This window comes from Macaca mulatta, chromosome 13, assembly GCF_049350105.2.
Source record: "Macaca mulatta isolate MMU2019108-1 chromosome 13, T2T-MMU8v2.0, whole genome shotgun sequence".
Classification (NCBI taxonomy): domain Eukaryota; kingdom Metazoa; phylum Chordata; class Mammalia; order Primates; family Cercopithecidae; genus Macaca; species Macaca mulatta.
In genome coordinates this window covers 17,645,180-17,715,984 of record NC_133418.1, presented here as the reverse complement: position 1 = coordinate 17,715,984, position 70,805 = coordinate 17,645,180, and the positions used below count along the sequence as shown (strand labels likewise).

Genomic DNA, 70,805 nt, shown 5'->3' with positions numbered 1-70,805 from the left:
ATCCTAGAAGCAGAGATGCGGAGGCAGCACTGGTGACACACATGGAGAGCTGGAGTTCTTGATCTAGTGGGATACACTGACCTGGACATCATTTCAGTGCAGCGGAGTGAGTGCTGGGATGGGCTCCCTCGGGGCATCTGGGGCTGGGTTTGTCTGGTGTTCAGTCTCCTGCGTGGTACTTAGAGTGTATCAGTAAGATGAGCATTGGGAGGTTTCTAAGTGAAAGGAAAGGCAGTCACTTACCTGAAACCTGAAATTTGTAGGTGTTCTGGGCCATTTATAATTCACTGAATCTGTTTTGTCAGAACAAGTCTATCATCTATTGTTTTGGACGGAGTGTGGCCAGCCCTGCCTTGTGATGTAAGGAAATCAGGAAATGCTTGTCAGGTGTCAACACCGTGCCAGACACTCTTCTAGGGGTTTCCACGTAAATCACCATATTCATTTCTGTTGCTGCTTTACCACATTTCCACAAATTTCGTGGCTTAAAACAATTGAAATTGTATCATCTCACAGTTCTGAGGGGCAGAAGTCTGACGTGGGTGTCACTGGGCAAAAATCACCATGTGGGCTGGGCTGCATTCCTCACTGGAGAATTGTTTCCAAGCGCTTTTAGCCAAATATAGTTCCTTGTGGTTGCAGGGCTGAGGTGTCTGTTCCCTTGCTGACCATCTGTTGGGGGCTGCCCTCAGTTCCTGAGGCCTTTATCTGGTCTTTGCACGTGGTCCCATCAGCTCAGGACTAGCTAGGCCAGGGACCTGGTCAGGCTCTCCAGTTCCCCTGTGTGCATTTCTCTTCTTCCACTCGGAGAAAGTTCTATGCCCTATTTTAAAATACTTTTTGAGATGGAATCTCACACTGTCGCCCAGGCTGCAGTGCAGTGGCATGATCTCAGCTCACTGCAACCTCTACCTCCCAGGTTCAAGTGATTCTCCTGCCTCAGCCTCCTGAGTAGCTGGGACTACAGGTGCCTACCACGATGCCTGACTAATTTTTGTGTTTTTAGTAGAGATGGGGTTTCACCATTTTAGCCAGGATTGTCTCCATCTCTTGATCTCGTGATCTGCCTGCCTTAGCCTCCCAAAGTGTGGAGATTACAGGCGTGAGCCACTGCCTGGCCAGTTCTATGCTCTTAGAGGCTCATGGGATTAGATTGGACCTCCCTGGATAGCCCAGGATGCTCCTACTAAGGCCTGTGGCAAAGCCTTTTTGCTGCGTGACATAGTCACAGGTCTCGGGTATTGGAATCTCCCACCACAGTTACCGATCCACTTACCACAGCAGCCTGAGAGGTGCTTTTCATTGCCTCTGTTTAACAGATACAATTTTTTTTTTTTTTTTTTTTTTTTTTTTTTTTTTTTTTGCAAATTGGCAGGAACATGAAGATCCCTCTTTTTCTTTTTCTTTTTTTTTTCAGACGGAGTCTCATTCTCTTGCCCAGGCTGGAGTGCAGTGGTGTAATCTTGGCTCACCACAACTTCCAACTCCCGGGTTCAAGCAATTCTCCTGCCTCAGCCTCCTGAGTAGCTGGGACTACAGGCACGTGCCACCAAGCCTGGCTAATTTTTGTAGTTTTAATAGAGATGGAGTTTCACTATGTTGGCCAGGCTGGTCACAAATTCCTTACCTTGTGATCCGCCCGCCTTGGCCTCCCAAAGTGCTGGGATTACAGGCGTGAGCCACTGCACCCAGCCATGAAGATCCTTCTTAAATGAGAAAACCGTTCCTCTGACTTGATGTGAGGCTGTTGGTGAGACTGATAGCAGTGGCGACAGGTCCATCAGAAACGGAGCTAAACTTTGTGTTTTGGAGTATTTTGATGGCCTGCCCTGATTATGTAAGTTTTGCTAAGAAGTCATTAGAGTAATTCCTCTACTGGAAGAAACACCCATATGGGGAATTTGGGACTTTGACTTTTCAAGTTTTTCACAAAGGACTCTTCATGGGTGAAAAGTACATGATTCCAGGTCCATTTCTAGAATGGAAACAGCTGCATCAACCCAACAGCGATTCACATTCCTGAGTTTGAGAGAATCTGATTATTTCAAGGCCGAAGCCAAAAGCCCAATAAACAATGTTTGTACCTTTATTCGTAGTTAGGAATTAGGTGCATCCCGTGGTCAATAAACAACTGATGGTGGTCACCAAGTAGTTTAAAACCAAGCAGGACCTCATTTTATCATGTGGGTGTTTTTGATTTTTTAAATGAAGTTTTTATTTTCCTGTGCAATAAATGACAAGCTCTGACTTGAAATACATTTCCTTTAATAAACCAGAATCTAGGGCCGGGCGCGGTGGCTCACGCCTGTAATCCGAGACTTTGGGAGGCCGAGGAGGGCAGATCATGAGGTCAGGAGATTCAGACGATCCTGGCTATGGTGAAACCCTGCGTCTACTAAAAACACAAAAAATTAGCCAGGCATGGTCGCGGGCACCTGTAATCCCAGCTACTCGGGAGGCTGAGTCAGGAGAATGGCATGAACCTGGAGGCGGAGCTTGCAGTGAGCCAAGATCACGCAACTGCTCTCCAGCCTGGACGACAAAGTGAGACTCAGTCTCAAAAAAAAAAAAAAAAAAAAAAGAGAAAAAAAAGAAAAAGAAAAAAGAAACCAGAATCTATAATCCTAAGGTTTTTAACCTGGCTTTCAAAAATTTATGAAGTCCCCAAAATCCTGTGCAACAATTTATTGTATATGCATCCATGTGTGTTTAAGGGAGACGATTTATAGCTCTCCATACATTTTCAAAGTGGTTGGATTCCAAAAAATTTTAGAATACACCACTTGGGCCTGGTGTGGTGGCTCACACCTGTAATCCCAGCACTTAGGGAGGCTGAGGCAGTAGGATCCACTGAGATCAGCAGTTTAAGACCAGCAACATAACGAGACTTCCACCTCTACCAAAAAAAAAAAAAAAAAAATGCTGGACGTGGTGGTGCACACCTGTGGTTCTAGCTGCTCGGGAGGTTAATCACCTGATCCCAATAATTTGAGGCTGTAGTAAGCTAGAATTGCACCACAGCCTTCCAGCCTGGGCAACAGAGCAAGACCCTCTCTCAAACAAAAACAAAAAACCATATCACTTAATATACTATTGTTGTTGGTCAAGTATCAGATTTTGTTTAAAAATTAAATACTCTTTTTTTTTTTTGAGATGGAGTCTTGCTCTGTTGCCCAGGCTGGAGTGCAGTGGCATGATCTCAGGTCACTACAATCTCCGCCTCCTGGGTTCACAGCATTCTCCTGCCTAAGCCTCCTGAGTAGCTGGGACTACAGGTGCCCGCCACCACGCCTGGCTAATATTTTATACTTTTAGTAGAGATGGGGTTTCACCATGTTAGCCAGGGTGGTCTCGATCTCCTGACCTCGTGATCCATCCACCTTGGCTTCCCAAAGTGCTGGGATTACAGGTAAATACTCATTTTTAGCAAAGTTGTACAGGCATACAGCTCTAAGAGTCAGAAATTAACAAGGCTTAGAACAAAACCCAGCAATCCCCTACCTTACCCTTCTCCACCCTGATCCCTGCTCCTTGGAGGTTACTGTGTTTATGTTTTAGCTGGTTCTTCTAGATTGTGTGAAAGACAGGGAGATGTCCTACTGTGGAAGACAAGGATTCAGGTTGCTTACCCTCCCCCCTCCTCCTGTTGCCCACGTTTTTCTCCCCCATCCTCTCAGTATAATTATTGTGATAATGAGGCCAGGCATGGTGGCTCGTGACTGATCCCAGATTTTTGGGAGGCCGAGGCGGGCAGATCACTTGAGTCCAGGAGTTGAAGGCCAGCCTGGCCAACACAGTGAAACCCCCTCTCTACTAAAAAAAATACGAAAATTAGTCAGTTGTAGTGTCGCACTCCTGTAGTCCCAGCTACTCAGGAGGGTGAGGCACAAGAATTGCTTGAACCTGGGAGGTGAAGGTTGCAGTGAGCTGAGATCGCACCATAAGCTGAGATCACACCACTGCACTCCAACCTGGGCAACAGAGGTAGACTCTGTCTCAAACAAAAAGTATCGTGATAGTGGGATACATACTACAATAGTGTATATATTTAGTATTCTTCTTGGTTTTTGGCCCAGAGTTTCTAAAACCCTTGTAATTTCCTGAGTGATAGGAACATCATTGGTTATAAGATTTGGTCTTAGGTTTCAATACCTGACACAAGAGCTTCTCAGACTTGTAGAATCTCTGGGGTGATAGGAGTGTCTTTTCTATGTAATGAGATGACAGGTGGCTTCGGGCCCCTGGACAGGTTCAGGATTAGGGGTGGTTGCCAGAAAGATGAGTCATGAGTAAAGAGTTGGACATACCAGCCCCACCCCTACCTCTAGGAGGGGAGACGAGACAGGCTGGAGATTGAGCTAGTCACGGGTGGCCAATGACTTCATCATGTCTATGTTATGAAAATTCCATAAAACCCTCTAAATATTGGGTTTGGAGAGCTTCTGGTTTGGTGAACTCAATTGGTGCTGGGGAGGTGGCACTTCCAGGGACGGCATGGGAGCCCCGACCTCTCTGCCCCATGGTGTGCCCCTTGCATCTCTTGTATTTGGCTGTTCCTGTGTTCTGTTCTTTGTAATAAACCAGTAAGAGTAAGTGCCAAGCACTTTGCATCTGTCACCTGTCTTACTTTTTCAGCAAACTGTGTGGCAGATAATGTCCTCATTTTGCCGGTGACAAAATGAGACTGATGCATTGAGTAACTTGCTCAAGGTCACATAACAAGTGGAATTCAAGCTCTGACTCCAAAGCCTGTGCTTTTAACCAGCATGCTGCATACGCGGCCTCTTTATTTGTTAGGATTTTTGGTGTCTCTAGGGCCTGACACCAAGTTGATCGTTGTAGTCTAGAGCTGTTATAAGGGAGCTTTTAGCAGCCCTGCTCTCCCTGTGGCCCTTGGCTGATCTTGCTCATCCACTCCCTCCCTCCTTCAGTAGTTCCTGAGTGCCGCCTCTGTGTGGAGGAGAAGGAGGCAGCCTTCCAGCCCAGGTGGGGCCTGCAGGTACACACAGGGAGAGGCAGCTCTGCACTGAGCTGGCTGTAGGCTGGGACAGTGTGGCTCCAGAGGTGGCGATAGAATGCTCTGGGACTGCAGAGGGAGCACGTGCTTGTGAAAGGGCGGAAGGGGCAGGCACCACAGAGGAGGTGTACTTGAGTTGGACTTTGAGGGAGAAGTTGGATTTCCACGGTGGAACCGAGCAGCTGAGGCTTTCTCAGCAGCTGAAGATTACAGCCAGCCAGTCTCAAATGTTCAGCTTTTCCTGAATTCTCTTTTTCACAACACTGCGGTAAGTTTTCAACAGAGATGAAGCAATCACCTCCATGTCATTCATGTTCTGCAAATCCTGTGTGTAGTTTTCGATGCTTAGCAGATGGGGGCAGCCTGGGTCATAAGAGAAGAGCCTGTGTGTCCACCTGTTGGGACACCAGTCAGGTATGGCACAGGGCAGTGATCACTGCCTGCCCCTGAGGAACTCAGTTGTACTTTTATGTGGAGAGGACAAAGAAAGCTGTTGTACAGGGGGCAGGAGACATTTCACCTGCAAAGCAAGGCACAAAATACATAGTCTGTGCCCTGCATGAGAGACCTAGCAGAACTGTGTGCTGATTCCCACCCCGCCTCCCCTCCTGAGAGCGAACCATCCATTGTACCACGGTGGAAGGCATTTCTGAAGCCTCTGCAATCGGAGTGATCTGTTACTTGCCCATTGAGCCTTAGAGGCAGCAACCAGGTGGTGTGGCTGAAACACAGGCCTTGGCCAGACCTGGTTGGGCATGTTGGTTCTGCCACTGATTGTGACTTACAAAACCTTGGAGAAGTCATTGTCTTTGTCTGTGCCTCTCATGTAAGATGGGGAACACTGTGGCCATTGCAGAAAAGCAGATAGGTGGAGCGAGTATGAAAGTGCTTTGTGTGTGTGTGTCATATGGTGAATGAAATGGCACTGATTGACATTATTGATAGTAATAACAGGTTTAATTCAGGAACAAAACTGGTAAAGTAGGCCAGGTGCGGTGACTCATGCCTGTAATCCCAGCACTTTGGGAGGCCGAGGCGGGCGGATCATGAAGTCAGGAGTTTGAGACCAGCCTGGCCAATATGGTGAAACCCCATCTTACCTAAGAATACAAAAATTAGCTGGATGTGGTGGCATGCCTGTAGTCCCAGCTACTTGGGAGGTTGAAGCAGGAGAATCATTTGAACCCGGGAGGCAGAGGTTGCAGTGAGCCGAGATGGCGTCACTGCACTCCAACCTGGGCGACAAAGTGAAACTCCGTCTGGAAAAAAAAAGAGAAAACCTGGTAAAGTGTTTTACCCAGGCTAGGTACGTGTGGTAGAGCCAAATGAAAGCTTAGAAAAAGATGACTTGAGAACTAGCCCAGCAGAGGAATCAGGCGGGATGTGTTGTTACTGAGTAAGTGAAATTTGCTTCTGTTTTCTCCCAGGCCTCGTTGAGTTGTGTACAACAGAGAGCTCAGGTGTTGGGGGCATTTGACCGGTTGAAGAATGCATTGCTATTATGGGAGGAACATTGGGCTTTGAAAAAGCAGAACTGGATCCACGTTCTTGCCTGGTAACTCTAACTATCATCTAGTTTGTAAAGGGGAATGCAGTTCACTGAAAAATTCTTATGTCAGTGGGGAAAGGATTGGGGCGTCTGCGTTGGTGTGTGTAATATAGGTCATATGAAAGAGCATTTAGGCTGGAGGGAGACTTTTCATCTCTGTAACTTTACTTTCACAGGACAATTCCATCATGATTTGAAGATTTTTGAGTCAAAACTACATTTTTCTGCTGTGTTTCGGGGCAAATTTATACATACAATTTGCTTAAATATTTCAGATGATACAAGAATATATGTGTGGGCTAAAAAGCTGAAATTTGCATTCCCCCTCTCTAGAAGTAACCATTATGAATAGTTAAGTCTGTATTCCAGCTATTTTGTATACTATAAATACACTGGAAATATATGAGTATATATATACATGTATGTTACACACAGTTTTAGAGATGGAATATTGCTGTGTTGCCCATGCTAGTCTCAAACTCCTGGGCTCAAGTGACCCTCTCGTCTCAGCCTCCCAAAGTTTTGGAATTACAGGTGTGAGCCACCGCACCTGGCCTGCATGAGTATCTTTACTAATTGCTAAGTCACTCTGTTCAATACGTGTCTATTGAACTCCCCCATGTGTCAAGCATTGTTCTGAATACCTTATATGCACCAATTCACTTAATTTTTAGAGCAGCTCTCTTATTGTGGCCCTTTTACAGTGAGGAAACTGAACCACAGAGAGGCTGGGGACGTCGTCTAACATCACACAGCCAGTGTTGTTGGAATTGAGGTTTGAACCCAGACAGCTGGCTTCAGATCTCTTAGCTGTTATCATAGATGGCACACCCAAACCTTAGGGCCGCCTCCCAAGCCTTGCCTCCGATACGGGCTCGTCTGAGCTCTGCGAGAGCCGTGTATGTGAGGTTTCTTTCCTCTTTAAGAACACAAGTCTTGGAATTGTCGCAGACCCTGGTAGGACCTCTTGAGGACCAAAAACAGGGATTCTTCAAGCCTGCCCCAAGGGCCAGATCTCTGATTTAGCTACTTGGAAGGTAGATGTAGAAGAGAGTAATTTTGCCAGAACAAAAAGTCAGGATGGCTGAGCTGACTCGGCCAGATGCGGTGGCTCATGCCTGTAATCCCCGCACTTTGAAAGGCCGAGGCAGGTGGATCACCTGAGGTCGGGAGCTCGAGAGCAGCCTGACCAACCAGTTGAAACTCCATCTCTACTAAAAATATAAAAATTAGCTGGGCGTGGTGGCAGGTGCCTGTAATCCCAGGTATCTGGGAGGCTGAGGCAGGAGAATTGCTTGAACCCAGTTGGTAGAGGTGGCAGTGAGCTAAGATTACACCACTGCACTCCAGCTTGGGTGACAGAGTGAGACTCTGTCTCAAAAAAAAAAAAAAAAAAAAAAAGAAGAAGAATGGGGAAGGGGAATGGCTAAGCTGACTCATAGGGAAGAGGTCCCACAGCAGCCGTAGGACCTTGGCCACTTGGGTGGAAAAGAAGGAAGGAAGAGCTTCACCCATGGCGGTGACCTGGACTGCAGAAACCAAACTAAATACTCCACATCCTGGAGCCTGGCCACCCCATTTGCTTCTCTTCTCCTTGGGTAGAGGGTGTGGGGAGCTTTCTACCCTGGAGGCTGAGCAGCGCAGCTTCTAACCAGGGTAGGCGTTTGTCTGTCCCTGGGAATACAGACAGCATTCTCATAAGCAGCCCAAATACTCCTGAACAGCTTTTTGTAGGGTGGGGCAGGGCGGGGCAGAGGGTCATTTTGACTCATAGGTGCCTTTTCCACTTTCACTACTGATAACTGTGTTACAGATGAAAGTTTTGTTTTTGATACTGAGGAGAGCTTAAGAGAGTGAGCTATTATGGCACATCTAAGTCTGCTAAAATAGAACCACGGGGTAGTGTAGGAAAATCTCTTCTAAATTATGGATCATATATGGTGAACGTTAGAAGCCATATGTACCTAAGTTGAAAAATCAAAACATGTAAACATGTCTTGTATTTGGGTGACCCCGGTAAGTCTGGATGCCACTGCACCTTGTGTGAACACAGGATGCTGAGGTGCAGGGATCAACAGGCTTTTTCTGGACATCTAGCGCTCCTCCCTTGGGGTAAAGTGGGGCGGCAGTAGGAGCGCACAGCTGTTGGGTCCCTGATATTTGTCAGCTGGTTTACATGTGGGATTCCATTTAATGCAATCTTGGAGGGAAAATCATTTTATTGAAGATGAAGATAGAGGCTTAGAGAAGTTAAGAAAATTGTTCAAGATCACGTCATTTGTTTTGTTTTGTTTTGAGACAGAGTTTTGCTGTTCTTGCCCAGGCTGGAGTGCAATGGCGCGATCTCGGCTCACCACAAACTCTGCTTCCCGGGTTCAAGTGATTCTCCTGCCTCAGCCTCCTGAGTAGCTGGGATGACAGGCATGTGCCACCACACCAGGCTGATTTTGTATTTTTTTTTTTTTTTTTTTGAGACGGAGTCTCGCTCTGTGGCCCAGGCTGGAGTGCAGTGGCTGGATCTCAGCTCACTGCAAGCTCTGCCTCCCAGGTTCACGCCATTCTCCTGCTTCAGCCTCCCGAGTAGCTGGGACTACAGGCACCTGCCACCTCGCCTGGCTAGTTTTTTGTATTTTTTAGTAGAGACGGGGTTTCACCATGTTAGCCAGGATGGTCTCTATCTCCTGACTTCGTGATCCACCCATTTCGGCCTCCCACAGTGCTGGGATTACAGGCTTGAGCCACCACGCCCTCCCTGATTTTGTATTTTTAGTAGGGATGGGGTTTTTCCATGTTGGTTAGGCTGGCCTTGAACTCCCATCCCATCCTTGGGTGATCCATCCAACTCAGCCTCCTCAAGTGTTGGGATTACAGGTGTGAGCCACCACGCCTGGCCAAGGCCATGTAATTTCTTAAGTGGAAAGATGAAGTACTTGATGAACTCAGAAGTTTGACTTCAAGGCCCTTGATCTTTCCATAACACGTGGTTCCTTCCCTGGTTGGTGGGAGTGACTGAAGAACTCAAGGAAGCTGTGTTTTGTGGAAAGAGGACCTGAGGGGTGTATGGTCTTTCCAGGCTTGGAATCTGCCATGCTGGGCTTCTGAATTGTATAGCTTGGCCATATAGAAAGAAGCCCCTCATTTAAGACTTATTCTTTGGGGGAAATAAAGGAAGGCCGCCCACATGAGACAGGCAGAGGTGACTTTCTCAGAGCTGCTGTGGCAAGGGAGTCGGCATTATCACTTGCGTGTGGCAGAGACTGACACGCAAGTGAGTGGCGGATGAGGAGTGAGGAAGCTTCAGGATGGAAAGAACGGCCCCCAGTGGAGGCTGTTGTGGGGGCTGGAGGCGGCTGTACAGAAGTGGGGTGTCCTATGTGATTGGGTAGGGACACATTTGGCTTTCTTTGAAGTATCCTAACTGGAAACAGGGGCCAAAATTAGGGTGGCTGTCAGTTTTGAGTCAAGCCCTGGCCACGTGGGACAGAGTTGTGGTTTAGTTTCTGGGTTGTGGAGAGAGAGCAGTCTGGCTTCCTGTCTGATGTGCTAGCCTGGCTGGCCTCCTGGCTGTTGACTGTAGATAGGGGATTGGTTTCCTGGGTGGTCAGCTACAGGTTGTGGTCTGAGTTCTGTCTTTCTACATATGATCAGGCATGGTCTGTTTGTATATTCAGTCCCACATTTTTCTTGTCAGTAAAGATATCAAATGACAAATTGGATACATTGGGAATTTTTTACGTGTCTGTGTCCCCTGGAGGAAATTTTCACGTTCACATTTAATCAGAATGAATATAAACAATTGGGCCGTTTATCTTGAAAGTTGAAAATAGGAAATCGTCAACAATACTACCCTGGCGCCATTGCCTCTCTGTCCATCGTTAGGGAATGTGTTTTTATCCACGGCCGGCTCATCGTCCACCAGTTTGTGGTTGATCCACTTCTCTATACGTCTTGTCTTGTGTGCATCTCATTGTTTGCTAGTGTTAGTTTTCCCCTTCGTCAGTGTAGTTTATTTGTGTAGCATCTGTTGGTAGGAAGTTGTTTGTGGAATTTGTGAATGAAAGGGACTTTGGAGGTCTGCTGGGTCAGCCCAGTGATTTTAGAGATAAACGGAAATACAGGGAAATGTTCCAGCTTTTTTGGTGGCAAAACCAGGAATAGAAAGCAGTGTTCTTTGTGTCACAATGTCATTGGAAGACAGCTCAATGTGGGCCTAAAATGCAGAGTAACTAACTTTCATTTATCTCTGCTTCTGACTCTTGTTATCAGACATTTTAAATTGACCTTAATGTGTTAGCAGAAATATGAAAAGTCCTGACTTGTTTACATATAAGGTACTTTGTCGCCTACTCATTTGGTTGTTTTTTTCAACAGGATTGAAAAGACATTTTTATAAACTGATTGTTTATGTCTCCCCCAGATTCTTGTACTGGAGCCCTAACTGCCAGTGTGATGGTATTAGGGCGTAGGACTTTTGGGAGGTGATTAGGGTTAGATGAGGTCATGAGCGTGGGCCCTGGTCTGACAGGATTAGTGCCCTTAGAAGAAGAGAAACCAGGCCGGGTGTGGTGGCTCACACCTGTAATCCTGTTTCCTGGTGACCTGGGCCGAGTGTCTCATCCGGCAGCCTGTTTCCTGGTGACCTGGGCCGAGTGTCTCATCTGGCAGCCCTGTTTCCTGGTGATCTGGGCCGAGTGTCTCATCTGGCAGCCCTGTTTCCTGGTCATCTGGGCTGAGTGGCTCCATGAGAAGTTGCACCCATCTTCTCCAGTAGTGCATCTTTTCACAGCAAGCAAAACATTTTCGCCGCGTTTCTAGTGGGACAGGCACTAGCTCTTTTCTGGGCATCAGGAGACCTGGCTTTGTTCTGATTCAAGCAACAGCTGGTGAGTTACCAAAGATAGGTCGCATCTGGCCTCTGGTCCTTCACTTTATAAGTAGAATCACAGTCCGAGTGGACATCACTGCCCTGGTCTCTATGCGGGGCTGAGTGTTGTGGGGATGATGGCTAAGTGTCAGGGTGCATTTCCACCACTAGGGGATTACAGGCCAGCCAAAGACACAGGAGGAAAGCTAACAGCCCCGGGCAGGTACACAGAACCAGAGGAGTTTGGAAGGGTGGTTCCAAGCTCCTTGGTGTGATTGATGTGATCACAATAAACATTTTATCTCTAAGTCTTGGGCCACTGGATCAAGAGCAGAGAGAGCTGCTGTTGAGTTGTAGTGATAGTTGCATGGTTCATGTGCCTGCTGAGCCTGGCTTGGACTCAATTCCATTGAGTCCCATTCCATTTTACCTTCTGTTTCCACCTTTTTCATGCTCCTGCTTGTTTCTCCAGAAAAAAATGCAATAAATTCCTTTCAAAAACTTTACAAAAGCCATAGATGCTTATTGAAAGTAGTTCAAATGATATGGAAGACAGAAAGATAGGGAGTGTTTTTCTGTTGTGTGTTTGGATGAATGTGTCTTTGGGGTAGTCACTATTAACACTGGGTGTATTTCCTTCCAGATCTTTTCCAGTGTACCTACAAATATATATGTACACTTTGTAAAACAAAAAATAGTACCTGATAAACACTGAGTCCCCCTACTCCCACTCCGCAGTCTACATGGACATCCTTTCCTGGTGATACGATGAGACCTGATCGACTCCTTTTGTTTGCTGGACTGCTAGGTACTAATAGCTACAGATAACTCACCTTCAGTGGGGATTTACCATGTGACAGGGTCTGTGCTCCAGGCAGACTACATGAAGTGGATCTTAAGGCTTTTTACAACAATGCTATGGGTGAACGCAGTAATTGTTAACATTTTGTAAATGATAGAATTGCAGTAGAGAGAAGCAAAGCTGCTTGCTCAAACTCATGGCACGATTCCCCCAAAGAGAGAGAGAACACTTTTAAAACAATTGTTGTTACAGTCAGGTGATTTATGATCATTTGAAGAAATAGTGCATTCAGTGAATACATTTCAGGGTCTGGTACAGCCTGGGAACTGTTCCTGAAAATGCACTGGGCTAGTGATAAGGGAGCTGTCCATTGGCCCTTTGCCCCTAGTGCAAGGAGGGAGGTCCTGAGGAGAGGGGGCATGGAGAGGAGATCTCTGAACAAAACTTGCAACATCCATTTCTGCTGAATCTGGTCCGAGGTCTGGTTCTTGACATGTACACTTTTCAGAGATACTTGGTTTTGATTTTTATCATGGTTCACCTGGGCAGCCATGGTTTCAAACTGGCTGGAGATGTGGTCTGGAAGGCCAGTGCTATGGCCATCCTTCCCACTCCTGCAGGAGGGGAGTCATCCTGGGACTAGAGGGCTTCGCCTGTAATCGGCTGTCTCATAATGAGTGGATTTGATGCTGGTTTCGCTAGGTTAGGAAATTTCTCATTTGGAAGGAAAACGGATACTTGTTTTTGGGTTTTGCTGAGAAGCCACAGGGTTTAGAGCAGGGACTGGAAGTTTGTTGAGACACACGTGAGTGCACTCAAACATCTTCCATGAAACGTGGAAATAAACGCAGTGTTCCAGAGAGGTCCCTGGCTTTGGGATATAAATATTTCTGTAACAGAATGGCACTGGATGTCTGCTGTATTTTTTTCACTGCTATTTTGGCAAGTTTTATTTGGGTGTGTGTCTCCTGTACAGAAGGTATGACATCAGTTTTTGCCACCAAGTATTTACAGCCGTTGGTGCCTCCTATGTGGGTCACTTTTGTGCCGTAATTTCCTTGGGGGAAATTGTAGGTCTCCTACCCAAAGCACATTGCCCATTTCAAGGTGCTCCTGGTTTCTGAACATCTGTGGCAGTGCCTTCCATGTGGGTGAAGCCAGCCGAGAAAGTACCCCCCCCCCCAGGAGGTGGGGACTGGTGATTGCCTGAGTGAGGAGGCCGGGGATGAGCCCTGGACTAGAACTTGTGACCGGCTGCTTTTCCTTCTCCTCCTCTCCTTCCTATTTTTCCACCACCCCCACTTTTTAAAAATTTCTTTTTTTTTTTTTTTTGAGATGGAGTCTCGCTCTGTCGCCCAGGCTGGAGTGCAGTGGCCGGATCTCAGCTCACTGCAAGCTCCGCCTCCCGGGTTTACGCCATTCTTCTGCCTCAGCCTCCCGAGTAGCTCGGACTGCAGGCGCTCGCCACCTCGCCCTGCTAGTTTTTTCTATTTTTGGTAGAGACAGGGTTTCACTGTGTTAGTCAGGATGGTCTCGATCTCCTGACCTCGTGATTCGCCCGTTACAGGCTTGAGCCACCGCGCCCGGCTTAAAAATTTCTTATTAAAAATTGAGCAGTATTTTGGTTTCCTTTATTCACTATTCCTTGCTAATCGTATGCAGAGTGAGCCTGGGACAGTGGAAAGGAAAGTTGTATTTAGCTTCAAATGATCCTACTAGCCCCGCATTGAGGGGCTTTCGCCAGGCGGCATTGTCAAATGGCGTTGTGGAGGTTCTCCTTTTAGTCCTTAGCGTTAACCAGCAGAGGCAGGTGGTACTTATTCCTGGTTAATGTTGAGAAAGTTGAGCTCAAAGTGGCTAAGGGAACTTCCCAAAGTCACATAGGAAGTAGCAGAGTAGAACCAAACACAGATTGTCTCTGAATCAGGCAGGTCATCAGATTCCAAAATGGGCTCTTAATTTTTGGAGGTCAAAAAGCTGAACAGACACAGATATTTCTTTTTTCTTCTTCTTCTTTTTTTTTTTTTTTTTTTTTTTTTTTTGAGCTAGGGTTTCGCTATGCTGCCTAGGCTGGTCTAGGCTCAAGCTGTCCCCCTACCTTAGCGTTCTGAGTGCTGGGCTTACAGGTTTGTGTCACCATACCCAACAGAACAGACATTTCTTTAAAGAAGACATACAAATGGCCAAAAAAAATGTGAAAAAAATGCTCAGTATCACTTATAATCAGAGAAATGCAAATCAAAACCACAGTGAGGTATCATCTCACCTGTTAGGATGAGTATTATCAAAAAGACAAAAAATAACAAGTGCTGGTGAGGATATGGAGACAAGGGAGCTCTTACACACTCTAGGGGGGTGTACACTAGAGCAGCTGGCTGGGCGCGGGGCACACGCTGACATCCCAGCACTTTGGGAGGCCGAGGCGGGCAGATCACCTGAGGTCAGGAGTTTGAAACCAGCCTGGCCAACATGGTGAAACCCCGTCTCTATTAAAAACACAAAAATTAGCTGGCAGCGGTGGATCACACCTGTAATCCCAGCACGGTTGGGCGGCTGAGGTGGGCGGGTCACTTGAAGCCAGGAGTTCAAGACCTGCCTGGCCAACGTGGTGAAACCCCATCTCTACTAAAAAATACAAAAATTTGCCAGGTGCAGTGGCGGGCGCCCGTAATCCCAGCTACTCAGGAGGCTGAGGCATGAGAACCACTGGAACCCGTGAGGCAGATGCTACAGTGAGCAAGCCGAGATTACACCACTGTATTCTAGCCTGGGCAACAGTGAGACTTTGTCTCAAAGAGAGAAAAGAAAAAGAGTAAGAGTAAGCTAGGGCACCCACTATGGCAAACAGTATGGAGGTTCCTCAGAAAACTGCAAATGAAATTACAGTGTGATCCAGCAGTCCCACTACAGAATAGATACCCAAAGAAAAGGAAATCAGTGTCGGAGGGGCATCTGCACCTCTATGTTTCCTACAGCACTGTTCACCATAGCCAAGATATGGAATCAGCCTCGGTGTCCAACAGCAGATGATGGATAGAGAAAATGTGGTGTTTATAGACAATGGAGTACTATTCAGCCATAACACAGGATGAAGTCCTGTTATTCTCAGCAACGTGGATGGAACTGGAAGATATTATGAAATAAACCAGGGACAGAAAGTTACACAGCACATGTTCTCTTATGTGGAAGGCAAAAAAGAGTGGATCTCATGGAAGTTGAAAGTAGACAGAGGATCCTAGAGGGTGAGAAGGGTGGGGGAAGAGGGAGATAGGGAGAAATTTGTTAAAGGATACAAAATTATAGCTGGATAGGAATAAGTTCTAGTGTTCTATAACATAGGATGACTATAGTTAATAGGAATATATAGTTTCAGGCTGGGGGCGGTGGCTCATGCCTGTAATCCTAGCACTTTGAGAGGCTGAGGTGCGTGGATCACCTGAGGTCAGAAGTTTGAGACCAGCCTGGCCAACGTGTACAGAAACCCCATCTCTACTAAAAATACAAAAATTAGCCGGGCATAGTGGTGGGTGCCTGTAACCCCAGCTACCAGGGAGGCCGAGGCAGGAGAATAGCTTGAACCTAGGAAGCAGATGTTGCAGTGAGCTGAGATCACACCACTGCACTCCAGCCTGGGCAACAGGCCAAGACTTTGTCTCAAAAAAAAGAAAGAATATATAGTTCCAGATAATTGGAGGAAGGGTATTGAACTTTACCAACACAAAGAAATGATAAATGTTTGAGATGGTGGATATGCTAATTACGCTGATCACATACATTACATGTATTATAACATCACTATGTGTACTCCATACATATGTACAGTACACAATTATGTGTCAATTAAAAAAAGCTGAACTTAGATTGGAATGGCTATGAAGTGTAGGTAGCTTTTTCATATTTTTGATATAGACCTTAGGCATTTATTTTAAGTAAACTACCCTTGGCTTCAGGAAACGTTTAGTATTTGAATTTTAGCCTTGCATTTTATAATACAGAGAAGTAAAACTGTAGGCTTGCTTTAGATACAGTCACAGGGGTTTGCCGTGATGACTTTTTTATGTAATAAGGGGGAAATATACCTTAATTAATAGGCATAAATGCTCATTTTTCTCCCCCGTACACATTTTTAGTTGTTGTCCAGACATTGTGATACTTATGCAAACAGTATGCGATATCTTAGGTAGGAATCAGAATTTTAAGGTAAGAATATTTAGAGTTATATATGTTTCAAACTTTCAAACTGGACATTTTACATGTCCATTATATAACCATAATTAAATTTTCAAAAAGACAATACCTGTCTTTAATATAAGTGATGCGCTAGCATTTTTTTTTTTTTTTTTTTTTTTTTTTGAGACAGGGTCTCACTTTCTCCCAGGCTGGAGTGTAGTGGTGCGATCATGGCTCACTGCAGCCTCAGCCTCATAGGCACGAGAGATCCTCCCACCTCAGCCTCTCAAGTAGCTGGGACCACAGGTATACAACACCATGTCCAGCTAATGTTTAAAATTTTTTGCGGAGACAGGGCCTCCCTCTGTTGCTCAGGCTGGTCTGGAATTCCTGGGTTCAAGTGATTCTCCTGCTTCATCTACCCAAAGTGCTGTGATTACAGGCATGTGCCACTGCCTGGCCCCATATAAGTGGGATGATGACTTGAGCCTAGGAGTTCCACAGCAGCCTGGGTAACATGGTACAAGACCCTGTCTCTACAAAAACTAAAAAAATTAACTGGTCATGGTGGCACCTGCCTGTGGTCCCAGCTACTCCGGGAGGCTGAGGCAGGAGGATAACTTGAGCCTAGGAGTCGAGGCTGCAGTGAGCTGTGATCTTGTCATTGCATTCCAGCCTGGGTGACAGAGTGAGACCTTGTCTCTTAAAAAAAGTTACTGGCTACCTGATTTTTCATAGGAAAAAAACTTGAACTCTGCTCTAAACCTCATACGTCATACAAAAATTAACTCAAAATGGACCGTGGGATAAAATGTAAAATGCAAAATAAAGATGAAAAGAGGAGCTAGAGACTGGGAGAAACTATTTGCAAACCACATGTCTGATAAAGGCCTCATATCTATAATATATAAAGAACTATCAAAATTCAGCAGTGAAACCAAATCGTCTACTTTGAAAATGAATAAAAGACCTGAAGAGACATTTCAGATAACATATAAGCACATGAAAAGATATTCAACATCATGAACCATCAGAAAAATGCACACTAAAGCCACGTCACTATACACCTATCAGAATGCCTAAAATAAAAAGTAGTAACAAGACCAATGCTGCTGAGGACGCAGGGAAACGGGATCACTCACACTTGGCTGGTGGGAAAGGAAGACGGTACAGCCATTCTGGAAAACAGCTTGACAGTTTCTTAAAAAACTCAATGTGCAATTGCCATAGGAGGCAGCACTCACATTCATAGGCAGTTATCCCAGAGAAATGAGGACTTACGTTGACACAAAAGCCTTTATGTATCTCTTCATAGCAGCATTATTTATGAAGGCTAGAAACTGGAAACAGCCCGGAGACTGCTCAGCAGGTGAATGGTTAAACAAACTGGTGCACCCAGGCCCCAGATACCACTCTGCAGTAGTTAATGACATCCTTGTTCATCAGTTTTTCAAACTAGAAACCACCATCATGCTCACTCCCCTTTTTTCCATCCTGGGTCTGAGTGGATTTCATTTTGCATTTCATTCCAATGTATTTTCCCTCTGTCCTTTCTGCTTGCGCCTCATGCCTGATTTGAACTGTTTTAAGAGCCACCAAATTGTTTCTCTGCCTCATCATGGAATCCTTTCTACACTTCATGCCCCATATTGTCATTGGAGCAATCTTTCCAAAACATGAACAAACTAACTTAAAAGAAATATCCCAGGTAGCCTTCCAAATAAGAATAAGCTTTCTGTTAGAAGTTTGACTTCTTGTCTATAGGGAACCCCAGGACTGTAGAGAGACGGATTTGCTGTCTGCATTTTAAGATCAGGCAGAAATCCCTGGAGGGGCCCATGTGGAATAGTGGCACAAATACCGGTTCTAGAATCAGAAGCCCTCATATCCTGGTTCTAACACTAGCTGGATGTTCTTGAGAAAGTTTTGGTTTCAAACCTCAGTATGAGGAAGCATACTCAAGGGATCACACAAGGCTACTGGGAGGAGCAGATGAGGGGCATGGTGAACAGGCTGTGTAATCCGTGAAGCACGTCGTATGTGTGAGAAGTGGAGCTGTGTGAATAGTGGTTCCGGAATCATTGTGTGAAAATGATGGAAAGCACATTCGTAGTTCTGCCTGATGATGGCACTGGGCACCTGTGTTGTACATGCCTGCAACATGGGTGAGGCCCGGGTCAGTACAGCTCACAGTTTGGTTTTCATTCAGTTAGAAAGGCCCGAGAGGACCCTTCCCCCCTCCAGCTGTAGGAAGGAGGCGGCTGTCTCCTGCCTCTATTTGGTGGGATTGTCTGTGGCTCCTTAGGGACAGCAATGTAGGGAGTTGGGGAAGAAAGGCGGCCTGACTGCTAACTAGTCAGCCTTCCCCCAGGAAGGAGTGGAGGGGTCATTTCGTGGTAACTTGCCAAGTCTTTCTTAACCCATCTGCTCTTAGAAATGACCAGCATGACAAGTAAAAGACCCGTTAGAGACAGATGGGCTGTGTGTCCCGTGCCTTTATGGCTTTGTGGCCTCAGAGCTGCCAGAACTCGATAGCTTTCTGGGGAATGCTGGGTCAACCAAGGGGCTGCAAATAGTGAGAGGAAGAAAATTCACCGTCGCTGCTCTGGTCTGGGAGTGATTACTGAGGAGAGCGGCATGGAGGGCCCAGCCGTGGGGTCCCTCTCAAACACACCCTGACCGCAGTGGGAATGCGGGTCTCAACCTCTCTAGGCCTCTGTGATTTTCGTCTGTCACATACTCATCTCCAGCAGGGACGTCTATGGTGATGAGATGAGGGAGCATCCTAGCACATGTGGCACTTAGTAGGCTTGTGGTGAGTGGACGCTGGCGTCAGTGTAACAGGAGACTGGGCGCTGCGTGTGGACGCACTCATGTGCTGGTGGCATGGGTGGACAGAGGAGAAAGGGACGCTCTGCCGTTCTCCTTTTGGTCTGTCACCCCCGCTGTTGTGAACAGAATCCGTGAGTGTATTCTGTTGCCCCAGTCAACTTGGTAGGCTGATTGTTCAATTTTCTGCTTTCACTTTTGATTTCCTAAGAATGGGTAAAGGAATACTTCAGTTACTTTTCTGGTTGATGGCATACATTCCTTGATATCACCTTAATGCTTTTTAATTTCGATGTACTTTGGATGCTGGAGCTTGCCTGACATCTGTGTTTTTATTGCCTCACCCTCTCACATAACTGTTGGCCACACCAGGACCAGAGAGAAGTGACCAGACCAATTGGTAGCAGGGCTAGGACTGGAACTTCCCAGCCTTTTGTTGCCCAGCAGGCTCTGTTTTCTGTATTGCACTGCTCTTCCCTATTTCGACCCCTGTTAGGACAGTGGATGTGAAATGTAGCTGGGCGCTTTTGGGGGTGTGCTAGGAGTGTGGCAGATGCCTCAAACTGGCATTTTCCCCTGATTCTGAATTCTCGTGGCTCAGAGTCAGTCTCTAGGCTACTGACCGGGAAGATACAGGAAGTTGTTTTATATGACAAACTATGCCAGGGCATTTTTTTCACCCGGCAATTTATTTGGTTTGGACTGGAATAAATCTCTGCTATTGGTTTCTTTGCCAATATTATTAGGGAGTGGAGCCTGACTTGTTAACTTAGCCCGATTCGTAGTGCTTAGAATCTCAGTGAGTGTGTGTTGAACGGAGCGGAAGTGTGAGAGCATCTTGGACAGTGGTTTGCAAACCTAGCTGCATCTGGGGGGCTGTGAAAAAAGCATGCGTGCTTACTCCCGACCAGTTGAAATAGAATCTGCAGGAATGGAGCCTGGGCAGCTGTAGTGCTGTTAAAAAACCCCCAGGTGGTTCTGATATACCGTACAGGTTGAGATCCACTGATCCACAGTGAATTGGAGTCCTGGATCATAGACATGCCTTACGCTTTCACCAGCTTAGAATGGCTCTTATGCTTTAGAACTGTGAAAAAGTGTTATGCAACAAATGTGGAAATAGCCTAAATGCCACATCCTGTTACTACCTGTCATGAAGTATATTTACCAGTTATTCACTCTGTTCTGATCTCTACCCATTCCACGTTTTCTTCATGGAACAATAATTTGACAGTTGGTTATGCAGAACCAGAGTAAGTCTAGTTTGATTGGCAGGAAACGATTTTGGGTATGAAGTACTCTTTAGACATTTATTGAACTCTTGTTTGTACCACCGCTGTGCTGGACAGTTTATAAATATTACTTCTTTAAACAAGGCCTATGGAGTCAGGCTGCCTGGGTTTTGCTAACTAGCTGTGCCATTTGGGACAAGTTTTTAAGCTTATATAAACCTGACCTTCATCTATGAAATGGGATGACAAGGGGTCATTATCATCTTACAGGATCGTGCAAATGTGTGTGTAAAGTGCTTAGTTTGGTGCCTAACACATAGTAACTACTCAGTAAAGTTATTATTACACCATCATCATCATATTTAAATGTAAATATTAAGAGCTAATAAATTTGTAAAAGGTACTATACCTTTACCCCTTGAACCAAAGACTACTTTAGTTTTAAGTGGTTGGGTTAATTTATGCCTTAAATATTGGCCTCTTGAATACCTTGAATTTCAATTGAACGTAGCCAGAGGATTTCATAATTGGACCATTGCCTCTGGAAGTTGGAGTTTTGTTTGTTTGGTTTCACTTCCTACACTAAGCATGCGGCTGTGCACACCTTTATGATGACTTCTGGTACTGGGGAATCAAAGCTTCATTAACCTCTTTGGAGGAGATGATCTTATGCTATATGAAGCACTCAGACTTTGTTAACTGTGTACCATCCAGACAAGAGCAGGTGCTTCCCATGGCAGCCTGTCCTTTTCTTAGCTCTCTCATCAATCTAGCCTGTTCCTTCTATTCCTCTTTATACTAGAACTTCTCTTTGAACAAGGAATGTTGTTTTGTCACTGCTAGGTCCCTAGCAATTAGTAATGCTTAGCATATACTAGGTGCTTCCCGAATGTTAATAGGTGATAATCTAGCAGAACACAAGATAAATCCACAGGTTGAGATTTAAGCTGTGTGGTATGAATGCTGCATTGGCAAACTTATTCAATCAATTTTGTTAATGCAAGTTTAACGTATCTTAGTAACTGACTTAGTTCAGGAATCATTTACTGAATGTCTTCTAGGCCAGACATTGGGGACAGAAAGGTAATAATATATGATCCCTGCCTCATGCACAGGAAGTCTAGTGCGATGGAGAGACACGTGCCAATGGCTGCCATGGAATATGGTGAGCATTAAGATAAAGGGGCACCCTGTGTGCCCTTGGAGCATAGAGCAGGGCTTGTGTTCTGGGAACAGGGGCTCCATGTGAAAACACAATTTAAATTTTCTTTTTTCTTTCTTTTTTTTTTTTTTTTTTTTTTTGAGACAGAGTCTTGCTCTGTGGTCCAGGCTGGAGTACAGTGGTGTGATCTCGGCTCACTGCAACGTGCTCCCCCGAGGTTCAAGCGATTCTCGTGCCTCAGCCTCCCGAGTAGCTGGGATAACAGGTGTGCACCACCACACCCGGCTAATTTTTGCATTTATAGTAGAGATGGAGTTTCACCGTGCTGGCTGGGCTGGTCTTGGACTCCTGACATCAGGTGATCCTCCCACCTCGGCCTTCCAAAGTTCTGGGATTATAGGCATGTATGTATTCATCCTTTTAAATATCTGCGGGTAGCACTTAACTTTAAATGGGTACTAATTAAACTATTGAATGACTTTAGTATGGATTGAATGACTTTGCTCAGGCCTCGTTTTTAATTTCCTTCATTAGAGGAAAAAAAAAAAAATGCAGGTTGAAAATCCCTCATCCAAACTGTTTGGAACCAGAAGTGTCTCAGATTTTTTTGCATTTTTGGATTTTTGAATATTTGTATTATACTTGCTGGTTGAGCATCCTGAATTCAAAAATCCAGAGTCTGAGCTCTTCCAATGAACATTTCGTTGAGCGTCACGTCGGCACTCAGAAGTTGTGGATTTCGGAGTTTCTGGTTAGGGAGACTCATCCTGTATGGGCGCTGGGTTGTTGCAGGAGTTCCGGACCAGAGGTTGGGTGACTAGGGTTTGGTTTTCGCTTTGTTACTAAACAGGCTGTTTTTTCCCATAAGCTCAGCTTTAGATCCCCCGGTTGTCAAAGAAGGGAATGGGCCGTCTGATGTTGAAGGCCTCTGTTAGTTTTGACTTGGAGACACCTGGCTTCAGTTCATCTTCCTTAGGAGTGGACAAAGAATATGGGAATTTTGAAATTGTTAGTCAACATCTACAGGGTTGTTGCAGCCTGGTTTTGGGTAAAGGTCATCTTTAGTGAGCCCAGGGAGAAACAGTGGTTTAGCTGTCCGCTGAGAGGGGTAAGCGGTTCTATTATTTTTCCTCTGTGGTAGTAGAAGCATTGTTAAGGGTGACAGCGTTAGTGGAGCAGGCTGGAAAGAGGAGGGGAACTCACTGTTACAGGTTATATTGAATGTGTTTTCAGTCACTAAATGCTTTTTATGATATGTTTTTCAGGATGTCAGTGTTGTGTGATTTCTCTGTGTTAAGCACAGGAAATTTAACATCAGCAAAAAAGAATGCTGTTTCTTTTTTTTTTTTTTCCTTTGAGATGGAGTTTCGTTCTTGTCGCCCAGGCTGGAGTGCAGTGGCGTGATCTCAGCTCACTGCTACCTCGGCCTCTTGAGTTCAAGCGATTTTCCTGCCTCAGCCTCCCGAGTAGCTGGGATTACAGGTGCTCACCAGCATGCCCGGCTAATTTTTATATTTTTAGTACAGATGGGGCTTTGCCATATTGACCAGGCTGTTCTTGAACTTCTGACCTCAGGTGATCCTCCTGCCTCGGCTTCCCAAATTGCTGGGATTACAGGCATGCGCCGCCACACCTGGCCTTGAATGTTCTTTCTATGGGAATCTACAAAAGCCAGGTTTTGAGTCTAGTGGCAGAAAACCTCTTCTTCATTGTTGAGCTGTGCTGTGAGCTTGGAGGGCTTCAAGGCCAGCTGGAAAAGCTGTAGTATTTTATGTCAGTTGGCTGTCTTGGAGAACTTAATGAGCACTGGCCTGGAGTGATACTGTCAGAGTTCATGAGCGGTTTGAGGCTCTCAAAGCCTAGATACTGGGGTTGCCCAAATATATTGGCTGGACTCACTATTTCTCTCGGGAGTCGGGGGTTGGAAAATGTTGTGGTCTTAACTCTGCTCTTAATTTGATGGTGCTGTTATGAATGGTAAGAATGATTTCATACGTTTGCATTTTGCTTTGTAATTCACAGAGAATTTAAAAATCCGTTATCTGATTTTATTCCCTCAGCAGTTCTGTGAAAAAGGCAGAGCAGTTTTCCTATCTTCTGTTTTCCCGTGATTCTCTTGTGGCTCACAGAAGCTAAGAGCCTTCACCAAGGTCATAGGGTGAATGAGTCGCAGAGCTGGGAGTAGAGGCTCAGGCTTCTAGGGACCCTGTTTCTTCCTCGAATAGCTCGCTCCCGTGGCGCTATGCTCAGGTAAGGGCACATGCTCGGTTTGGTCTTTTGTAAATCCCTGCCCCATTTCGGGGGAGGTTCTTGGGAGGCTTCTATTCATTTTGGAGCATTTATGTATCTTGTCCTCTCTCCCTCTTCCCAGATGCATGGGCATTTCTGCAGGCCCCCAGGCTGGCCCTTGTCCATGGGGGCGTCTCCTGCCTCCACATTGTTTGCATGCTCCCTTCTGAAGGTGCTCTTCCCGGCATGGAACCCCCTCGTGCTGCCTCCACACTGCAGGCTGTTTGGTAAATGTTCCTGACTCAGCATCGTTGCTTTCTAGAAATGGGACGGGGTATGGATGCCAAGTTCTTTTCTCTGTGAAGTCTGCGATTGTATCATCTTGCCTTCCCCGTGTGTCTTTCTTGAGGTTGTCGCTGTGCTGCGGTCATCTGTGTTCCCTAGGGTGCCTCCCTTGGAGTCCCGGCCGTAGCAGACATGCAGTCAGTGTTCATGGCCTAAATGAGAGGAAGGCCAACAGAGCCATTAAATCTGGGAAATGGCAAGTGAAGGAGAGGAATTTTTATTGAAGGCATGTGAAAAAGAAATCTTTTTAGAAAAGTTGACCTGTTTCTCAACTAGAGTTGAATTTCAGCTCAGAAAAGCAGCTGTGTGCCCAGAGGGCTTTGGGATTTCAGTTTGTGACAGATGAATTGAATTTGTTGTATGAATGTGCTATGCATTTGTGGTTTTATTAGGCCTTTCTCCCAAATGGAATCGATTTTTCTATAAAAGTCACACTTCCTTTTTGAGAAGTGTAACACTAATTGTATGGGATGGTCTCCCAAAAGATGACCTGCCAGGAACCAAACACTGCCTGAGACTCACGGCCCCTGGTTTCTGCCTGTGCAGCTGCAGGGCAGAGAGGCACGCTCGAGCTGAAATCAAGACGCATGTCTGCATCTTCCCTTTCTTGACTGCTGTTTCGTCTCTGAGCTGGCCTGCCTTCAACGTCTAGGAGCTTGGTGGGTGTAGACACATTACGGTACGGAGGAGGGATATGGTGTTACAACAGCCAGGAGACTCGCTGAAGTCTCTGTTCTCTTCTTGTCACTGCTCTGACTTTGTATAAGTCACATGTGTAGGGCTGTGCCCAGTGGCTTACACCTGTAATCCCAGCACTTTGGGAGGCCGATCTGGGAGGATCTCTTGAGCCCAGAGTTTGGAACCAGTCTGGGCAACATGGTGAAAGCCCATCCCTACAAAAAATAAAAATTAAAAAATTAGCCAGGTGTGGTGGCTCATGCCTGTAATCCCAGCTACTGGAGAGGCTGAGGTGCGAGAATCACTTGAGCCCGGGAAGTCGAGGCTGCAGTGAACCATCATCATGCCACTGCACTCCAGCCTGGTCAGAGCAAGACCTTTTCCCAAAAATCCAAAAACAAACAAACAAAAACCCATGTGTAATAGTGGCAGTAGCTAACTTTTGAAAGTTTGGAGAACAGTTCCTAAATACCTGTGACCATGGACAACTTACTTAGCCTTTCTCTGCCTTAGTTTCCTCATCTATGAAAAATGAGAGAATATGGTACTGATCTTGCAGGATTTCAATGAGAACTAAACGAGATCAAACTCAGAGCCTGGCACCTCGTGAGCCCACACTCAATGTTGTTATTTCAACATTTTAGAGGAAAATGAATGCTAATGGGTCATTATGGCTAAACATAGTTTATCACTGGTGTTACTCATGGTATTGGAAGGAACTTGAATTCCATATAGATAGTGTGATGGAGAAAGTATTTTGGGCATTGGCAGTATTGATTCAAAGAACAAAGGACGTGTCTGTCCTGTGTGGAGAGCCGTTTCCGCTTGTTTCTTTAAATGCTATGGGAAAAGCCGTGGACCCTGTGCTCTCTGCCCGACAGCTTCAGTCTCCGCATATTGATTTGGCCAATTGTCGCTCGCTGTCATCATGGTAGCAGCAACGGAAGGGACAGTTTGTCTTGATTTGCATTTTTGTGTGTTTGTGCTATTTATAGACAATTAAGACATGGAAGCCTGTTTATGGCAAGCTGGCAAATTCAGCAAAACATGGAAAAACCCGTTAGCACAGTTTGCACGTGTGCGGGCACAGAGCAGCCAAATAAACACACACATTTTCCTGTATTTTAAAACTCTCTGGAAAAAAAAAAAAAAGACATTAAACCATTGCCCAGATGGCTTCTAGAGCTAGAGCTTTTTCCTTGAAGTACATGAGTATGGCTGTCAGACATCTGAAATCCGAAGCCATCTTAAAACATCATTTTGATGCTACCCACTACCCGCCCTTTTTTTCCATTTGTAAGGGACAAGGATCCAGGAAGGGAAGTATCAGCTTACAAAGGCTTTTGTTACAATTAATCGTTCATGTTCTTTTTTTTTTGGTATCTTATTCTCTGTTTACATTTTATTTTTATTTTATTATTATTTTTTTTTGAGACAGATCCTTGCTCTGTCACCCAGGCCGGAGTGCAGTGGTGTGATCTCGGCTCACTCCAACCTCTGCCTCCCAGGTTTAAGTGATTTTTGTGCCTCAGCTTCCTGAGTAACTGGGATTACAGGCGTGTGCCACCACGTCCAGCTAATTTTTATGTTTTTAGTAGAGACAGGGTTTCTCCGTGTTTTTCAGGCTGATCTTGAACTCCTGAACTCAGGTGATCTGCCTGACTCAGTCTCCCAAAGAGCTGAGAGTACAGGTGTGAGCCACTGCGCCCGGCCGCTGTTTCCATTTTGCAACGCTAGCGTCACCCCAGTGTAGGGTGGCTAGGCGTATTCTTCTTTCCTGTTTCCTGGTGTATTTTCCTCTAGAGTATTGATCTCTCTTTAACATACTTTTTGGTTGTCTGTTTCTACCTACAAAAATATATGTTCCCTGTTATATCACCAGTGCCTGGCACATAGATAGTTAGTCAATATTTGTTGAATGAATGAATGAATGAATGAATGGGCTGAAAGAACCTTATTCTTCTTTCTTCTGTCACTTCCCACCAAATGCTTTTGGAAAACGCTATGTGAACAGGGATCGTAAGCAGGAGAGGTTACACACATGGCTGTGGGATAGCCCATCATCCTCAGATAATTGTCTGGAAGGAGGTGGAGTACTTGAGTAGAAATGATACAAGATAACTTCTTCAGAAAATCAGCCAAGTGTCACAGCTTTTCACACAGCCGTGTGATGTTTGCGTATGTGTGTATGAAGAGCTGTCGTGGCCTAGAATCACGAGCCTTTAGATCCCCTGTACAGATAGAAAAATAAAGGCCAAGGCCCAGGAGTGCTGCAGACCACCGAGGTAGAGTCCCTGTCTGCCCTTCTCAGTGTCCGGGCACTTCTCACTGCATTCCCCTCTTTACTGCTAAAGCCACCTTCCCTGACTCTGAATGTGTAACCACGAGGGAGAAAATGTACTCCAGGCTCACAGTTTGTGGAGAAAAAGCCCAGCAGCTGAAAATAATGTTCACAAAGTTTGTACCTAGAAAAAGTGGCCATTTCTATCATGTCTTTAAATTTCCCTGTTTCTCATACATTTTATAAACAAGACATTAGAAGGAGATTCGGGAACAGCAACTTTAGAACAAAGGGTAAAAAATCAAACCTAGAGCATTCCAGTTTCTGTTTTCTTCTCAGTTTAGGGCTGAGGTACTTTAGCTTCCTGTCTAAGGGACTACTCAAATCTGATTAGAAGCCATTGTGGGCTGGTAATTATCCATAATTTTAGGAAGACAGATGCAGCACCAACTCTGTTCTCTAACAGCAGGCTTATTAATTTTAAATTTGCATGGCAGGAGAATCAGATGGCGAGGCGGGATAAGTGTTCAGATGCTTGGTCATTGATAGCTTTTTACTTCCACGTATCACATGGGGATTTGGGACTCGGGGAGCCCACTGAGAACTGATGATTGTCTGTCCCCTAACCAGCTGGGTTCTTTTTCCTCCTGAGCTCAGAAAGATTGTTCCTACTGCAGCCAGGGAAGACAGGTTGTTGACTGGTTAGAAATCATGGCAGGTTATTTTCTTCACCCGCAGTTCGCAGTTGGAAAGCAGAGCTATCAAAAGTTATCTTCTCTATTGTATTTCAAATCTGGGTGTTTAAAAAATTATATAAGCAAATTAAGCATTTATTTAATGGTAGTTGTGTGTGTTCTTGATGTGAACGAGAGGTGCATTCCCTGGTAAAATCCCTGGGACTTTATAGGAGGCTGTGAGCCTTAGAAGAGAAGTTGCTTTTCTAGATGATCACGTAGACATGATGCTGAGCACTAGACAAAAATGTTGATTGAAGTGATTTAAAAAAATTTTGTCTGAGTTCAGATTTTACACCAATATTTAGAAAATCAGCAAAAGAACTTGGAGGAATGTTCTCAGGCATCCAGTTCAGCCCCCTGCGCACATTGTCATAAAATCCGAGTGTGCGTACAGGGAGACACATTCTTTTCTGTTCTCATCGCAGGTCCTTCCCTGGCTCTGCAGCTGTCTGTCATGCACGTCCGTGTGAGGAGACCACCAAACAGGCTTTGTGTGAACAATAAAGTTTTTTAATCACCTGGGTGCAGGCAGGCTGTGTCCGAAAAAGAGAGTCAGCGAAGGGAGATAAGGGTGGGGCCGTTTTATAGGTTTTGGGTAGGTAAAGGAAGATTACAGCTAAAGGGGGGTTGTTCTCTGGTGGGCAGGAGTGGGGGTCACAAGGTGCTCAGTGTGGGAGCTTTTTGAGCCAGGATGAGCCAGGAAAAGGAATTTCACAAGCTAATATAATCGCTTAGGGCAAGGACCGGTCATTTTCACTTCTTTTGTGGTAGAATGTCATCAGTTAAGGCGGGACAGGGCATTTGCACTTCTTTTGTGATTCTTCAGTTACTTCAGGCCATCTGGGTGTATACCTGCAAGTCACAGGGGATGCGATGGCTCGGCTTGGGCTCAGAAGCATGACATTGCCCTCTTCCCGACCTTCCCTACCTTTTCCCTCCTGTGCGGTTCTCTCACAAAGTGAATGGCCTCAGCCACAGCTTCTCTGCAGCTGCATCAGACTGTGGAGACAGGAGTGGTGGCTCCTGCAGGGCCTGCTGTTCCCACGGAGCCCAGTCTTGCTTGCCGCTGCAACCTGGTCACCATTTTGCACCGAAAGTATGTAATTCTACGGAATGAGAGCCAACATGCTGGGAATGAAGGCGTCTTTATCACGGTGCTCTGCATATTTTAATCTTGGGTGGAAAGTATGGAAAAGTATGTGAAACCTGTGGTTTGATGTCAGAAGGACGTTGTGAACTTGATGTGGACTGAGGATGTTCAGGTGCAACAGTCACCCCGGCTTCATTAAATGAGACTTCTCCATCTCCCTGCCAGGCACGCACAAGTGTATGGCCACATCTTATGTGTTATCCTTATCTAGAGTGTGCCTTGGCATCATGCTTAAAGTTACATGATGATATTCTGCCTCATAGAGTAGGTCCCAAACCACATTCAACACAGAAATGTACTCTTGCTGTTCTACATCGAAAGTGCTTTCATATACCAAGTGGGAGAGCAGTCCTAAAATCCTAAAATCTGGGCTGGAATCACAGAAGGAAGGCTTTGGGAAGCAACAGATTCCCTAGTCCAAAGCTGGGTTTTGATGAACCTAGAAACAGGACCAAGAGAAGTGAATTTGCGTAAGGCCCAGACAGTGTCTCACGGTAGCATTTGAACGTAGCAGTTTCTTGACCTATTTCTTTAAATGATTAGTCATGCTTCCTCTGATTCCTATATAAACGTATTCCTCATCCATTCTTTTGTTTCAGTGAATTATCGCAGTGCTACCACGTAACAGTATTTGAGTCAAAATGTGGCAGTGTTTATCCCTTTCCAAGGTTTTTAGTTGCACAGTTTGTCAAAGTTGTGCTTACAGTTTCTTGTTGGTTGCAAGGTGTCCTTTCAGAAGCCGATTGTGTGGTGTATTTACATTGCTTGTTGGAGGTAGTTTGGTTAGAACCTACTTCGAGTGGCTGGCGTGGGCCTGGGGGACAATGACAGCTGCCTGCTTCATGGGCAGAGATGAAGTAATTGCTTCCTAGGAAGTACCATCCTCCTGGCCACACTCTCCAGCCCATTTCCTTTGTGGTGGTTTCCTCGCATCTGCACGTTTCTGGCTTCATGTGAGTCTCATTTATTTTAGCGTATGACTTCAGGCTGTGGGGAAGAATGGCCATGTTAGCACAGAGATGCACACAAAGGAACAACTGGCTAAATGTGAGGGAAGACATTCTTACAGGGGGTTTCATTTCTTTTATTCTTTAACAGGCAGTCTGGGAAGCATTCTGGACACTTGGCCTGCACTGTCACAGCTCCTCCCTGCAGGATCGCAGATGTTTGGAGATTGTAGTGATAACTGTTATCATTGAGAATGTTATTCTCACAGGCTCTAATAAGTCAGGATTTATTCAGTGTTAATTTGTTAAAGACAACTGTGTTTCTACCAAATCCATGGGAGACGTTTCTCCTGGCAGTGTTGCTGGGGGTATTCCCGTGGCTTAGTCTTAGGGAAACACACGCCTTTGAATACTGCTGAAGCTGTGAGTACCCAAAGCGCACCACAGTACTTTTGCCATACGGGGTGTTAGTCACTGATACACGTCTCAGTCAGACCTGATGGATTCTTGACCTCTTCCTTTTTTAATTTTTTAATTTTTATTTTATTATTATTTTTTTAAGAGCACAACCCCTCAGGTGGCCACCATGAATCTCTGGTGTTTTCAGTTGGCTGCAGCCTATTTGCCGTCTCTGGTTCAAACATACTCGAAGCCTGATGATGCTTGCCTCGGTTGTTCTTCTGCTGTGTGACCTCCGCGCCCGCAGGGTTCAAGACTGTCAGAGCTGGGAGCCACCTTCACAACTACCAGGGTTTCCGGAACCTCCTTTATCTAGCCCTGGGGATGGAAGAGATGTCATCAGAGGCGGAGGCTTATTAGGTTTACATGCCATTGATAACGAATGAGGAGGTTTTCTTTTATATAAGGGGAACTTCTTATAACGTGCTTTAGTAGGATAAAGAAGCTTTTGAGGTTTGCTTTCTCTGGAAAGATAATTTGTGATCCTGCTGTTGCTTTCAACAAAAATATAATTTGCATACCAGTGCATGTTGTATTACTGAGCACTGGCTGACAAGTGGTTCTTAACTCGTCATTCACTCCGCCACTGTTTCTTGAATGGCATATGTGTGCCAGCCGTAGTAGGAACTTGCTAGGCTCTAGGACTAACCGTTATGAAACGAGGGTCCTGGGGGAAGCAAATGCATATAACTATAAAGGTTTGAGGGGATATCAGAGGGGGTGCCTATAGGTGGAAAACTTCGTTCATTCATTGTCCCATCTAGGAGGTTTTGTGTCTTAGCAACGTGTTCCAAAGCAACACATCCCTCTATCAAAATATTCATCATATTAAATTGAAATTCTCTGCTTAGGTATGTATTTTTCTGACTAAGTTTAGAACTGCTTAAGGACAGGCTATGGGGTATGTATTATATATATCTACACACACACATATATTTATATATATACACACATTACCGTTGTAAATATACAATATATATTTATATATATACACACATATATATTTCTCCCTCTCTATATGTACATACAACCCACACATATATATGCACACACACATATATATGAAACACACACACACACACACACACTTCTACTGCCAAGCACAGAAAGTCAAAGCTAGGCAACATTTCTTTTAGTGTTCATGAAAAAATAGATGTGTTAGTTGAGAGCGTCCTTAAGTTGCCAGGGGAAAGACAGGATGGATCCACAAAGGGAGATAGTGTTTTTTTTTTTTTTCTTTGTTTAATTCTTCAATTCGAAATAATCCAGACTTATGGAAAAGTTGCAAAAATAGTACGGAGAATTCCCATATACTCTTCCCTCAGATTCCCCAAACATTTCACCCCATTTGTACTTTCTCTCTCTGTGGATATAATTTTTTTCTCTTCTGAAATGTTTTAGAGAGGAAGGTAGAATGCAGGGCAGGGTGAAAGGTGGAAGGAGAGAGGTGGGTTGGGAGGCTTTTTTTTTTTTTTAACCTCCTGAGATGGAGTTTTGCTCTTGTCACCCAGGCTGGAATGCAACGGCACGATCTCGGCTCACTGTAAACTCTGTCTTCTGAGTTCAAGTGATTCTCCTGCTTCAGCCTCCCGAATAGCTGGGAGTACAGGCACCCATCACCATGCTTGGTTAATGTTTTGTATTTTTAGTAGAGGGGTTTCACCATGTTGGCCAGGCTGGTCTTGAGCTCCTGACCTCTGATGATCCACCTGCCTTGGCCTACCAAAGTGCTTGGGATTACAGGCATGAGCCACTGTGCCTGGCGATTGGGAGGCTTTTGCAGTAACTCAAAGTGCTATGATGAGGGCTGGACCTGGTTGGAAATGATGAGGAAGGTGAGAAGTGGTTAGGTCTGGCATATATATTGAAAGGAGAGTTTAAATGGGTTGGATGACAAGAGAGAGAAAAAGAAGTTTTCAGGATGATGTCAAGGATTTTGGCCTGAGTAACTGGAAGACTAGAGATGCTGTTATTGGGATCGGGAAGACTATGGGAGGAGTGGGTTATAGCAGGGGGAATCAAATGTGTTTTTGGCATGCTAAATTTGAGGTCCAAAAAGAGATGTCAAGAAGTGTTGGCTGGTCGCGGTGGCTCACGCCTGTAATTACAGCACTTTGGGTGGCTGAGGTAAGCAGATCACCTGAGGTCAAGAGTTCGAGATCAGCCTGATAATTATTAAAATCGATCATTGATGTTTACTAATTAATCATATTATTGCTCCTAATACTGCAGGGGGTGTACACCTACCTGTGGTGTTGTTCCTAATATCCAGGGACAGAGAACATGATCTTAGTTTTAATATCACAGTAGGTGTACACTCACCCTGTGATACTGATCCTAATATCCAGGGGGTAGAGTATGACATGACTCCCAACATAGCAATGAATGGACAGCCACCCGGTGACATTGCTCCTAATATTCATGGAAGAAGCACATGATATTACTCCCAATATCGCAGGGAGGGTACAGCTCTTCTGTGATATGGTTCCCAGTATCCGGATGGGGAGAGGATGATAATAGTTCCAGTATCGCAGGCTGTGTTCACCCGCCCTGTGATATTGTTATGAGTATCCTGGAAGGGATATGACTCCCCATAGAGCAGGAGGCGTACATCCAGCCTGGGATATTGTTCATAATATCCATGGAGAGGAGAGGCTGATATTACTCCCAATATGGTAGGGGGTGTACATCCACCCTGTGATATTCTTCTTAATATTCCAAGGCTGAGAGGATGATATTACTCCCAGTATCGCAGACACCGTACACCCCCGTGTGATACTCTTCCTGATATCCAGAAGGGGAGAAGATGGTATTAATCCCCATATCGCAGGAGGTGAACACCCACTCTGATATCTTTCCTAGTATGCATGGGGAGAGGGGATAATATTATTCCCAATATTGCAGAAGATGTACACGCCCCCCCGTGATATTGTCCTTAATATTCCAAGGCACAGAAGACGATGTTACTCCCAATATCGCAGAAAGTGTACACCCCCCAGTGATGTTGTTCCCATGATCCAGGAGGGAAGAGGATGATATGACTTTCAACCCTTGCACCCTGCAATGCTCTCACCCTGCAACACCGACACCAGCTCAACCTGACATGGGAGCAGAGGTGCTGGCTGGGGGTGTTCATTGCTTCTCTTTTCTCCCTTGCCAGACTCAGTAGAGGAAGCTGAGACCGAACAGCCACAGGAACAACGTGGGTTTTGCCAGTGGCTCAGGCTTCCTCTGGTTATGAGTTGGGCCTTGGGGTAATGCCGGGGGAGGGGACAGAGCTGAGTACAGTGGGCATTGGATGCGACAGTCACCCCTCTGTGGTGCGGGCTGGGGGCTTGGGGGACGTCGCCTGAGGTGGGCCTGAACCTCCCGTCTACTCTGGCACTGGAGGCTGTGGGGTCCCACACTTCTTCCAATGAACATGCTGACCCCCGCCTGGTCCCCGACCGAGGTGGGGCATCCTTTCCACTGCTGGGGCCCACACGTAGCTGTGGGTTCCTTTTTCATGACCTGGAGAAGCTGCAGCTTGCCCTGTGCTCTGCCTCAGAGATGGGAGGCCACACAGCCCTCAGCGGGGAGCAGAATTCAGAGCCTTAGATTGCAGGGGCCTCGACTGAGGTCCCTGAAGGGTCTGCTCCTTCCTGAGGGGCTGATTCAGGGAGGCCCTCCCGTCTCCCCTGTGCGACTCTGTCGCTTCCCCTCACACAGGGCCCGCATGTGGACAGCCTGGTGATGTGGATGCACCAAGGGCCCTTGGAAGTTCCCTGGGAATGGGATCCATCCCAGTACATTTGGGATGCAGGCACAAGGTCCCAGAGGAGGCCCGGGAAGCCAGTGGGGAAGGGAAGGCTGTTGTAGGTTTGCCTCGGGGAGGGGGTGGTTCCACTCTCTGCCAAAGTCTCTGGAGCAAAGGCACGTGGCTCTCCAGCTGCCCCGGAGGCCAGGGTAGTGGCTGGGAGGGGCTGTGTGCCTCTGCCGGGTGGGGGAGATTTCTTAGCTCATCTAGTGTAGTCAAGTCACATTTGCCTCTAAATCATATTTATTTATTTTTTTAATTCCAAGGCTTTACAGATGAATAAGGAGACAGTTTGTATTGAAAATAGTTTTTACATGTGAGCTTGAAACAGAGAGTCTGTTTAAATCTAGTTTTTTCCTTCCCAGTAATGCCTCCTTTCATCCCAGGTTTTCCAACAGGAAATGCGCTTGTTTGCTCACCTCTGGGAGGGGGCTTTGGCTAGGAATCCACCAAAGCCAGCAGACACCAGTGGGCTGCTGGAGCAGTCTGGCCTTTGTTAACCCTTTAGTAACTGTGGGCTTCAGGTTTTCAGACCATCCAAGGTGAAAGTGGCCACAGGGGCCTGGAAGCTTTCCCATCCTTCCTGCAGGGATGGTCCGTTTCCCTGCACGGAGCTGGGTACATGGGTACAACACCCCTGTCCTGTGCCGTCGGTGGCTTTACCAATTTTGCATAGCAGCTTTTGAGCTGATCCATAGCTCTGATTGGCTGTTGAGGATTTCATGGATTCCTGTACCCCACCGGGGGGCCCAACATGCTGACAAAAGTTACATTTGTAGTTGTTGTGCTGCATATACATGGGTCCAGTTAGAAGGCTTTGATTCTTTCTAAAGGGAAAGGCATCTCTGAGGGATCACTGAGCTGACATAGTCTCCTAAAACCATGCTGTGAGGTGGCGACAAAGCAGGACAGAAGGGTGATTTTGTAGGAGAGTCGGGCCACGGGCCTGCGTGTTCTGTGTGTCCCCGGAGTTCGTACGTGCTCCAGACCCCGGGTTTGCCTTGCGCATAATTCTCAAGGGCTCATGGCAAGCTGCGCCAGGGACACAGAGGACGGGGATGCGGGGATCCTGCCCCAAGTGGACCAAGGACTCACTGTTGGACTCTAATCTGTCTAGGTGTTTTTGTGACTTGCAGAAATACCTCCACCTTGCCTGGGCCTGGAGCCACAGGAGACCCTGCCGAAGGTGAAGAATGTTCTGGAACAATGCAAGACCTGCCCAGGCTGCCCCCAGGAGCCAGCGTCCTGGGGTCTCTGTGTAGCATCCAGCAACGTGAGCTTGCAGGACCCCGAGGAGCCCTCCTTCTGCTTGGAAGCTGAGGACAACTGGGAGGATCCAGAGGCCCTGAGATCACTGCTGCTGTTCCTGAACACCTCTGGATTCAAGGCCAGCTTCTGTGGCCTGTACAACGTGGCGCTGCCATGGCTGAGCAGCATGTTCAGCAGCTTTAGCGACGAGGAGGAGCTGACTGGGCGCCTGGCACAGGCCCCAGGGGCGGCCAAGAAAGGTGGCCTCCTCATGGCCCTGGCCAGGTTCTGCTTCCTCCTGGGGCGGCTGTGCAGCAGGAGGCTCAAGCTGTCCCAGGCCCGGGTGTACTTGGAGGAAACACTGGGGGTCCTGGAGGGCAGCTTTGGGGACCTGTTCCTGGTGGTGGCTGTGTACGCCAACCTGGCCAGCATTTACTGGAAGCAGAACCAGGAGAAGTGTACACAGGTGGTTCCCAAAGCCATGGCCCTGCTCCTGGGGACGCCCGGCCACATCTGCAGCACCGAGGCAGACGGGGAGCTCCTGCAGCTGGTGCTGCAGTGGGCGGTGGGTGGCCAGAGCCAGCAGGCCTAGGCCCGGGCCTGCTTCCTGCTGGCCAGGCACCACGTGCACCTCAAGCAGCCTGAGGAGGCCCTGCCCTTCCTAGAGCAGCTGTTGTTTTTGCACGGGGACTCGGGAGCCCCAGACGCTGCGTGGCTCTCAGACTGCTGCCTACTCCTGGCTGACATCTACAGCCGCGAGTGCCTGCCCCACCTGGTGCTGACCTGTGTCAAGGTGGCCTCATTGAGGACACAGGACTCGCTGGCTGGTTCGCTGAGGAACGTGAACCTGGTGCTCCAGAACGCCCTCCAGCCCCACAGCCTCCCCACCCAGACTTCCCACTACCTCAGGCGAGCGCTGGCCTCCCTAACCCCAGGCACAGGCCAGGCACTGCGCGGCCTTCTCCACGCCAGCCTGGCCCAGCCGTACAGCCACCATGGCTACCCCATGGCCCAGCCATCACCTTCATGACACAGTCGGTGGAAACCAGTGCTGTTGCCGGAGTCCGTGCCATCGTGGACCCCCTGGTGGCCCTGGCCTGGCTGCATGTGCTTCATGGGCAGAGCCTGGTGGCCCTGAACATCCTGCAGTCTGTCCAGGATGCAGTGGTAGTCAGCGAGGACCAGGAGGGTGTGATTGCCAACATTGGTGGCCGTGGCTCTGAAGAGGACGGGACGGACGAGGCAGGCAGCCGAGGGCTACTACCACGCCCTATGGGTGGCTTGGGACCTGGGCCAGCGGAGGAACCAGGCAGTGTTGCTGGTCAACTTTGGCACCTTGTGCCTGCACGCGGGTGCCAGCAGGCTGGCCCAGCACTACCTCCTGGAGGCTGTACGTCTGTTCTCGAGGCTTCCCCGTGGGGAGTGTGGCCGGGACTTCACCCACATACTCCTGGGCTACCTCTTCACCCGCCAGGACCCGGCCCAGCAGTGCAAGGGCTACTACGAGTGGGCCCTTCTGGTCGCCGTGGAGATGGACCACGTGGAGAGTGAGTGCCCCAGTTCCTCCTGTGCGCCTTCTGGGACCACTTGGGTCAGGGCACACCTAGGGTTTGTGATTCGGAAACAAGTGGTGGTTTTTCCACCATCGAAAGTGCTGAGTCATGGCCAGCAGCAGATGTTGGCAAACGCCCTGGAGACAGGCCGTTCCCATGCAGGGCCAGGCCCTCTGTGCCCTACTGAAGCAGCCAGTTCTTCCTGGTTTGCCCAGGGACCATCCTGCCTTGAGCATGGAAAGTCCTGCATGCTGGGAATCCCTAGACATAACCCTGGGATCAAGGCATGTTGTGCTGAGCTGGGACTTGGGGCCCCTCCATGAGCCAGGCCCTGAACGCCAGTTCTTGTGCCTGTGTTTGCTTGGAATCTCGGCAGCCCTGTGTACCGGTCATCCCACTTCACAGAGGACACGGGGCGGGTGATTGCCCAAAGCCACAGAGCAGTTCACGCAAAAGCAGCTTGTGCTGAGTGTGCCAGGCCACACCCACAAATGGGGCTTGTGGGGTCCTCGGGAGGGAGGTGCTGAGCGTGGGAATGTGAGCTTCAGGCCAGAGAAGCCACAAAAGGGTGAGTGGCGTGATGGCGGGGCAGCACTTGGCCCCGGATGAGGGAAGCCTCTTTAGTCTGGGACCAGAGGGTTGAGAGGATTTAGTCAAGTAATAGGTGTGGATGAGGGGCTGGTGGTGTAGCCTGTGTGAAGGCCCAGGGGTGAGAGAGTGGGGGTGAGTCAGCGAGGATGGGTGGGGTTTGAGTGGTGGTGAGTGAGCGGGAGTGTGAGTGGGGATGAGTGGGGTGTGAGTGGGGGTGAGTGAACGGGAGTGGGAGCGGGGATGAGTGGGGTGTGAGTGGGGGTGAGTGAACGGGAGTGGGAGCGGGAATGAGTGGGGTGTGAGTGGGGGTGAGTGAGCAGGGCTTATGCAGGGAGGTGCAGAGTTGGGAGTAGGTGGGCTGGGTGCTGGATAGTGAGAAGCTCTTCTGGAGAGCTAAGCAGGGTCTGGGGCCTCAGGCTGTGGCTTGGCCTTTTCCCCAAGAGCACTGGGGAGCCATGGAGTGCTATCGAACAGTCAGTGCAGACCGAGCAGTGAACGGACAGTAGGTGGGCAGGGCTGTCCGAAATGTAGGCCGCAGAGAATAGATGAGGAAGTTGAGTGCAGGGAAACGGCTGAGACAAGGGATAATGTTGACTGCCCTCTGCCTTGCAGCGCTTTGTCATGGCATAGTGAGACTACTCAGAGGTGCCTCCTGTGGCCTGGACCAGAGCTCCAGGGGCTGTGCCCAAATCTGAATCTGCTCATTTCCCAGCACAGGCCTGGCACCCACTCTTGGCCCTAGGAGGGATGAGATTTTGGAAAGGACCGTGTGAAGGGGCCCCGGTCCCACACATCTGCCCAAGGAGGGTTGGGGGGTTCAGACCCAGGCTTCTTCCCCAGGGGCATTCTGTGACTGGAAGAAGACCCTCCAGGAACCCAGCGCCCCAGCCCCCGCTGCAGCCTCCGGTGGCTCCTGGCACAATAGCCTGTGGCACCTCCTCCTACGAGGCCCTCCCCTGGGTGCTGGGGGATTCAGACTTGGAAATGCAGGCCAGGGAACGGGGATCATGCTTCCCTGTCTCCCCACCCTGCGCTGAACGGTCGAGGAGACCGAGGGCGGGGCTGACACCCCACATGCTTCCTTGGGGTCATTTTTGAGTCACTTTCGGTAGTTTGTGTCCTTCTAAGAGTTTGGCTGTTGTGTCTAGATGGTCTGGTTTCTTGGTGTACAATTGTTCGTAGTGTTTTTATGGAATCCTTTTATTTCTGTCAGGTCGGCAATAATGTTTCCTCTTTCATTTCTGATTTTAGAAACTTGGGTTTGTAATTGTTTATTTATTTTTATTAGAGATGGGGTCTTATCATGTTCTCCCAGGGGGGTCTTGAATGCTGGCCTCAGCGATCCTTCCCCCTCGGTCTCACAAAGTGCTGGGATGACAGGCGTGAGCCATGGTGCTCAGTCTCTGATTTTAGTCGTTTGTGCCCCATCTTTCTTTTCTTGGTCAGTCTGGTGAAAGATTTGTCAATTTTGTTATTATTTTCAAAAAACCCACTTTTGGTTCTGTTGATTATCTCTTTTGTTTTTCCATTCTCTGTATTTTTACTTCCCATTTCCACTCTCACGTTTATTATTTTCTTCCTTTTATTCACTTTGGGTTTAGTTCATTTTCTAGTTTCTCAAGGTGGAAAGTTAGGCTTTTGATTTGAGATTTTTCTTCTTTCTTTGAATGTAGACATTTACAGTTATAAATTTCCCTTTCAGCACTGCCTTAGCTACATCTTGGTGTTTTTGATACACTGTGCTATTTTTTTTCTTTTTAAAGTTTTGCTCTATTGCCCAGGCTGGGTTGCAGTGGTGCAATCTTGGCTCACTGCAACTTCTACCCAGGTTCAAGTCATTCTCATGCCTCAGCCTCCTGAGTAGCTGGAATTACAGATGTGCACCACCACACCCGGCTAATTTTTGTATTTTTTTTATAGAGACAGAGTTTCACCATGTTTCCCAGGCTGATCTCAAACTCCTGGACTCAAGCGATCCTCCCGCCTCGGCCTCCCACAGTGCTGGGATGAGAGGCGTGAGCCACCGTGCTGGCCCGGGCTGTGCATTTGTTTGTATTCTTTTCAAATTAATTTTCAGTTTCCCTGATGGTCTCTTCTTTGACTCACTGGTTGTTTAGGAGTGTGTAGTTTCCACATATTTTTGAATTTCCCACGTTTCCTTCACTGTCGATTTCCAGTTTCGTGCCAGTACAGCTGAAGAACACCTCTGCTTTGGTCTCGGTCCTTCTCCCTTCACCGAGGCTCATTTTGTGGCCTGGCACATGGTCTGTCATGGGCAATGTCCCATGGGCGCTCAAGAGGACTGTGTATTCAGCTGTTGTTGGGGGGCGTGTGTGACAGATGTCCATTTGGCGTACCTGGTTTCCAGTGTTAATCTTCGGAATGTTTCTGACACTAGAAAATCAGAAGCTTTCCACCGTTCCCAGCGCCCTGGCTTTGGGAGAGGCCAGCGAGCCTGTGGGTTTGGAGCCTGGTTGCATGAGTGAAGCATGTGTGGAAATGCCAGGGGCCGGCTTTGAACCCCATTCCCCCAACATGATGCCATGTGTGGCAGACATGACGCTTGGCTTTGCTCTCTCAGGGTTCCATCTGCGACAGGGGCTACTTGTGCCCCTGGTCTCATCATCTCAGGCTGAAGACGGCCCTGGTCCTGGCCAGAGGGGCTTTGTGAAGCAGAAATAGATGGCCTGGTGCAGGGGCCGAGCCTGGCCAGGACCTTGGCCCTGGGAGTTGTAAAGAAGGCCAGCCTGTACCATGAGCATGTGCACCAAGCTGTGCCCATGTCACGGTGTGCTCGGCGCCTGCCCTTGCACAGGTGCATGGCCTGTCTGAGCCCAGGCTCCCTGCCTATGGGGCCCAGGTTCACAGAGGTGTGAAAGAGACAAGCACAGAGCAGGGGCCTCCGAACCCAGCCAGCCTCGCTTCGATGCTGGGAGGCTGACGTCTTCCATTTTGTCTTCTGCCCAGGCCAGCTGCGGGCCGTCCAGCGGCTGTGCTACTTCTACAGCGTCGTCATGTCCAGCGAGACCCAGTGTGTCATCTACCACGAGTTCCAGCTCTCCCTTGCCCGCAAGGTGGCCGACAAGGTGCTGGAGGGGGCAGCTCCTGGAGACCACCAGTCAGCTCTACCGGTCCCTGGGCACCGAGCGGTGAGGGCTAGCTTTGCAGTGGTGGGGGTGTGGAGGGGGGCAAGGGGGTTGGGGGGGCTGGGAGGGGGGCACAGGGAAGCTGGCCCAGGGCCTCCTCAGCCCCTTTCCTTTGGATCATTTGGTTCCTTGGCATCAGATGCTTTGAGCTGGTGGGTCTGGGGTCGTCCCAGGGCTGCTGCTGGCTTGTGAGTCCCAGCTTGAGTCTCCCTTGTTGGGTCAAAGGTCATCTCAACCCCAGCAGAGACAGTACATGCACACTGGGCTGTTCTTCCTACTATGGTGGCCTTTGTCATCTGACCTCTGCCTGCCCCGAGTCTTCACTCCTGGCCTTCATCTGTCCCCTTAAATGTGACCACAGCAGCCACCTGTGGCTTCTCTCCCACAGAAGACAGAGCCAATTGTGTCACCTGCTTCCCTGGGGCAGGGTTTCAAGGTCTCACGTCCCATATGTGGCCCACTGGGCTTCCCCCGAGCATGCTGACCTGGTGGGGTAACCATGGCCCTGGCCACCCCACCCACAGGGCCTGGTGACATTGCTGCAGTCACAGCCCCTCAAGTGTTGGACTTACTGAGAGAGCAGGGAAGGGGCCAGATTCCATGGGGACCCGGGAGACTGGCTCCAGTCTTGGCCTCAGGTTCACAGAAGGAAAATGGGCCAGTGTGCTAGAGCCATGCTTCTCAAAGTGTAGTCCCTGGACCAGCAGAGCAGCATCCATGTCACCTAGGAGCTTGTGGCAAGTGGGAGTTCTAGGGCCTGCCCCAGGCCTGTGGAGCCGGAAGCTCTGGGGGCAGGGCCAGCAAGCTATAAGGACAGTCCTCCGGGTGACTGTGATGCCTGCACACCTTGAGAACCATCGGCCTAGATAGCCTCTGAACACTAACGGCTCCTGGTGCGTCTGGAGAAGACACAGGCCATGTCTGGGAGGCAGGGGAGATGGACTAGCACACTCCTCCTGCCACAGGGCAGCATGATGCTCGATTCCCTCAGAAGGATGTCCTTCATCTTTTCCATACCGTGTGTGTTCACCCTGGCCCTCCCAGCAGCCTGGGAAGGGCAGAACACTGCACACACAAGAGGGCCGTTCCCAGTCCCCACATGCCAGATTCATCTGTCACCAGACCCACGGGAGGAGGCAGACTGGTTCCAGGAGGATGAGAGCCCTTGTTCTGACACCTGTGTCTGATTCCAGTGATTCCAGGGCCTACAAATCCGCTCTGGACTACACCAAACGAAGTCTGGGAATTTTCATTGACCTCCAGAAGAGAAGGAGGCGCATGCCTGGCTGCAAGCAGGGAAGATGTATTACCTCCTGCGGCAGAGCGTGCTGGTGGACCTGTACATCCAGGTGAGTGGCAAGGGATGCAGGAGGGCCCCTGTGCTGTTCACTCTCTGTCCATCCACCCATCCACTCATCCTTCCATCATCTATTTACCTGTTCATCCTTCCATCCATCCATCATCCATCCATCTGTCCTTTCATCCATCCATCATTCATCCATCCTTTTATCATCCATCTATTCACCTGTCTATCCATCCATTCATCCTTCCGTCATCTATCTGTTTACCTGTTCATCCTTCCATCCATCCACCAACTCTCCATCCATCCATTCTTCCATCATCTTCCCATACACCTGTGGGTCCTTCCATCCATCCATCCATCCATCCTTCCATCATCCATCCATTCACCTGTTCGTCTTTCCACGCATCCATCATGCATCCATCCATCATCTATCCATCTTTTTATCCAGCTATTCACCTGTTCGTCCATCCATCCATCCTTCCATCTATCTTTCTGTCATCGATCCAACTGTTCATCTATCATTCATTAATCTGTTCACTTGTTCATCTATCCATTCACCTGTTTGTCCATCCATCCATCCTTTCATCCATCCTTCCATTATCCATCCATTCAGCTGTTCATCCTTCTATCCATCCAACCATCTTCCATCCATCCATGATCCATCCATTCACCTGTCCATCCATTCACCTGTCCATTTATTCATTTATCATTCATCTTTTTATCATCCATTCATTCACCTGTCCATCCATCCATTCATTCACCTGTTCATTCATCCATTCACCTGTTCATCCATGCCTCCATCCATCCTTCCATCATCCATCCATTCACCTCTTCATTCTTCCATCCATTCATCCTTTCATCATCTATCTACTCACCTGCTCATCCTTCCATCCATCCATCCTTTCATTATCTATCCATTCACCTGTTCATCCATCCCTCCATCCATCCTTCCCTCATCCATCCATTTACCTGTTCATTCTTCCATCATCCATCCTTCCACCATCCATCCTTCCATCATCTATCCACTCGCCTGCTCATCCTTCCATCCATCCATCCACCCATCCATCATCCATCCATTCACCTGTACATCCTTCCATTCATCCATCCATCATCCACTCATCCATCCATCATTCATCCATTCTTTTATCGTTCATCCATTCAGCAACCATCCATCCACCTGTTCGTCCGTCCATCCTTTCATCCATCCATCCTTCCATCATCCATCCATTCACCTGTTTGTCCTTCCATCCATCCATCATTCATCCATCCATCATTCATCCATCCATTTATCCATTCGTCCATATATCCATCAATCTATCATCCATCCATCCTTCCCTCATCCATCTACTCACCTCCTGTTCATCCTTCCCTCATTCATCCATTCATCTATTCATCCTTCCATCGATCCATCCGTCCATTTATCCATCCATCCATTTATCCAACCATTCATCCATCATCCATCCCAGTGTCCATTCATCCATCCATCATTCATCCATCCTTTTATCATCCATCCATTCACCCGTGTATCCATCCATTCACTTTTTCATGTGTACATCCATCCATCCATTCATCCTTCCATCATCCATCCATCCATCCTTCCATCATCCATCCACTCACCTCCTGTTCATCCTTCCATCCATCCATCATTCATCCATCTATCCATCCATCCATCCATCCTTCCATCATCCATCCATTCATCTGTTCATGCTTCCATCCATCCATCCATCCATCATCCATCCATCTGTTCATTCATCCATCCATTTATCCATCCATTCACCCGTCTATCCATCCATTCATCTGTTCATCCATCCATCCGTCCATTCATCCTTCCATCATCCATCCATTCACCTGTTCATCCTTCCATCCATCCATCATCCATCCTTTCACCCATCCATCCAGCTGTTCGTCCATTCATCCATCCATCATTCATCCATCTACCCACCAATCTACCTTAATCCATCCCTGCATTCATCTATCTCTCCATTTGTTTATCCATACATTCGTCTATCCACCATCTATCCATCCACATGTACATACATCATCTACCCTCCACCCATCCATACATTGTCTATCCACGCATACATACATACATACACACATCATTCCACCCACCCATCCATCCATCCATCCAAGCATTAATCTATCCACACACCCATTCATCCATCCATGTGTCTACATCTCCTCATCCATTCATCCATCCACCCACTCATTCCTAAGCCACTGCTGAACACCTGTTGTGTGCCTTTTCCCTTACCTCCAACTGGTTCCCTCACATCCTCCCCCGGTGGCCAGCATCTTCTCCCTGAGGGCAGAGGCGCGGCCCCTCACAGTGCACAGCACCTGCTGGTATACAGCACATGCTCAAATAATGTGACCACTCAATTAACACACAGAAGAACTTGCTCCAAGCGACATGTGGCACATCTACTTACAAAATGAATCTATCATAGTGGCTGTTTTCAGAGGCTTTCCCAAACACAGTGTGATCTGGAACAAATTGTGAAGCCCACGAGACTGATGAAGCTTTCATTATTGAGCACCTGCTGTATACCTCCTTGAGCTGAGGAGAGGGATGAAGAGCTTATGGCCAAGAGGGGACCAGGCCCACCCACAAACACTGCTGATGTGGCAGGGATGTGGCAACGCAGAAAGGAGCCAGGGGCTGGGCTCCCAGCAATCTGGGGGCCACGGAGACTGGTTTGAGTGCAGGGGGAGTGGGCTAGGGCTAGCCCTGGTGGTAGGATTCACAGGTGTCGGGCTCCTGGGCTGCAGCTGCTCAGTCACTTCCTAGCACTCAGGAGCATCAGTTCATTGTCCTCATGCCAGTGGTGGGGGCAGCCCTCATGCACAGGTTCTGAAAAATGCTCAAGTGTACCTGTACTGTGGGAGAGGAAGGAGCCTGGCAAAGATGCGCATAGCCACCTCGCCAGGTGTGGGTCTTGAGGGATCTTCTGTCTCCTCTCAGGTGGCTCAGAATGTGGACCTGTACACAGGCGACCCCAACCTGGGGCTGGAGCTGTTTGAGGCAGCTGGAGACATCTTCTTCAATGGGGCCTGGGAGCGGGAGGAAGGCATGTCCTTCTACCGGGTGAGCTGGCCTGTGGGCTGATGTGGGTGGGCCTCAGTGGGGCACCTGGAGGGCTGAGGCACAGGTGTGGCAGGGTAGAGGCCTCCCAAATGGAGGCAGGGCCACCCATGCACATGATGAGTTTCCAAGTGGTCTGACCGGGAATGATATTGACCATGCCCCTGCCTGGGACAAACTCTCGGGGCCTGGACGTGATAATGGCTCTACCCTTGTACCTGATGACCTCAAGCAACCATGAGTGGGAAGTCCTGTCCACATCTTCCAGATGAGGAAACTGAGGCTCAGAGAGGCACAGGGACATGTCAAAGGACACACAGCATATCAGTGGGAGGCCCAGGTCTGCATGCACCCCGAAGTGGGACGGCTTCTCCCTTCCTCTGAGCTCACGGTGTGGCTCAGCCTTGGGCACAGATCAATGTGGTGTTTTTAGAGCAGAGAGGAGTGCTGGCTCCCCCCAGTCAGACCTCCGGTGCCCAGGTGGGAGAGGCTGGTGTGTGGCTATCGGGTGTAGCTGGATGGGCCTCAGGTGACTCTTCAGCCCCCAACTTGGATGTCTGAACTGTGTGTTATCCCAGAGCACAGAGCTGTGTCGAGGTGCAGGGGTAGCTGGGGTGTGGGAAGCTCCAAGCACGTGTTTGAGCTCTGAGGAGGGCGCTGGGCAAGGTGGGTGCTGCGGGAAACCTGACCCCACCTGCCTGTGTGGTAGGACCGGGCCCTGCCCCGGCAGTGACTACGGGCAACCGCAAGGTGGAGCTGCAGCTACAGCTGTGCAACAAGCTGGTGTCACTGCTGGCCACACTGGAGGAGCCCCAGGAGGACTTGGAGTTTGCTTACATGGCCCTAGCACTCAGGATCACTCTGGGTAAGTCCCCTGAGCCCCCGCCCTGCCAGGACCCACACTTTGCCAGAGCCCAGCGTCCAGGTCTGCAGGCCAGGAGCTGAAACAGCTGCTGGATTTTCCTGGTCTCCTGTCCAGGCAGGCAGATCTGCCCAACTGGCTTCCCCGTCCGGCTGTGGGGCACAGCCCGAGGTCTCTCACGCAGTGCAGAGCTCCCTGCCTGACTGAGCTCTGCTTCCTGTGCCTGTTCCCGCTGCTGACCACAAGGGCCGTCCAGTGTGCCCTCTGCCTTCCAGACATGCCAGGCATCTCGTTGGTCCCTGTATGTGCCAGACTGAGTGGCACATTCCCTTTCTCTTGTGCCCTTCCCACCCTCATCAACCACACGGTTCTCTGGCTGATAAAATCCCAGTTCCCCTTCCAGCAGTCTGCCCCTTAAGGCCGTGCATCCCTTGGTGCTGTGCCAGGGTTGTCTGTCCCCCTCCAGAGACAGGGAACCCTAGGCAGGCCACATGCCCCAGCGCCTTGTGCCCTGTGGCCCAGTACACAGTAGGTATGCAGCTGACTCCCCAAGGTACGGGGCTCTGATCATGACACACCCAGGAGGAGTCGGATGTCACGTCTGTGGGTTGCCTGGAGCCGGGGAGCCCGGGAGCACCTGCACTGCATGGCTTTTGGGCTCCCCTGGTTAAAACCAGTGAGCAAAGGCAGGTGGCTATGTGTAGGCACAGAACTGGGCCATCCAAGTCCGACTTTGCCAAAGCCTCTCAGTAGACAGGGGCAGGCCTTATTAGTTCTGCTTTGCAGATGGGAAAGTGAGTCTGGGAACCTGGAAGGGAATGGCCAGAGCTGCCCGGGTGACCACAGGTGCCTGGAGACAAGCCAGGTGTGCTGCCTGGGATCTGTATACCTGCTCCTGAGGGGCCTGTGCCCTCCCTGCCCCAGGGAGCCACATCCTCACACCTGCCCCTTTGGCCTGCACCCCAGGGGACCGGCTGAACAAACGCGTGGCCTACCACCGGCTGGCCGCCCTGCACCACCGGCTGGACCATGGCAAGCTGGCGGAGCACTTCTACCTCAAGGCCGTTTAGTTCTGCAACTCGCCGCTGGAGTTCGACGAGAAGACCCTCTACTACGTGAAGGTGTACCTGGTGCTCGGTGACATCATCTTCTACGACCTGAAGGTAGGTGGGGAGGATCAGGGCTCGGGGTGTTCCTGGCCCCCTTGGAGTGGGATCTCCACCCGGACCCCAGAGGCCTGGGTTCCAGCCTTTCTTAGGAATGGCCCAGTGTCCTCCCTCGAGCTCTACACCCAGCTGGAGGAGCCGGCAAGGTTAGCAGGTAAAACCCAGCTCCCCAGATGGCCAGGCCCCACCCTCAACTCAGTCTCAGCCAGGGAGGCTGCCACATGAGTGGGCAATGGTGGCCTCTGGGTAAAGAAGGGGGATTGTAGTCAGGGGGCCCTCCTGGAGGAGGTGACACCAAAGCTGAGTCTTGACAGTCAAGTGTCAAGGTGCATTTAACAAAGAAAACAGGGTCGGGAGAGTGACATTTCAGAGGACGGCATCATCCTCACATTGAATCCACGTTGCAAGATCCAACCCAAATCCTGGCGCCTCCTCTAGGAAGCCTGCCCAGGGTGCCAGCCTGCACTGAGCAACTCCTTCCTGGAGTCCCGAGACACCTTGAATCTTCACATCACCCAGGAAGGGTGGGGTGGGACCAGTGTCTTACCATTGGGTTCACAGACAGGGAAACCCCAGCTCAGGGCAGGTGCAGTGGGGCGGGGCCCCAGCCAGCCAGGCTGAGGCCTTGTTCGGTCGGGTGTGTCTCGAGGGGAGGTGCTGTGCTCCCTCTGCCCCCAGCCCTGTAGGGGTGGAGAGCTGAGATTGGCAGACTGAGACCTGTGGTGTCTCCACCCATCTGCCCAGCAGGCACCGCCCCTCCTTAGCATCACACCAGCCTCGTGTCAGTGCTCCTTACGGGCTGAGGGGCCAGGGCACTCCAGTCCAGGGGCCGAGATCTTGGGGGCCTTAGAACAACGTGGGGAGCTGGGGCAGCCCTAAGACCCTGCCCCGTATACCCCACCGCAGGCCTGGGGCTGCCCGGGAGGCCCCCGCCCAGTACTGGCGACACCTGGTGGTTAGACGTGGTTTCTGTGGCCTCCCAAGTCCCAGCCAGACAGGGAGGTGCCAAGTATCAGGCCCAGGGGGACGCTGCTCACCGCTCAGGGGCTCGCCTGGGACCCAGGGGGACGGACCTCCCAGAAGAGGCCTTTATCTCTCTTGGTCAAGCCTGCCGCCCACTCCGCCTGTCCAGGAGAAAGGAAAGTGCCAAGTAGTACCTGAGAGGCCGAAGTCCACGGTTGGGGTCGAGGGACGGAGGCCTCCTTCACCTCCTTCCCATGCACAGTCCTCCTTCCCATGCACAGTCCTCCTTCCCATGCACAGCCCTCCTTCCCATGCACAACCCTCGTTCCCATGCACAGTCCTCCTTCCCATGCACAGTCCTCCTTCCCATGCACAACCCTCGTTCCCATGCACAGCCCTCCTTCCCATGCACAGTCCTCCTTCCCATGCACAGTCCTCTGGGCCTCATCGTGACTATGCTGTCAGCACAGGCCAGCTTCCCAGAGGGAGGCCCCCTTGGAATTCCCCAAGGGCGGCTGTCTTTCCAAGGCTACACCCTCTTCCTTGTATAGGAGGCTCTGGACCCAGGGCCCAGAGGAGTGGGAGAAAAAGCCAGGCTTGATGGGACCTGGAAGGCTGGCAGAGAAGCAGGGGTAAATGAGCATCTTTGCCAATTGCCTCTAAAATGGGGTCCCCTGTAGTCTACACATGAGAGTGAGCCCTGGAATAGGGTGGATTAAGTGTTTACTGGCTCACGCTGTCACTCACTAGCTGCCGCACACACTACAGGCACATGGAAATGCACACGCAAATGCACACAGGCACACGCACACACACACAGGCGCGCACACACAGACATGCACACACAGGCATGCACACACACAGGGACATGCACGCACAGGAACACAAACACGCACATTCACATGCACAGGCACACGCAGAGACATATGCATTGGCTGGCTCCTTCCTGTTTAGTTGGGAAGCCCCCACCCCTTCAGGAAGCCTTTGCCTTCCACCCCCGGCTGAGTCTGGGGCCTCCTGGGCTTCCCTCTGCCACAGCCCGGGCCACCCTGTGTGGTCAGTGTTCACTCCCAGGTCCCTCAGACTGGAAGCAAGGACGTTAGGCTCAACCATGCACCCAGCACAGAGTCCAGTGTTCGGCTGGGCCAGGGGGCATTGGATGAGCAGTGGCGGTGACTCGGGGCCTTCTCACGCCCCTGCTCCGTGTGTGGGGCGGGGCAGTGAGGGAATGGACTGCTGCATCTTGGACTTTGTCATTGGCCCTGGGAGCCATCTTGAGATGGTAAAGAGGGACAGGCCAGGCATGGGTCTTAGAGAGGTCCCTTGGGTGACCGCCATGTGGAGGAGGTGCCTGGGGAGAAGCCGGGTGGGGGATGGGAGGGTGAAGGAGGAGGTCTGGGAGGTGGCATCCCAACCCAGGGATGGTGAGTTTGAGCCAAAGACGCATTGACAATGGGAGTGGATGTCTGGGGAGTCACGCTCCGTGAATATTTCAGGGAACATTGCCAGAGAGGACACCTGTGAGATGGTTTTGTACCTGGCCTGGCCCGTGGAGGGCCTGGAAATAGTCAGCATGGACAGGGGCCAGAGGGGAGCCTGGGTCACTCAACACCGTGCCCCTGCTGTGGCTTGGAGCCACGGGTCCTGCATGGAACTCTCAGAGCAGGCAGGATCTGCCCTGACCTCAGCCCATGGGGAAAGCAGCCACTGCCTGCAGAGAGGGTGGCACTGGGGCAGGAGGCTTGGGGTGAGTGGGGCGTAGGGACAGTCAGGAAGGCTTCCAGGGGTGTCAGGGTCATCCCCACCTCCTGCAGCTGAGACCACAGCAGTGTCACAGGCTTCGGGGCTCCTGGGGCGAGCCAGCATCGGAAGGACATGTGGAATGACCTGGAGACAGGAACGGCCTCTGGGAAGACGGGTTCTGAGTCCCCCTTTTGCTGACCATGACCTGTCCCCTTCAGGACCCGTTTGATGCAGCCGGGTACTACCAGCTGGCACTGGCAGCCGCCGTGGACCTGGGCAACAATAAGGCACAGCTGAAGATCTACACGCGGCCAGCCACCATCTCCCACAGCTTCCTCCTGGACTGCGAGAAGTGGCTCTTCTTCTACCAGAAGGCCAGGACCTTCGCCACAGAGCTCAGCGTCCACAGGGTCAACCTACCTCCTCTGCCACTCTGCGGGTGGGCCCCCTGGTTGGCCTCCAGCCACCCTCGCTGAGGACAGTATCCGAGGGAGTGGGTTTTGTGCAAGGAGGATGATCTCCTGCCTCTCCTGGTGTCTCCCGTAGCTCATTTTCTGGGTAATGGAAGCATAAAAGCAGGGTTCAAATAGCAATAAATGTTTTTTTTTTTTTTTTTTTTTTTTGCAAAAACATACCGAAGTCCCCATGGCATCCTTCCCTGTGTGCTTCCTGGGCTGTGTCTAGGGGCCAGCTCCTTCCCTGGTGGCAGCCCTCTGATCTTGGGGATGAGAAGGACCGTGAGTCCAACAGACCTGGGCCAGGTCACCATGAGCCTCGGTTTCCTCGGCGGCCAGAGGGGAGATGGTGATTGAACTCTGGGCAGCTCCCTGCTCTCCCTGCTCAGAGTTCTTGCTGTAGGTCTCGTGCCACCCTTGCCTTTAACCTTCAGGCCACTGTGCCCAGATGTGGGAGCTGCTAGTGTCCCTGTTCGCCATTGAAGAAATAGAGGCACAGAGAGGTTAGGTGTCTGGCCCACCGTCACACAGCAGGTAGAGGCGGACACGCAGAGCCCAGTACACTGACCACCACACCACCCTGCCAGCCTGCAGCCAGGAAGGTGTCCCCCATTAGGACCCAAGGTCAGCTCCTGGACCTCTCTCGTGGTGTCAGGAGAGCCGCAGGCCAGTGAGGGTGGTCCCGGGGATCCCTCACTCAGTGTCCTTTGCTCCCAGACTCGGTTGGGCCGAGCCTGGCCAGTCCCACCTCTGGCCACTGGTCAGCCCTGCGGGAAGTGAGATGCAGGGATCTCCGCCTGTGTAGACGCTGCTACCCAGTATTGAAAGCCTTATCTGGGCTGCCCCCCAGCTGTCCCCACCCCCCCCCTCCCCTTCCGGACCCCGGCCCTCATCCCAGTCCCAGGAATCCCAGGTTTTCCTTCTTGGAATCTCTTGGCCCCAGGGAATACAGTTCACACGGTCTCTTTGCCAGTTTACGCAAGGAAACTGACGTTCAGAGACTGTGGGTGTCCCACGTGATTCTCACATACACTGCACTCTCCCAGACCCCTCTTTTAAACACTTTAAATGAGGTGATTTTCACATCGCATGCAATTAACTATTTCCACGCAAATAATGTGGTGGCATTTATACATTCACAGTCCTGTGCAACCACCCACGCCATCTAGTTTCAAAATGTATTCATCTCCCCAGAAGAAACCTCCCATCCTCACTAAGCAGTTACCCCTCCTTGGTATCCCCCAAGCCCCTCGTTTAATGGTAGGAGAAGCTGAGGCCGGGAGAGTGACTTGCCAGTGGGCAGCGCTCTGATAATAAGGAATCAGGCACCCATCTGCTGCTTCAGCCCTGGGTTGGTTTTCCACCCAGCAGAGGTGACAGAGCCAGGAAGTTCTGGGAGCGCCACAGGTGTCACTGGTTCAGTCCTGGGTTGGTTTTCCACCCAGCAGAAGTGACACAGCCAGGAGCTTCTGGGACCCCATGCTTGCAGCCAGAGCCCTACCCTAAGCCTCCCCACCAGGGGGCAGCAAAGAGCTTTCCAGAACCGGCCACGGGGCTGGCGGGAAGCAGCGGGTCAGAGCTGCTGACAAACCTCACGTAGACCCCAGATCGCTGTCTCTGTGGGTTGGGTTTGGGAATTGGACGGGAGGCCGCATGATTGGAAACGTGAAGACAGCACGGCCTGGCTGGAGCAGCCGGAAGCGCCGTCACGTTGACTGAGGACACAGACCTCCTGCGCGCTGGGCCGGGCCTGCAGTCATTCTTCTCGGGGTGGGGCCCGTAGGTCCGGGTTGCTCTTGGTCCCTGACCTGCTTCAGAGTCTGGGGGGCTTTGGAACTCTGCCTCCCCATCTACGCCCACCCTGGCTGGTGCCATGAGGGGCCTGGATCCTGGGATCCTGTTCCTCTTGGGCAGCAGAGACTGGGGGACCAGAGGAGATGATGGGTCTTCAAGCCCCACATTCAAACCCCAGCCCCCCACTGACAGTCTGGGGGTTCGGGATGAGGGAGTTGATGTCTCTGAGCCCCAGTTTTGTCACCACTAAAATGAGGCCGATATAATGGGGCAGAGTGCCAGCCCCCGGGCTAACAGAGGCCTGTTTCCTACTGACAATACCTCTTACTCCTAGGAACAGCTCCAACAACCACACACTAGGGAACACTCAACCCAGGCCAACTTGTCAGAGGCACGTGAACCAGAGCGACTCCATCTTGAATGGGGGCTGGGTAAAGGGAGGCTGAGACCTGCTGGGCCGCATTCCCAGGAGGCTGAGCATTCTTAGTCACAGGATGAGATAGGAGGTCGGTACAAGATACAGGTCATAAAGACCTTACTGATAAAGCGGGTTGCAGTAAAGTCGGCCAAAGCCCACCAAGCCCAAGATGGCCACGAGAGTGACCTCTGATTGTCCTCACGGCTCATTATGTGCTAATTATAACGCATTAGCTACTACAAGACACTCCCACCAGCACCGCGACAGTTTACAGATGCCATGGCAACATCTGGAGGTTTCCCTACATGGTCTCAGAAGGGAGGACAGAAACTCTCATTTCTGGGAATTGTCCACCCCTTTCCTAGAACACTCATGAATAGTCCAACCCTTGTTTAGCGTATGATCAAGAAATAACCATGAAAATGGGCAACCAGCGACCTTTGGTGCCTCTCTGCCTATGGAGCAGCCATTCTTTATTTTCTTTTTTCTTTTTTTTTTTTTTTTAAGATGGAGTCTCGCTCTGTTGGCCGAACTGGAATGCAGTGGCGTGATCTTGGCTCATTACAACCTCCACCTCCTGGGTTCAAGCGATTCTCCTGCCTCAGCCTTCCTAGTAGCTGGGATTGCAGACACCTGCCACCACGCCCAGTTAATCTTTTGTATTTTAGTGGCGACAGGGTTTTGCCATGTTGGACCAGGCTGGTCTCGAACTTCTCACATCAGGTGATCCACCTGCCTCGGCATCCCAAAGTTATAGGATTCCAGGAGTGAGCCGCTGCGCCCGGCCAGAGTAGCCATGCTTTTATTCCTTTTCTTTCCTAATAAACTTGCTTTCACTTTATGGACTCGCCCCGAATTCTTTCTTCTGTGAGATCCGAGAAACCTCTCTTGGGGTCTGGATCGGAACCACTTTCCAGTAACAAACTTGCTTAACCTCTCAGACCCTTCGTCTCTTCATCTGTAACCAAAGACAAAGCCTTCCCCGAGGTTCCAAAAGTGTGGAGAGAACGCATGGGAAATGAGGGGCACAGAGTTGGTGTGCAGAACCAATATCACAGACTGGGTGTCAAGCCACTGTCATACTGGAAGTAATATCATGCTCTCCCCCAAGTTATGAGGAACAATATCACAGGGGGGTGTGTACCTTCTCTGGTGGTGGGAGTAGTATCATCATCTCTACCTTTAGATGACAGAAACGATGTCACAGGGTGGGTGTACACCCCGTGTTTTTGGAAGCAATGTCATTCTTCTTCTAGGTTTTACGATTCACATCACAGGCGGGATGTACACCCCTTGTTATATTGGATGGAGTCTCATCCTCTTTCAACCTGTATCTTTAGAACAATATCCCATGGGGGTTGTATATCTCTTCAATATTGGTAGTAATACCATCTTCTCCTTTCCTGGATCTAAGAAACAATATCACAGGAGGGTGTACACCCCTTGCAATGTTGGTAGTAATCTCACCTCTCCCCTGTGGTTATTAAGGACAAAATCCCAGGGTGGCTGTACGGTTCCTACGTTATTGGGAGTAATAACATCCATTCACCCCCTGGATATCAGGAACCATATCACAGAAGAGTTGTCCACCCCCTTCGATATTGTCAGTCATGTCATCTTCTTCCCGCCTGGATATTAGGAACGATACCCCGGGGCAGGGGGCGGTGTACACCCACTGCGATATCGAAAGTAAAATCAGCCTCTTTCCCGCTGGATATTAGGAACTATATCACAGGTGCGTGTGCACCTTCTGGGATATTGAGAGTACTATCAGCCTCCACCCCGCTGCATATGAGGAAAAACATACAGGGGGCAGGGTGGTTACAACCCCTGCGATATGGAGAGCAATATTCTTCTCTTTCCCCTGTACATTAGGAACTACATCACAGGGGTCTGTACACCGTCAGAGATACTGGGATTCATGTTATCCTCTCCCCAACTGAATGCCAAAAATGATATCACAGAAGGGTGTACACCCCCTGCAATATGGCCAGTAACATCATCGTCTCTACCTTTAGATACTAGGAACAACATCACAGAGGATGTGTACACTCCCCTCAATATTGAGCATAATGTTATCCTCTCTTCCCCTGGATATTAGAAACGATATCCCTGGTGGAGGAAGGTGGAGTACATTAAGAACAACATCACTGGGTGGGTGTACTCCCCCTGCGATATTGGGTGTAGTATCATCCTCTATTGCCTAAGATATTAAGAATAATATCACAGGAGGGGTGTACAGCCAAAGTCCCTGCGTTATTGAGAGTAATAGCGTCTTCTCCCACTCTAGATATAAGCAACAATATTCCAGGGATTGTGTACATCCCTTGCTATATTGGGCATATTGTCATCGTCACCCAACGTGGATATTGGGTGCAGTGTCTTGGGGGGTGTACACCTTCTTCGATATTGGGAGTAATATCATCCTCTTCCCTCATGTTCGTAGGCTAAATATCGAAGGGGTTTTACAACTCGTGCGATATGGGCAGTAATATCCTCCTATCCCCACCTGGATGTTAGGAACTATATCACAGGCAGCTGTACACTTCTTGGCATGTTGGGAATCTTATCATCCTCTCCCATCTTGGATAGTATGAAAAATATTAGAAACAATGTGTACACCCGCTGAGATATTGAGAGAAATATTATGCTCTCCTCTTCGGATATTAGGAACAGTATCGCAGGAGGTGTGTACAACCCCTGCGATATTGGGGGTAATATTCTCTCCCCTTGAATATAAAAAACAATATCACAGGAGGGTGTACCCCCCCTGTGATACTAAGAGTCATATCATGTTATTCGGAACAAAAGCACAGTGGGTGTGTAAAACCCCGGCGATATTGCCACTAGTATTATCTTGTCCATCCCAGGATATAAGGAACAATATCAAAAGGGGATGTACATCCCTGTGATATTGGGGATGATATCTTCCTCTCCCCGGCTGGCTATTAGTAATATCTTCCTCACCCCTGCTGGATGTGAGGGAAAATATCAAAATGGAGGTCCAGGCCCCTTGCGATATTGGGAGAAATATCATCCTCTCGCACCCTGGATAGAAGGAATAAAATGACCCAAAGGATGTAAAAACACTGCGGTAGATTCAATTACGTCATCCTCTACCCCTTGGTTATTAGGAACAACATCATAGAGGAATGAACACTTTCTGCGATATTAGGAGTAAAATCATCTTCTCCACATGGGATATCAGGAAGTGGTCCATTAATTATAAATATTAATAAATATAATAAAATTAATACTAATCATTGACATTAACAATGACAATAAAGATACAAAATATTAATAGGGATTAAAAATTTTAATATTAGTATTAATAATTAATATTAACACTATTAATAATAAAATAATGATATCAACAATTAATGTTACTTAAATCAAAACTAAGTGATACTGGCAAAAAAAATATTAGGAATTAATATTAATAAATGACATAATTATTAAAAATTAATTTTTGACATCCATCATCTAATTAAAATCATCAATATTAACAGTAAAATATTAATTGATAGCATTACTGATAATTATTACAATTGATTATTGATATTTAATAAATAATTATATCGTTTTCTGAGCAATACACTAAAGATGCACACACGTCAGTGAAATAGATCATTATTTGCTGAGGACGAGACGATACTACTCATAATATTCTAAACAGGCTGTGGGACCAACATGGCTCCCAATAGCCAAGGGGGGGAGAGGGGGTGGCTATTGGTCCCCACCTCGCGGGGGGTGGCTCACCCCCCTGCGAGGTGGCTCCCAATAGCCAAGGGGGGGAGAGGGGGTGGCTATTGGTCCCCACCTCGCGGGGGGTGGCTCACCCCCCTGCGAGGTGGCTCCCAATAGCCAAGGGGGGGAGAGGGGGTGGCTATTGGTCCCCACCTCGCGGGGGGTGGCTCACCCCCCTGCGAGGTGGCTCCCAATAGCCAAGGGGGGAGAGGGGGTGGCTATTGGTCCCCACCTCGCGGGGGGTGGCTCACCCCCCTGCGAGGTGGCTCCCAATAGCCAAGGGGGGAGAGGGGGTGGCTATTGGTCCCCACCTCGCGGGGGGTGGCTCACCCCCCTGCGAGGTGGCTCCCAATAGCCAAGGGGGGGAGAGGGGGTGGCTATTGGTCCCCACCTCGCGGGGGGTGGCTCACCCCCCTGCGAGGTGGCTCCCAATAGCCAAGGGGGGAGAGGGGGTGGCTATTGGTCCCCACCTCGCGGGGGGTGGCTCACCCCCCTGCGAGGTGGCTCCCAATAGCCAAGGGGGGAGAGGGGGTGGCTATTGGTCCCCACCTCGCGGGGGGTGGCTCACCCCCCTGCGAGGTGGCTCCCAATAGCCAAGGGGGGGAGAGGGGGTGGCTATTGGTCCCCACCTCGCGGGGGGTGGCTCACCCCCCTGCGAGGTGGCTCCCAATAGCCAAGGGGGGGAGAGGGGGTGGCTATTGGTCCCCACCTCGCGGGGGGTGGCTCACCCCCCTGCGAGGTGGCTCCCAATAGCCAAGGGGGGAGAGGGGGTGGCTATTGGTCCCCACCTCGCGGGGGGTGGCTCACCCCCCTGCGAGGTGGCTCCCAATAGCCAAGGGGGGAGAGGGGGTGGCTATTGGTCCCCACCTCGCGGGGGGTGGCTCACCCCCCTGCGAGGTGGCTCCCAATAGCCAAGGGGGGGAGAGGGGGTGGCTATTGGTCCCCACCTCGCGGGGGGTGGCTCACCCCCCTGCGAGGTGGCTCCCAATAGCCAAGGGGGGAGAGGGGGTGGCTATTGGTCCCCACCTCGCGGGGGGTGGCTCACCCCCCTGCGAGGTGGCTCCCAATAGCCAAGGGGGGAGAGGGGGTGGCTATTGGTCCCCACCTCGCGGGGGGTGGCTCACCCCCCTGCGAGGTGGCTCCCAATAGCCAAGGGGGGGAGAGGGGGTGGCTATTGGTCCCCACCTCGCGGGGGGTGGCTCACCCCCCTGCGAGGTGGCTCCCAATAGCCAAGGGGGGAGAGGGGGTGGCTATTGGTCCCCACCTCGCGGGGGGTGGCTCACCCCCCTGCGAGGTGGCTCCCAATAGCCAAGGGGGGGAGAGGGGGTGGCTATTGGTCCCCACCTCGCGGGGGGTGGCTCACCCCCCTGCGAGGTGGCTCCCAATAGCCAAGGGGGGGAGAGGGGGTGGCTATTGGTCCCCACCTCGCGGGGGGTGGCTCACCCCCCTGCGAGGTGGCTCCCAATAGCCAAGGGGGGGAGAGGGGGTGGCTATTGGTCCCCACCTCGCGGGGGGTGGCTCACCCCCCTGCGAGGTGGCTCCCAATAGCCAAGGGGGGGAGAGGGGGTGGCTATTGGTCCCCACCTCGCGGGGGGTGGCTCACCCCCCTGCGAGGTGGCTCCCAATAGCCAAGGGGGGGAGAGGGGGTGGCTATTGGTCCCCACCTCGCGGGGGGTGGCTCACCCCCCTGCGAGGTGGCTCCCAATAGCCAAGGGGGGGAGAGGGGGTGGCTATTGGTCCCCACCTCGCGGGGGGTGGCTCACCCCCCTGCGAGGTGGCTCCCAATAGCCAAGGGGGGGAGAGGGGGTGGCTATTGGTCCCCACCTCGCGGGGGGTGGCTCACCCCCCTGCGAGGTGGCTCCCAATAGCCAAGGGGGGGAGAGGGGGTGGCTATTGGTCCCCACCTCGCGGGGGGTGGCTCACCCCCCTGCGAGGTGGCTCCCAATAGCCAAGGGGGGAGAGGGGGTGGCTATTGGTCCCCACCTCGCGGGGGGTGGCTCACCCCCCTGCGAGGTGGCTCCCAATAGCCAAGGGGGGAGAGGGGGTGGCTATTGGTCCCCACCTCGCGGGGGGTGGCTCACCCCCCTGCGAGGTGGCTCCCAATAGCCAAGGGGGGAGAGGGGGTGGCTATTGGTCCCCACCTCGCGGGGGGTGGCTCACCCCCCTGCGAGGTGGCTCCCAATAGCCAAGGGGGGGAGAGGGGGTGGCTATTGGTCCCCACCTCGCGGGGGGTGGCTCACCCCCCTGCGAGGTGGCTCCCAATAGCCAAGGGGGGAGAGGGGGTGGCTATTGGTCCCCACCTCGCGGGGGGTGGCTCACCCCCCTGCGAGGTGGCTCCCAATAGCCAAGGGGGGGAGAGGGGGTGGCTATTGGTCCCCACCTCGCGGGGGGTGGCTCACCCCCCTGCGAGGTGGCTCCCAATAGCCAAGGGGGGAGAGGGGGTGGCTATTGGTCCCCACCTCGCGGGGGGTGGCTCACCCCCCTGCGAGGTGGCTCCCAATAGCCAAGGGGGGGAGAGGGGGTGGCTATTGGTCCCCACCTCGCGGGGGGTGGCTCACCCCCCTGCGAGGTGGCTCCCAATAGCCAAGGGGGGAGAGGGGGTGGCTATTGGTCCCCACCTCGCGGGGGGTGGCTCACCCCCCTGCGAGGTGGCTCCCAATAGCCAAGGGGGGAGAGGGGGTGGCTATTGGTCCCCACCTCGCGGGGGGTGGCTCACCCCCCTGCGAGGTGGCTCCCAATAGCCAAGGGGGGAGAGGGGGTGGCTATTGGTCCCCACCTCGCGGGGGGTGGCTCACCCCCCTGCGAGGTGGCTCCCAATAGCCAAGGGGGGAGAGGGGGTGGCTATTGGTCCCCACCTCGCGGGGGGTGGCTCACCCCCCTGCGAGGTGGCTCCCAATAGCCAAGGGGGGGGAGAGGGGGTGGCTATTGGTCCCCACCTCGCGGGGGGTGGCTCACCCCCCTGCGAGGTGGCTCCCAATAGCCAAGGGGGGAGAGGGGGTGGCTATTGGTCCCCACCTCGCGGGGGGTGGCTCACCCCCCTGCGAGGTGGCTCCCAATAGCCAAGGGGGGAGAGGGGGTGGCTATTGGTCCCCACCTCGCGGGGGGTGGCTCACCCCCCTGCGAGGTGGCTCCCAATAGCCAAGGGGGGGAGAGGGGGTGGCTATTGGTCCCCACCTCGCGGGGGGTGGCTCACCCCCCTGCGAGGTGGCTCCCAATAGCCAAGGGGGGGAGAGGGGGTGGCTATTGGTCCCCACCTCGCGGGGGGTGGCTCACCCCCCTGCGAGGTGGCTCCCAATAGCCAAGGGGGGGAGAGGGGGTGGCTATTGGTCCCCACCTCGCGGGGGGTGGCTCACCCCCCTGCGAGGTGGCTCCCAATAGCCAAGGGGGGGAGAGGGGGTGGCTATTGGTCCCCACCTCGCGGGGGGTGGCTCACCCCCCTGCGAGGTGGCTCCCAATAGCCAAGGGGGGAGAGGGGGTGGCTATTGGTCCCCACCTCGCGGGGGGTGGCTCACCCCCCTGCGAGGTGGCTCCCAATAGCCAAGGGGGGAGAGGGGGTGGCTATTGGTCCCCACCTCGCGGGGGGTGGCTCACCCCCCTGCGAGGTGGCTCCCAATAGCCAAGGGGGGGAGAGGGGGTGGCTATTGGTCCCCACCTCGCGGGGGGTGGCTCACCCCCCTGCGAGGTGGCTCCCAATAGCCAAGGGGGGGAGAGGGGGTGGCTATTGGTCCCCACCTCGCGGGGGGTGGCTCACCCCCCTGCGAGGTGGCTCCCAATAGCCAAGGGGGGGAGAGGGGGTGGCTATTGGTCCCCACCTCGCGGGGGGTGGCTCACCCCCCTGCGAGGTGGCTCCCAATAGCCAAGGGGGGAGAGGGGGTGGCTATTGGTCCCCACCTCGCGGGGGGTGGCTCACCCCCCTGCGAGGTGGCTCCCAATAGCCAAGGGGGGAGAGGGGGTGGCTATTGGTCCCCACCTCGCGGGGGGTGGCTCACCCCCCTGCGAGGTGGCTCCCAATAGCCAAGGGGGGAGAGGGGGTGGCTATTGGTCCCCACCTCGCGGGGGGTGGCTCACCCCCCTGCGAGGTGGCTCCCAATAGCCAAGGGGGGAGAGGGGGTGGCTATTGGTCCCCACCTCGCGGGGGGTGGCTCACCCCCCTGCGAGGTGGCTCCCAATAGCCAAGGGGGGGAGAGGGGGTGGCTATTGGTCCCCACCTCGCGGGGGGTGGCTCACCCCCCTGCGAGGTGGCTCCCAATAGCCAAGGGGGGGAGAGGGGGTGGCTATTGGTCCCCACCTCGCGGGGGGTGGCTCACCCCCCTGCGAGGTGGCTCCCAATAGCCAAGGGGGGGAGAGGGGGTGGCTATTGGTCCCCACCTCGCGGGGGGTGGCTCACCCCCCTGCGAGGTGGCTCCCAATAGCCAAGGGGGGAGAGGGGGTGGCTATTGGTCCCCACCTCGCGGGGGGTGGCTCACCCCCCTGCGAGGTGGCTCCCAATAGCCAAGGGGGGGAGAGGGGGTGGCTATTGGTCCCCACCTCGCGGGGGGTGGCTCACCCCCCTGCGAGGTGGCTCCCAATAGCCAAGGGGGGGGAGAGGGGGTGGCTATTGGTCCCCACCTCGCGGGGGGTGGCTCACCCCCCTGCGAGGTGGCTCCCAATAGCCAAGGGGGGGAGAGGGGGTGGCTATTGGTCCCCACCTCGCGGGGGGTGGCTCACCCCCCTGCGAGGTGGCTCCCAATAGCCAAGGGGGGGAGAGGGGGTGGCTATTGGTCCCCACCTCGCGGGGGGTGGCTCACCCCCCTGCGAGGTGGCTCCCAATAGCCAAGGGGGGAGAGGGGGTGGCTATTGGTCCCCACCTCGCGGGGGGTGGCTCACCCCCCTGCGAGGTGGCTCCCAATAGCCAAGGGGGGAGAGGGGGTGGCTATTGGTCCCCACCTCGCGGGGGGTGGCTCACCCCCCTGCGAGGTGGCTCCCAATAGCCAAGGGGGGAGAGGGGGTGGCTATTGGTCCCCACCTCGCGGGGGGTGGCTCACCCCCCTGCGAGGTGGCTCCCAATAGCCAAGGGGGGGAGAGGGGGTGGCTATTGGTCCCCACCTCGCGGGGGGTGGCTCACCCCCCTGCGAGGTGGCTCCCAATAGCCAAGGGGGGAGAGGGGGTGGCTATTGGTCCCCACCTCGCGGGGGGTGGCTCACCCCCCTGCGAGGTGGCTCCCAATAGCCAAGGGGGGAGAGGGGGTGGCTATTGGTCCCCACCTCGCGGGGGGTGGCTCACCCCCCTGCGAGGTGGCTCCCAATAGCCAAGGGGGGAGAGGGGGTGGCTATTGGTCCCCACCTCGCGGGGGGTGGCTCACCCCCCTGCGAGGTGGCTCCCAATAGCCAAGGGGGGAGAGGGGGTGGCTATTGGTCCCCACCTCGCGGGGGGTGGCTCACCCCCCTGCGAGGTGGCTCCCAATAGCCAAGGGGGGGAGAGGGGGTGGCTATTGGTCCCCACCTCGCGGGGGGTGGCTCACCCCCCTGCGAGGTGGCTCCCAATAGCCAAGGGGGGGAGAGGGGGTGGCTATTGGTCCCCACCTCGCGGGGGGTGGCTCACCCCCCTGCGAGGTGGCTCCCAATAGCCAAGGGGGGGAGAGGGGGTGGCTATTGGTCCCCACCTCGCGGGGGGTGGCTCACCCCCCTGCGAGGTGGCTCCCAATAGCCAAGGGGGGAGAGGGGGTGGCTATTGGTCCCCACCTCGCGGGGGGTGGCTCACCCCCCTGCGAGGTGGCTCCCAATAGCCAAGGGGGGAGAGGGGGTGGCTATTGGTCCCCACCTCGCGGGGGGTGGCTCACCCCCCTGCGAGGTGGCTCCCAATAGCCAAGGGGGGAGAGGGGGTGGCTATTGGTCCCCACCTCGCGGGGGGTGGCTCACCCCCCTGCGAGGTGGCTCCCAATAGCCAAGGGGGGGAGAGGGGGTGGCTATTGGTCCCCACCTCGCGGGGGGTGGCTCACCCCCCTGCGAGGTGGCTCCCAATAGCCAAGGGGGGGAGAGGGGGTGGCTATTGGTCCCCACCTCGCGGGGGGTGGCTCACCCCCCTGCGAGGTGGCTCCCAATAGCCAAGGGGGGAGAGGGGGTGGCTATTGGTCCCCACCTCGCGGGGGGTGGCTCACCCCCCTGCGAGGTGGCTCCCAATAGCCAAGGGGGGAGAGGGGGTGGCTATTGGTCCCCACCTCGCGGGGGGTGGCTCACCCCCCTGCGAGGTGGCTCCCAATAGCCAAGGGGGGGAGAGGGGGTGGCTATTGGTCCCCACCTCGCGGGGGGTGGCTCACCCCCCTGCGAGGTGGCTCCCAATAGCCAAGGGGGGAGAGGGGGTGGCTATTGGTCCCCACCTCGCGGGGGGTGGCTCACCCCCCTGCGAGGTGGCTCCCAATAGCCAAGGGGGGGAGAGGGGGTGGCTATTGGTCCCCACCTCGCGGGGGGTGGCTCACCCCCCTGCGAGGTGGCTCCCAATAGCCAAGGGGGGAGAGGGGGTGGCTATTGGTCCCCACCTCGCGGGGGGTGGCTCACCCCCCTGCGAGGTGGCTCCCAATAGCCAAGGGGGGGAGAGGGGGTGGCTATTGGTCCCCACCTCGCGGGGGGTGGCTCACCCCCCTGCGAGGTGGCTCCCAATAGCCAAGGGGGGAGAGGGGGTGGCTATTGGTCCCCACCTCGCGGGGGGTGGCTCACCCCCCTGCGAGGTGGCTCCCAATAGCCAAGGGGGGAGAGGGGGTGGCTATTGGTCCCCACCTCGCGGGGGGTGGCTCACCCCCCTGCGAGGTGGCTCCCAATAGCCAAGGGGGGGAGAGGGGGTGGCTATTGGTCCCCACCTCGCGGGGGGTGGCTCACCCCCCTGCGAGGTGGCTCCCAATAGCCAAGGGGGGGAGAGGGGGTGGCTATTGGTCCCCACCTCGCGGGGGGTGGCTCACCCCCCTGCGAGGTGGCTCCCAATAGCCAAGGGGGGAGAGGGGGTGGCTATTGGTCCCCACCTCGCGGGGGGTGGCTCACCCCCCTGCGAGGTGGCTCCCAATAGCCAAGGGGGGGAGAGGGGGTGGCTATTGGTCCCCACCTCGCGGGGGGTGGCTCACCCCCCTGCGAGGTGGCTCCCAATAGCCAAGGGGGGAGAGGGGGTGGCTATTGGTCCCCACCTCGCGGGGGGTGGCTCACCCCCCTGCGAGGTGGCTCCCAATAGCCAAGGGGGGGAGAGGGGGTGGCTATTGGTCCCCACCTCGCGGGGGGTGGCTCACCCCCCTGCGAGGTGGCTCCCAATAGCCAAGGGGGGGAGAGGGGGTGGCTATTGGTCCCCACCTCGCGGGGGGTGGCTCACCCCCCTGCGAGGTGGCTCCCAATAGCCAAGGGGGGGAGAGGGGGTGGCTATTGGTCCCCACCTCGCGGGGGGTGGCTCACCCCCCTGCGAGGTGGCTCCCAATAGCCAAGGGGGGGAGAGGGGGTGGCTATTGGTCCCCACCTCGCGGGGGGTGGCTCACCCCCCTGCGAGGTGGCTCCCAATAGCCAAGGGGGGGAGAGGGGGTGGCTATTGGTCCCCACCTCGCGGGGGGTGGCTCACCCCCCTGCGAGGTGGCTCCCAATAGCCAAGGGGGGAGAGGGGGTGGCTATTGGTCCCCACCTCGCGGGGGGTGGCTCACCCCCCTGCGAGGTGGCTCCCAATAGCCAAGGGGGGGAGAGGGGGTGGCTATTGGTCCCCACCTCGCGGGGGGTGGCTCACCCCCCTGCGAGGTGGCTCCCAATAGCCAAGGGGGGAGAGGGGGTGGCTATTGGTCCCCACCTCGCGGGGGGTGGCTCACCCCCCTGCGAGGTGGCTCCCAATAGCCAAGGGGGGGAGAGGGGGTGGCTATTGGTCCCCACCTCGCGGGGGGTGGCTCACCCCCCTGCGAGGTGGCTCCCAATAGCCAAGGGGGGAGAGGGGGTGGCTATTGGTCCCCACCTCGCGGGGGGTGGCTCACCCCCCTGCGAGGTGGCTCCCAATAGCCAAGGGGGGGAGAGGGGGTGGCTATTGGTCCCCACCTCGCGGGGGGTGGCTCACCCCCCTGCGAGGTGGCTCCCAATAGCCAAGGGGGGAGAGGGGGTGGCTATTGGTCCCCACCTCGCGGGGGGTGGCTCACCCCCCTGCGAGGTGGCTCCCAATAGCCAAGGGGGGAGAGGGGGTGGCTATTGGTCCCCACCTCGCGGGGGGTGGCTCACCCCCCTGCGAGGTGGCTCCCAATAGCCAAGGGGGGAGAGGGGGTGGCTATTGGTCCCCACCTCGCGGGGGGTGGCTCACCCCCCTGCGAGGTGGCTCCCAATAGCCAAGGGGGGGAGAGGGGGTGGCTATTGGTCCCCACCTCGCGGGGGGTGGCTCACCCCCCTGCGAGGTGGCTCCCAATAGCCAAGGGGGGAGAGGGGGTGGCTATTGGTCCCCACCTCGCGGGGGGTGGCTCACCCCCCTGCGAGGTGGCTCCCAATAGCCAAGGGGGGAGAGGGGGTGGCTATTGGTCCCCACCTCGCGGGGGGTGGCTCACCCCCCTGCGAGGTGGCTCCCAATAGCCAAGGGGGGGAGAGGGGGTGGCTATTGGTCCCCACCTCGCGGGGGGTGGCTCACCCCCCTGCGAGGTGGCTCCCAATAGCCAAGGGGGGAGAGGGGGTGGCTATTGGTCCCCACCTCGCGGGGGGTGGCTCACCCCCCTGCGAGGTGGCTCCCAATAGCCAAGGGGGGGAGAGGGGGTGGCTATTGGTCCCCACCTCGCGGGGGGTGGCTCACCCCCCTGCGAGGTGGCTCCCAATAGCCAAGGGGGGGAGAGGGGGTGGCTATTGGTCCCCACCTCGCGGGGGGTGGCTCACCCCCCTGCGAGGTGGCTCCCAATAGCCAAGGGGGGGAGAGGGGGTGGCTATTGGTCCCCACCTCGCGGGGGGTGGCTCACCCCCCTGCGAGGTGGCTCCCAATAGCCAAGGGGGGGAGAGGGGGTGGCTATTGGTCCCCACCTCGCGGGGGGTGGCTCACCCCCCTGCGAGGTGGCTCCCAATAGCCAAGGGGGGAGAGGGGGTGGCTATTGGTCCCCACCTCGCGGGGGGTGGCTCACCCCCCTGCGAGGTGGCTCCCAATAGCCAAGGGGGGGAGAGGGGGTGGCTATTGGTCCCCACCTCGCGGGGGGTGGCTCACCCCCCTGCGAGGTGGCTCCCAATAGCCAAGGGGGGAGAGGGGGTGGCTATTGGTCCCCACCTCGCGGGGGGTGGCTCACCCCCCTGCGAGGTGGCTCCCAATAGCCAAGGGGGGGAGAGGGGGTGGCTATTGGTCCCCACCTCGCGGGGGGTGGCTCACCCCCCTGCGAGGTGGCTCCCAATAGCCAAGGGGGGGAGAGGGGGTGGCTATTGGTCCCCACCTCGCGGGGGGTGGCTCACCCCCCTGCGAGGTGGCTCCCAATAGCCAAGGGGGGGAGAGGGGGTGGCTATTGGTCCCCACCTCGCGGGGGGTGGCTCACCCCCCTGCGAGGTGGCTCCCAATAGCCAAGGGGGGAGAGGGGGTGGCTATTGGTCCCCACCTCGCGGGGGGTGGCTCACCCCCCTGCGAGGTGGCTCCCAATAGCCAAGGGGGGGAGAGGGGGTGGCTATTGGTCCCCACCTCGCGGGGGGTGGCTCACCCCCCTGCGAGGTGGCTCCCAATAGCCAAGGGGGGGAGAGGGGGTGGCTATTGGTCCCCACCTCGCGGGGGGTGGCTCACCCCCCTGCGAGGTGGCTCCCAATAGCCAAGGGGGGGAGAGGGGGTGGCTATTGGTCCCCACCTCGCGGGGGGTGGCTCACCCCCCTGCGAGGTGGCTCCCAATAGCCAAGGGGGGGAGAGGGGGTGGCTATTGGTCCCCACCTCGCGGGGGGTGGCTCACCCCCCTGCGAGGTGGCTCCCAATAGCCAAGGGGGGGAGAGGGGGTGGCTATTGGTCCCCACCTCGCGGGGGGTGGCTCACCCCCCTGCGAGGTGGCTCCCAATAGCCAAGGGGGGGAGAGGGGGTGGCTATTGGTCCCCACCTCGCGGGGGGTGGCTCACCCCCCTGCGAGGTGGCTCCCAATAGCCAAGGGGGGGAGAGGGGGTGGCTATTGGTCCCCACCTCGCGGGGGGTGGCTCACCCCCCTGCGAGGTGGCTCCCAATAGCCAAGGGGGGAGAGGGGGTGGCTATTGGTCCCCACCTCGCGGGGGGTGGCTCACCCCCCTGCGAGGTGGCTCCCAATAGCCAAGGGGGGAGAGGGGGTGGCTATTGGTCCCCACCTCGCGGGGGGTGGCTCACCCCCCTGCGAGGTGGCTCCCAATAGCCAAGGGGGGAGAGGGGGTGGCTATTGGTCCCCACCTCGCGGGGGGTGGCTCACCCCCCTGCGAGGTGGCTCCCAATAGCCAAGGGGGGAGAGGGGGTGGCTATTGGTCCCCACCTCGCGGGGGGTGGCTCACCCCCCTGCGAGGTGGCTCCCAATAGCCAAGGGGGGGAGAGGGGGTGGCTATTGGTCCCCACCTCGCGGGGGGTGGCTCACCCCCCTGCGAGGTGGCTCCCAATAGCCAAGGGGGGGAGAGGGGGTGGCTATTGGTCCCCACCTCGCGGGGGGTGGCTCACCCCCCTGCGAGGTGGCTCCCAATAGCCAAGGGGGGAGAGGGGGTGGCTATTGGTCCCCACCTCGCGGGGGGTGGCTCACCCCCCTGCGAGGTGGCTCCCAATAGCCAAGGGGGGAGAGGGGGTGGCTATTGGTCCCCACCTCGCGGGGGGTGGCTCACCCCCCTGCGAGGTGGCTCCCAATAGCCAAGGGGGGAGAGGGGGTGGCTATTGGTCCCCACCTCGCGGGGGGTGGCTCACCCCCCTGCGAGGTGGCTCCCAATAGCCAAGGGGGGGAGAGGGGGTGGCTATTGGTCCCCACCTCGCGGGGGGTGGCTCACCCCCCTGCGAGGTGGCTCCCAATAGCCAAGGGGGGGAGAGGGGGTGGCTATTGGTCCCCACCTCGCGGGGGGTGGCTCACCCCCCTGCGAGGTGGCTCCCAATAGCCAAGGGGGGAGAGGGGGTGGCTATTGGTCCCCACCTCGCGGGGGGTGGCTCACCCCCCTGCGAGGTGGCTCCCAATAGCCAAGGGGGGGAGAGGGGGTGGCTATTGGTCCCCACCTCGCGGGGGGTGGCTCACCCCCCTGCGAGGTGGCTCCCAATAGCCAAGGGGGGAGAGGGGGTGGCTATTGGTCCCCACCTCGCGGGGGGTGGCTCACCCCCCTGCGAGGTGGCTCCCAATAGCCAAGGGGGGGAGAGGGGGTGGCTATTGGTCCCCACCTCGCGGGGGGTGGCTCACCCCCCTGCGAGGTGGCTCCCAATAGCCAAGGGGGGAGAGGGGGTGGCTATTGGTCCCCACCTCGCGGGGGGTGGCTCACCCCCCTGCGAGGTGGCTCCCAATAGCCAAGGGGGGGAGAGGGGGTGGCTATTGGTCCCCACCTCGCGGGGGGTGGCTCACCCCCCTGCGAGGTGGCTCCCAATAGCCAAGGGGGGAGAGGGGGTGGCTATTGGTCCCCACCTCGCGGGGGGTGGCTCACCCCCCTGCGAGGTGGCTCCCAATAGCCAAGGGGGGAGAGGGGGTGGCTATTGGTCCCCACCTCGCGGGGGGTGGCTCACCCCCCTGCGAGGTGGCTCCCAATAGCCAAGGGGGGAGAGGGGGTGGCTATTGGTCCCCACCTCGCGGGGGGTGGCTCACCCCCCTGCGAGGTGGCTCCCAATAGCCAAGGGGGGAGAGGGGGTGGCTATTGGTCCCCACCTCGCGGGGGGTGGCTCACCCCCCTGCGAGGTGGCTCCCAATAGCCAAGGGGGGGAGAGGGGGTGGCTATTGGTCCCCACCTCGCGGGGGCTGGCTCACCCCCCTGCGAGGTGGCTCCCAATAGCCAAGGGGGGGAGAGGGGGTGGCTATTGGTCCCCACCTCGCGGGGGCTGGCTCACCCCCCTGCGAGGTGGCTCCCAATAGCCAAGGGGGGGAGAGGGGGTGGCTATTGGTCCCCACCTCGCGGGGGCTGGCTCACCCCCCTGCGAGGTGGCTCCCAATAGCCAAGGGGGGAGAGGGGGTGGCTATTGGTCCCCACCTCGCGGGGGCTGGCTCACCCCCCTGCGAGGTGGCTCCCAATAGCCAAGGGGGGAGAGGGGGTGGCTATTGGTCCCCACCTCGCGGGGGCTGGCTCACCCCCCTGCGAGGTGGCTCCCAATAGCCAAGGGGGGAGAGGGGGTGGCTATTGGTCCCCACCTCGCGGGGGCTGGCTCACCCCCCTGCGAGGTGGCTCCCAATAGCCAAGGGGGGAGAGGGGGTGGCTATTGGTCCCCACCTCGCGGGGGCTGGCTCACCCCCCTGCGAGGTGGCTCCCAATAGCCAAGGGGGGGAGAGGGGGTGGCTATTGGTCCCCACCTCGCGGGGGCTGGCTCACCCCCCTGCGAGGTGGCTCCCAATAGCCAAGGGGGGAGAGGGGGTGGCTATTGGTCCCCACCTCGCGGGGGCTGGCTCACCCCCCTGCGAGGTGGCTCCCAATAGCCAAGGGGGGAGAGGGGGTGGCTATTGGTCCCCACCTCGCGGGGGCTGGCTCACCCCCCTGCGAGGTGGCTCCCAATAGCCAAGGGGGGAGAGGGGGTGGCTATTGGTCCCCACCTCGCGGGGGCTGGCTCACCCCCCTGCGAGGTGGCTCCCAATAGCCAAGGGGGGAGAGGGGGTGGCTATTGGTCCCCACCTCGCGGGGGCTGGCTCACCCCCCTGCGAGGTGGCTCCCAATAGCCAAGGGGGGGAGAGGGGGTGGCTATTGGTCCCCACCTCGCGGGGGCTGGCTCACCCCCCTGCGAGGTGGCTCCCAATAGCCAAGGGGGGAGAGGGGGTGGCTATTGGTCCCCACCTCGCGGGGGCTGGCTCACCCCCCTGCGAGGTGGCTCCCAATAGCCAAGGGGGGAGAGGGGGTGGCTATTGGTCCCCACCTCGCGGGGGCTGGCTCACCCCCCTGCGAGGTGGCTCCCAATAGCCAAGGGGGGGAGAGGGGGTGGCTATTGGTCCCCACCTCGCGGGGGCTGGCTCACCCCCCTGCGAGGTGGCTCCCAATAGCCAAGGGGGGAGAGGGGGTGGCTATTGGTCCCCACCTCGCGGGGGCTGGCTCACCCCCCTGCGAGGTGGCTCCCAATAGCCAAGGGGGGGAGAGGGGGTGGCTATTGGTCCCCACCTCGCGGGGGCTGGCTCACCCCCCTGCGAGGTGGCTCCCAATAGCCAAGGGGGGGAGAGGGGGTGGCTATTGGTCCCCACCTCGCGGGGGCTGGCTCACCCCCCTGCGAGGTGGCTCCCAATAGCCAAGGGGGGAGAGGGGGTGGCTATTGGTCCCCACCTCGCGGGGGCTGGCTCACCCCCCTGCGAGGTGGCTCCCAATAGCCAAGGGGGGAGAGGGGGTGGCTATTGGTCCCCACCTCGCGGGGGCTGGCTCACCCCCCTGCGAGGTGGCTCCCAATAGCCAAGGGGGGAGAGGGGGTGGCTATTGGTCCCCACCTCGCGGGGGCTGGCTCACCCCCCTGCGAGGTGGCTCCCAATAGCCAAGGGGGGAGAGGGGGTGGCTATTGGTCCCCACCTCGCGGGGGCTGGCTCACCCCCCTGCGAGGTGGCTCCCAATAGCCAAGGGGGGAGAGGGGGTGGCTATTGGTCCCCACCTCGCGGGGGCTGGCTCACCCCCCTGCGAGGTGGCTCCCAATAGCCAAGGGGGGGAGAGGGGGTGGCTATTGGTCCCCACCTCGCGGGGGCTGGCTCACCCCCCTGCGAGGTGGCTCCCAATAGCCAAGGGGGGAGAGGGGGTGGCTATTGGTCCCCACCTCGCGGGGGCTGGCTCACCCCCCTGCGAGGTGGCTCCCAATAGCCAAGGGGGGGAGAGGGGGTGGCTATTGGTCCCCACCTCGCGGGGGCTGGCTCACCCCCCTGCGAGGTGGCTCCCAATAGCCAAGGGGGGAGAGGGGGTGGCTATTGGTCCCCACCTCGCGGGGGCTGGCTCACCCCCCTGCGAGGTGGCTCCCAATAGCCAAGGGGGGGAGAGGGGGTGGCTATTGGTCCCCACCTCGCGGGGGCTGGCTCACCCCCCTGCGAGGTGGCTCCCAATAGCCAAGGGGGGGAGAGGGGGTGGCTATTGGTCCCCACCTCGCGGGGGCTGGCTCACCCCCCTGCGAGGTGGCTCCCAATAGCCAAGGGGGGAGAGGGGGTGGCTATTGGTCCCCACCTCGCGGGGGCTGGCTCACCCCCCTGCGAGGTGGCTCCCAATAGCCAAGGGGGGGAGAGGGGGTGGCTATTGGTCCCCACCTCGCGGGGGCTGGCTCACCCCCCTGCGAGGTGGCTCCCAATAGCCAAGGGGGGAGAGGGGGTGGCTATTGGTCCCCACCTCGCGGGGGCTGGCTCACCCCCCTGCGAGGTGGCTCCCAATAGCCAAGGGGGGAGAGGGGGTGGCTATTGGTCCCCACCTCGCGGGGGCTGGCTCACCC

The 70,805-nt window shown here is 53.5% G+C and overlaps 1 protein-coding gene across 1 annotated transcript; it reads left to right on the top strand.

The window, feature by feature from the left end:
* Positions 1 to 21,591: 21,591 nt before the first annotated feature.
* Positions 21,592 to 51,962, top strand: LOC144333637 (SH3 domain and tetratricopeptide repeat-containing protein 1-like). Its single transcript, XM_077958754.1, is given in 18 exon segments — positions 21,592 to 21,628; positions 35,384 to 36,498; positions 36,501 to 36,698; positions 36,700 to 37,042; positions 40,607 to 40,734; positions 40,736 to 40,788; positions 41,988 to 42,046; positions 42,049 to 42,134; positions 45,054 to 45,176; positions 45,883 to 45,895; positions 45,898 to 46,098; positions 46,502 to 46,588; positions 47,002 to 47,096; positions 47,127 to 47,347; positions 48,598 to 48,709; positions 50,126 to 50,346; positions 51,080 to 51,138; positions 51,808 to 51,962. Coding segments are annotated over 18 exon segments (3,306 nt in total).
* The last annotated feature ends 18,843 nt before the right edge of the window (positions 51,963 to 70,805 follow it).